Source organism: Juglans microcarpa x Juglans regia, chromosome 5D, assembly GCF_004785595.1.
Source record: "Juglans microcarpa x Juglans regia isolate MS1-56 chromosome 5D, Jm3101_v1.0, whole genome shotgun sequence".
Lineage (NCBI taxonomy): Eukaryota > Viridiplantae > Streptophyta > Magnoliopsida > Fagales > Juglandaceae > Juglans > Juglans microcarpa x Juglans regia.
This window is the reverse complement of record NC_054602.1, coordinates 16,522,085-16,594,173: the sequence shown is the minus strand read 5'-3', so window position 1 is coordinate 16,594,173 and position 72,089 is coordinate 16,522,085. Positions and strand designations below refer to the sequence as shown.

The window sequence follows — 72,089 nt, the reverse complement described above, 5'->3', positions numbered from 1 at the left end:
GAAAATAATTTTTATGATATAAGAGATTTTCTTCTTCTCTTAATTTTTATTTTTATTTTTTTTTAAATAAAAAAAATCATTGGTACGTGATATGGTGCACGAACTCGCTTGTATCTAACAAAGCCGTATTGCAATATAGAATCGATCAGAGCCAGCTGGTGAGCTAGCTCTCTCATCAGCGAAAGATGACGAGAGCTGGCTTCTCTCACCAAGTTTTCTACAGAAATATATATTTTATTAAGTTATAAATTATGATCTTTTGATCTCTGAAATATAAGAAACGGTATTACTTAAGCTTTCCCATTTTAAAAACCCAATGGGAGATTTTAGAATATTTTCTGTACAAAGGGCTTATTTGGATTAAAAAATATCTTAAATTATCAAACCTTCCCTATCCAAACCTTCCCTAAATTATCAAATCAGATACATTTCACTTCAATTTACTAAAAATTGACACTTTGTAATCTTGTTTAATTTTTAGTTTGAAAAATAAGTAACATTATTATACAATATTCCTGATATATACTCGAATCTTTTATACTTCATGTAATTTCAGAATGTGTTGCATCAATTTTAATATATATATATATATATATATATTTATATATAATGATGTTGAGTGAGACATGTTGCGTCTTATAAGGGGATTGTCACTTATTTGATAGACATCTTTTGAAATCCACACAAATGCTTTACAGGAAGGCAAAGACCTTCTAGGACATTTAATTTCCTCCACACTTTTGTTTGGTTTTCTTTTTTAAAAAGAAAGTAGTGGTACTGGAGATATCCTGCTTTTTTTTGGAAACATATATCTATTTGAATTTGAATATATACATGATGATCTCCAGCCCTCATCATTTCTCGATAGTGGCATATCTGTCCTACAAAGAAGGAAAAGGATGGTGATCTACATTTTTCAGCACTACTACTATTTTGTTCAATCCTGATCATGCTACGTACTAGCTCTCAGCTACCTCTTCTCCTACTATTTTATAGAGTATGAAGTATATACTTCATACTCTATAAAAAATATTTTTACATTTTATGAAAAATATCCTTACACTTTATGAAAAAATTATAGATATGGGATGTAAGGTGTGAGATAAGTGACTAGTGACTGATGCATATCATTCATCATGCTATATATATCGACCAGCTATTATTTATTTTCGCACCTCACACCTATAATTTTGTTTTTCATAGTGTGGGGGTGTGGGGTAGTGATCAATAATGATTGATGAGAAAATTTTTTTATATACACATATATATTATATATATATATTATATGCAGATGCATATTGTTCATTCAATTTTCCAAGCAAATTTTCTCATTTTATATATGTTGTTGACAAGGTTAATATTATTAGAGAAATGTTTTAGTCACAAAGTAAATTCACAAAAGTAAATTTACAAACTGACGTAGTTTAATATAGTACGCTAGATTGTAAAATTAATTTTATTATAAAGTAGATCTTTAACATACGTCAATATTTTGTGTATATACTTTTGTGAGATCAATCTCTAGTTGTTGCACTTCTGATCTTAATATTATTGCGCGGCATTTTACATCAAAACTATATTTAATATTAGACAGACCCAGTTTTCTCTTTCCGATTTTTATTTTATTTATTTTAAAATTATATTCTGACCCACCCGATTTCATTACTCCTTAGTCCTTAATCTTATCATGTAATCTAATTTTATAGAAGAAATTACATTTTTTACAAATTTGTTTATTGATACATAAAACAAGTGCACCATATATTAATATTGATGTAGACCATGACGTCTCATGACATGCATAAAAATAGTAAGCGATATATTTAATTATTATCTAGTTTAACCTAATTAAGTAACGAAACTAGACTACACATGATGATGAGAATAAAACTATACATCTGGGATTTAAATGACATTCACTAGTAATATTATAGATCCAAGAACTTCCAACTAGAACAATATAATTGGTTCGGATACAAATTGAAATCTTCGAGCCCCACTTTCCCTCAGAGGATAATAATATTGTTTCATCACTCACGTCGACATCAAACGTTTGCGTGCGCATATACATACATACATACATATATATATAAATATATATAATATATAAAAAATGATAGTTGTAATCGTGAGTTCGCAAACGCCGTATAATCACTTTGAAAAAAGTGAATAAATACGAGACTTACATGAAAAATAATAATTTTTTAATAGTAGACATCAGTACTCTTTTTCAAAACGACTATACGATGCTTATGTACTCTATGACTACATATAGTATTACTCAAAAAGTATACACCAAATCCGATTCACATTTGGACAGAAAAGGTAGAATAATTCTGGTAAGATTTGAAGTTGGGTCGGTCCTCTCTTTAAGCAACAGAGAATAGTGGGATTCATAGAATGTCTTTATAAAGTCGTTGTTGATCACATGCACAATATATATCATAATGCACGAATTAATACTAGATATTGGAATTTTTCAGCCCCTATGCAATATTGGAATTAAGATGAATGTTTAGTACAAGGCAAGCACATGAGAGATGAAGCCAAAAATTTAATTTGAGGGGTCGGATATATGTTATAATCTTAAATATGATCTAATTAAAGAGAGTTTTTGAAGATGGATTATTCAAATTATTGAAAAAACATGCATATTTTGTTTTATATTATTTGTGTTGAAAAAATCATCATATAACCCAAACTATATAAGCACATGTCAAAATGGTTATGCTTATATACACAAATCAATCTTAAAAAAAGAGACATTTTTCTTATAAAACATGGTTAATTATGCTTATATTTTTCTTTGATCATAATTAATTATAATTGATTTTCCAATCTATAGAAACCTAAAATATAGAAAATGCAATAAAAAAGATAGAGACAACACCCACACACACACACACACACACACATACATATATGTAAATATCTAAAAATGCCAATCCCTATCTAGCTGCATGCTGCTTGGGTGAGACTAGACTTTGCTACTCACAATTATTGATTATGAATCCAGGCATGCAGAGGCAGGCAGGCAGTACTCGTTCCCAGAATAGAATTTCTTCTTAATATATATATATATATATATATATATATATATATATATATATATATATATATATATACACGAGAAAAATCTAGTTGTAAGCGGATTTGTGCACCAATATGTGCATTAATGCTGAGGTGGAAATGTAGAATTTAATGAAACGGTCTCTCACTTTTTTTTTTTTTAATTAACATCTAACAAAATAGTCAACGTCAACATTGGTGTACAGATTGATCTACGAATCCGCTTGTATGTAGAATAACTCATATATATATGTATGTATATGCTTGTATAGTATTCTCAAAGCTTGTATGTATAAGCATGTGATACCTCTTGACTTGCACAAACTGAAGAGTAAGGTCTGTTTACTGTTGATGGATTTGGGCATGGAGGTGGTCTAGCCTTACTATGGAAAGTTAATATATAAGTAGAAATTCACGATTTCTCACAAAGACATATAAACTGTTGGATTGCAAACATCACCCCAAAACCTCCATGGATTCTCACTTGCTTTTATGGACATCCTGTCACTGAGAAGAGAGTGGAAGGTTATAATGTTTTGTGCCATCTTCATTCTTTGAAACCTCAATATGTGGCTTTGTCATGGTGACTTCAATAAAATCTTATTTCATAGTGAGAAGGATGATGGTGCTAGAAAGAGTGACAAGCAAGCAGATAACTATGTTCAATGATGTCTTGTACAACTGTTAGCTTCATAGTTTGGGATTCTTTCAAGGGAAATTCACTTGATCGAATAATAGAACAAATGGCTCTTTTACTAGAGAAAAAGCTTGATAGAGTTGTGGCTTCAACTAAATGGTGTGATAAATTTGGGGATGGAGATATCCAATGGCAGGCATTGGGCTGAAAGGGGGCCATGGCCCCATGGCCCCCCAAATTTCAAAATCCCCCTACATTTCATTTATAATTCTATAAATATAGAGAATGACACCCCCCCCCCCCCAAAAAAAAAGTTACAATCCCCGTATGCTCTCTAAAATTTTTCAATATGCCTAGAAATGCCTCTCTCTAATTTTTTCCTATAGTTCCAAAATTTTGTATAATTTCTATATATATTATCTATTTTTAAGGATGTGGTCTCACTAAGATTAATTTAAACTAAGTTTAGGAGAAATAATAAATTTATTAATATGGGTCCCAAAGTTTTTTAGTATAAAATATTTGACTTTTTAATATGGAATCCAAAGTGAAAATATAAGAAAAATCATTTAAGGTTGATGATTTATATGAAAAATAGTTGAGAGGTTTTATCCTCTAAACTTCATTGAGTAAGAAAAATTTATTTAAGATCTCAATTATATTATTAAATATTTTTTTATACATTGCAGGAGGGGGGTGGAATCCATGATCTCCATTTTGGAGATGTGGGTCTTGTGCCATCAGGCCACAGACCGTTGTCTATATTATTGTATGTTTAATGTGACACGAAAATATATAGATTTTACATAAAACTTAATAAACTAGATTACACACTAGAATGTAAGATTGCCTTCTAAAAGATCACTTGATAAATTTTATAAAAAAATGAATTCTAAATATTTCATTAAAAAAATAATAATGGAAGAATATTATTTTATGAAATATTATCATCATAAATCTAAAAGTATATTAGGTTGTTTTTAGAATTTTATTTTTAGGCTTATCTAGCAAATTATCGAGATCTAGTTTTATATATAGTTATGTTTTCTGAATTTTTAATCTCTTTTTAATTTTACATAAAGTGTCACACGATAGAAAAGTTGGCCCCTTAAAAAAAATTTCTCGTTCTGCCACTGGAGATATCAAGGTATTGGCAACTGCCTTCAGTAACCTTTGATCATTACCCTATCTTAATGTCTGTGGAACAACGACATAGCTCCTTAGGTTCTACCTACAGATTAAGTAGGTATGAAGCTAGTTGGTCTTCTTATGAGAATTGTGCAGAGGCTATTAAAGATGCTTGGTTGCAGGCAAGTTGCTCTTCTGGTAGCCTTACTACTCTTTCAACAAAACTTGGTTGTTGTATGAAATCTTTAAAAAGATGGGTTTGATAAAAGCTCCAGTTTCTAATCAAACATTGAAAGAGAAACTCATACAATCAGAGGCTATTCATACTAATCTGACAGCATCATTAGTTGAAGAAGTTAAGCAACTTCAAAGAGATATCAGTTGTACTCAAGATAGCTACACTAGAAATGGAAACTAAAGTACATTGTCTACAAAATGGGAGATATGAACACAAAGTTCTTCTATCTACGTGCAAGTCAAAGACAGAAGAGAAATAAGATAATAGAAGTTGCTAATGAACTTGTAGTCCTGCACACTACTTCTACTGTGATAGGCAGAGCTTTTACCCAGTTCTATCGGTCTTTATTTACCTTTACTCAATGTTCTCAAATTGATGATTATTTAAAAGATCTGACACCAAAGGTAACTGCATACATGAATGAAGTTTACTTCAAGAGTTCACTGAGGAAGAAGTCAAACTTGTTGTTTTCCAAATGGGACCCTACAAAGCACCTAGTCCATATGGATAAGGGGCTTGCTTTTATCAAGATCATTGGTCAGTGGTTGGCAGTGAGGTTTGTCACGCTATTCTATCATTCTTAAACTCCAATGCTAACATTAAAACCGTCAACTTCACATATTTGGATTTGATTTCAAAATCCAAAAATCCAAGATGTGTATCTGAATATAGACTGATTAGTCTATGTAATTTTTTATACAAAATCATTACAAAGATGATCACTAACAGATTGAAATTGATTTTGCCTTCACTTGTTTCACCAAACCAGTGTGATTTTGTCCCTGGTAGACTAATTACAGATACTATATTGGTTGCCTATGAAACTCTTCACACTATGTATACTCAGCTCTATGGTAACAAGGGGTATATGGCTCTGAAATTGGATATGAGTAAGGCTTATGATATATGGTGAAATGGGATTTTATATGACCTGTGATGTCTAAGTTTGGTTTTGCAGCAAAATGGATTGATTTGATCCCGAACTGTATCACTACCTTCCTTTTTTTTTTTTTTTTTTTTTTTTTTTTCCCTTTTTGGTGAATGATATTCATCAACAAAGCTTTAATCCATAAAGGGGTTTGAGGCAAGGTTGTCCTTTTTCACCTTACCTTTTTATACCATGTGTTGAAGGTTTGAGTTCTCAACTGCATGTTGCAGAACAACAAAGAATTATTACTGGAGTACCAATTGCTAAGGGAAGGATCAAAATAAACCATTTTTTTTTTGCATGTGATAGTCTCCCATTTTGTCAAGCTAACATGCAGGAATGAGCCACTTTAAATCGGATTCTTAGGCCTCGTTTATTTTTACAGATGAGATGAGAGGAATTTAGATAAAATTGAAAATTGAATAAAATATTATTAAAATATATTTTTTTAATAATATTTTTGTTTTGGGATTTGAAAAAATTGAATTATTTATTTTATTTTGTGTGAAAATTTAAGAAAATTGTAATAATTAGATGAGATGAGTTGAGAAGTTTTGTAAAAACAAACGAGACCTTAGTGTCTATGAAGCTGCATTTGGACAGCAACTCAACAAAAAAGAGACTTCCTTGATTTTCTGTCGAAACACCAAGGTAGCAACTAAAAAGTACATCATGGAGGTGACAAGATTACAAGCTTATTCTAATATGGATAAGTACCTAGGCCTTCCATTACTTATTGAATCCGGACTAAGTGCTTTCAGAGGTATAATGGAAGGGTGGGCAAAAGGCTTGGCAATTGGAAGAATAAGTTTCTCTCACAAACTGGGAAAGAAATTCTGATCAAAGTTGTGTTGCAAGCAGTGCCAACCTATAACATGAGTGTATTCTTGCTGCCAAAGTTTCTCTGTAGAGAGCTTCACTCACTTTTTGCAAAATTTTGGTGGAGTCATCAGGAAAACTAGTCCAAAATCCATTGGAGAAGTTGGGAGTCAATGAATGCTAGTAACGCAAGTGGGGGACTAGGTTTTCGAAATTTGAATAACTTTAATCTTGCACTTTTGGCCAGGCAAGCATGGAGATTTCTTATGTATACTAATTCCCTTCCAAGCAAGATATTTAAGGCAAAATATTTCTCAAACAAAACCTTTTTGTAGGCTGAATTAGGCTCCAGGCCATCTTACATATGGAGGAGCATATTTCAGTCCATCCCCTTATTAAATGAGGGCCTTATATGGAGAGTGGTTGATGACACTCAGATCAAAATTTGGAAGGATAGGTAGTTGAGTCGGGATTCCTCTTGCAAAGTCCAATCTCCAGTGTCTGTGCTTAATGAAAATGTTGTAGTTACTGAACTAATTGAGTTTGATACAGGGTGGTGGAACTTGGAATTAATTCATGCTATCTTTAATGAGGTAGACATAAAGGATATGCTAAAGATACATGTATGTACAATGCCTGCTACAGAAAAGCTGATATGGAGGGGAACTGCTACTAGATTCTTTCTTGTTAGGAGTGCTTACCACCTGCATAGGCAACTCTCAACATGGTCTACTGGAGAATTTTCTAATCAAGGGGCACATGAGAGTTTACGGAAGGCGTTATGGTCATTACAAACAACAAATACTGTCCGGATGTTCCTGTGGCACGCATGCACTGATGCCTTGCCTACTAGAGTCAATTTGTCCAAAGGGTATGTGATTTATGAACCTATATGCCCTATTTGTTTGACTGAAGATGAGACATCAGGTCATATCTTATGGACATGTCCATCAAAAAGGGATGTGTGGTTGTTAGGCTCACAAACAATTCAAAAAGCTACCATTACAACTACTGATTTTTTTAGTGTATTTGAACAGATGTGAGATAGGCCACTCAACCATGATTTGGTGTTATTTATTATATTGGCTTGGTTTATATGGTTTAGAAGAAATACTTTCATTAATGATTGCTATTTCCAATCACCTTCTTTAGTTTATGGGCAAGTTGTCAAAGATTTTAGAAATGCACTGCAACAACAATTAGTGACAAGAATTACCACTCAATCTGTTGCACTTCATTGGGGAGCTCCTCCACCCAACTAGGTTAAAGTTAAATGGGATGTGGAAATTAGAAATGAACATAACAAGATTGGCAGTTGAGTAATTATTAGAGATGACTCTGGTTCTGTTCTTGAAGCTTGATGCAGCCCATGTCCTATTGTGTTGATCTAGCAATTTTAGAGGCTAGGGGCCTACTTACGGCTGTTGTGTTTTGTAAAGATCTTGGATCGGATTACATACTCTTTGAGGGTGATTCAAGTTAGGTGGTTAAAGCAATTCTATTGAAGGAGCCTAATGCAAGAAAGTTTAATTTCATTGCCTTGTTTCAAATACAAAAAACTTATTGATCAATGCTACTTGGAAAATTCAGCATGTGACGAGGGAACTAAATGGTGGCACTCACCAATTGGCAAGGAAAGCTGTGATACTGGATCATGCATTTATCAATATTGACTGTGTTGCGCCTGATTGTACCAAAACTATTATAATGTTTGAAGGCTTGATTTGATATTAATATCAATTATGATCTTTTGTTAAAAAAAAAAAAAAAAAAGCATTGTTTGATGATCAATTTCGAAACTATATATTGGGTTTAAGCTTTTGGGAATTGTAACTATTTAGGGATCTTGTAGTGGTAGAATAGATTGTTGCTTTTCTTGATGGACAGACACACGTATAGAAAAAGATGCAGGTGTGGGGATTGATACTTTCTTATTTTTAAAGTTTAGCTTTCATTGCAATTTTCAGTGAATCTAAGACTAGGAAAGAAATAAATTTAGTCATTCTCCAGTTTAGTCCCACTTTTGAACTGGGACTTCGTGGTCTCTTGCCACGGGGAATGCATCTCCAAGGACTACATCCACTACTGTTGAATGTATTGCACTGTCCCACTAATATACCAATCTTAGGACTAGAACATTTTTCGTTTAGTCTTTTAAATTGAGTAGTGCTATTTGAAAACATTTACATAACACACTATCTACGAGACATAATTTGAATTGGAAGATTTAAATTTTAAAATTTGAATCTTACAAATCAAATTATGCCTCGTGGATGGCGTGTGGTGTAAAATGTTTCAAATAGAATTATCCATTTTAATTATAAAAAAAAGAACAACCTTGTATCTATAATTCCATCAACTTGTTATAGGGACATACTTAGAGTAATGTCATTGGCGTGAACATACATGTAGCTTGTTAGAGAGACATGCTTGAAGTAGTGTCATCAGTATGCGCAATTTAATGAGTGTTTGAAAAATGACACAAGTTTGCCAATTTTAATCATTTTTAAATATTTGAATAATTAGTAGATATATACCATAATGAAAATAATCAAACATCACAGAAACAAAATATTATTTCAATAATTAGTCATAAATCTAAAACAAAAACAAGCAGCAAATGGTTAGTCAGATTCATAATATAATAACCAATCATGAATAAATAATATACAAGCAAGTGGATATTCAGTATGGCTTGGCTTGTTTGGTCATAAAAAATGGATTTGATAAGGGCTATTGAGTTTCACGCTTGAATTGAACTTATAACTTATTTGTCCTTCCCAGTCCTATCATATTAAGGAAAGGTCCTCTCAATGCTCTAACACACACATCAAATATGGACCAAACTATTTCATACCATTCTAAACCCAGCTCATATACTGCTTTAATGGGCGAACAAAATGTAGTTGTTGAATGCAAACATCTTAAGATAGGAGAGAATTGGGTCTAACTTTGTTGTATCGTACTAACATTCTCAAGTGATATTGGGTAGATGTGTTCATCGTATTTTTTTTTCTCATTAGTTGATTGCCCTCTCTTCCTTAGCTCATCAATCTCCTTACCCTTTTTTTTTTTTTTTTTTTAAAGTAAAGAACCTCTGTATTCCTCATATTCAAAGTAACTCGCTAAATCTTTTTTCCTTTTCCACAATAGCTTTTATGCGCTCTGGTACCTCTTCTATCCAGACTAACTCAACTTCTAAGTGTAATGCTTCCTTTGCTAAGGTGTGTGCTATCTCATTTATATTTCTATATACAAATTGCACATTCCAACCGCTTCTTGTCTTCAAATGTTTCTTTGCATCTTCTATAACACTCCCATTAAAGGATAGTTATTGTTTCTCTTCATTGACTGTATTAACAATGACTTTAGCATCACCTTCGAAAATTACCTTATTGAAGTTGAGATCTCTGCATACTTCCATTACTCTCCATAAAGCATAACTTTTTGCTACGACTGGCTAATCTACATTTCTTCTTTGACCACAGATGACAGCCAATACTTCCCCTTCCTCATCTCTGATAATTATCCCTAACCCCATCCTTCTATCTTTTTGATTCATAGCTACATCCCAATTTGCTTTGACATAGTTCTCCCTTGGCTTTATCCGCTTCAGATTACTCCTTTTTGCATTACTGCCTTGAATCTTCATTAGAGACTGTTGTGCCAACTGAAACTCTTTAAGTCCATCCCTTGCTGTTCTAATGACTTGGCTAGGATTTTGGAACTTCCCTTCGAAGATGAATTCATTCCTTCTTATCCATAGACTTCTCATTACAGTAGCTACTTCCTCCATTTCTGACTTACTGAGCTTCATCATAAACTTCTCCCATAGAACCAGCAGATCAGCTTCTTCAGTTTTTCACTTCTGAACTGTATTCGTAGCCTCTAGCCAAACGTCATTTGCTGCAATACATTTCCATAACACATGGATAATGGTTTCCTCCTCCTTCAAACAGATAGGACAAAAGGTGCCTTCTACAATTTTCTTATGGAATAGATTCCTTCTTGTGTCTAATAGTTCATTTCCTGCTCTCCATAGAAAAATCTTAACTTTTCCAGGTACATTCAACTCCCACATACCTTTCCATCTGCTGTCAGTTACTCTAACCCCTGAGGATTAACTTTGGATAGCTTTTTTCTGTCAACTTCCACATAATAGACACTTTTAACAGAGAATAGTCCCTTCTTACAAGCACCCCACACTGCTTTATCTTCTACATCCATTTGCTTAAAGGTATACTACAAATCTGGTTAGCCTCCGCCTCAATGAATATTCTTTTAATCAGTTCCTCATCCTAATTCCCACTGGACTGTTTAAAAAGTTCCCTAACTTCGGCCGCCTTATTCAATATCGACATTGGTGATTGTACACTGAAGGTTGATGGAGTAGATAACCATTTATAACTCCAAATCTTGATAGTTTTTCCATTCCTCATCCTCCATCTCAACCCCTCTTTTAATAAATCCACTGCATTCCACACACTTCTCCATATTAGAGAAGGCCTGTAGCCTAGTTTTACCTCCGATAAGGATGTTGATTTGAAAGATTTCTCTTTGTAAATCGTAGCTACCAAACTGTTTGAATTCTATATGAATCTCCACCCTTGCTTAGCCAACAAGGCCATATTAAAACTTTCTAAATCCCTAAACCCGAGGCCTTTTTTCCCTTTTTTGCTTTCCCATCTTCTCCCATGAAGTCCACTGCACACTGCTGCCTTTTTGTTGATTTCCCCAACAGAACTTTGCAAGCAATACATTCAGCTCTTTGCATAACTTTTTTGGGAGCTTGAAAACACTCATGGTGTAGGTTGGAACTGCTTGAAGAACAAACTTGATCAAAATTTCCTTTCTTGCTGATGAAAGAAAGGTATTTCTCCAATTGTTAACTTTTTGCCATACTCTCTCCGTTATACATCTAAATGTGTTATATTTTGACTTTGCAACTACAGATGGTAGCCATAAATACTTCTCAGAACTTCCTCCCATTACTGCCCTTACCTCTAGGACCCTCTTTTTTTCATCATCCCTTGTGTTTGAGCTAAAAAAACTACTGATTTATCCTTGTTCTGAAACTGGGCTGAGGCTTTTTCATACTTCAGTAACAATCCTTGTATTTTCAACCATTCCTCCACCCTGGCTCTTCCAAACAGTACACATTCGTCAGCAAACAGCAAGTGGTTAACTTTAGTCCTCCCCTTGCAACTGTCACTCCAATTGTATCACCCTTCATATAAAAAAGATTAAGCAAAGAACGTAACCTTTTTCACAGAGAATGAATAAATAAGGAGACAATAGGTCTCCCTGTCTGAACCCTCTCGAGAGGTATATCTTTGTTCCTAGTTTGCCATTCACCAACATAGAATAGGACACTGATGACACACCCTTCATAATGAACTCAGTCCAATAGTTGCATAATCCTATTTTCTTCATTATTGCTTCCAGATAAGGCTATTCTATTCTATCATAAGCTTTTGACATATCAAGCTTAATAGCCATCTTCCCCTTTTTACATTTCCTCCTTGCCTTCATTGTGTGCAAAATCTCTTAAGCCACCATGATATTATCCATTATTAATCTCTCTGGTATGAAGGCACTTTGATTGGGAGATATAACCTCAATTAGCACCTTTTTTTTAACCTATTAGCCAGTACTTTGGACATAATTTTATAAGCCACATTGCAAAGGCTAATAGGTTTGTATTCACTTGCCAATCTCGGGTTCTTAACTTTTGGAGTGAGTGCAATGTAAGTAAAATTTATAGAATGGTTAACAAAATTACCATTCAGCCATGATAGAAACAAGCCCCAAACCATCTGGACCAGGTGATTTCAAAGGAGCCATCTGATTTATTGCATCCTCTATCTCCACTCTGGTAAATGTCTTAGAAAGGTTCTCATTCATCTCTCTTGATACACATGGCTCCATGTTCTCTAGACATTCATCAATATCCACATTACTTGGCTTTGAGGAGGTAAATAACTTCTCCAAAAACTCTTTGAAAACTCCTTCCCACTCTTCAGGGATCGAGAGGCTTCTATTTTGTTCATCCACTATCAATTGAATGTTGTTCTTTCATCTCTTTTGATTAGCACAACTATGAAAGGATTTTGTGTTTCTATCCCCTGACTTGTACCAACTTCTCTTTGCTCTTTGTCTCAACTCCAGATCTTCCTTATCTAGCACAACCCCAATCTCCTTCTGGATTCTTTTTATCTCTTCTGCACTGTGACTGCCTTCGTCCTCTTGTAATTGTTTTAACAACTCAATCTTTTCTCTTAGGTATTTCCTTCTCGCAGCTCCAAGTTGTTTGCTCCACCTCAGTAAAGCACCCTTACTATCTTCTAACAAATTTTGTAGCCTGTTTGGAGGCTCTCCTCCTTTTATTCCCTTTAACTAGATACAATTTATTACCTCATCACATTCTTCCTTTTGAGCTCAGTTTGCTTCATATCTGAATATGCTCCTTGCCCTCCAACCTTCTCCTGCTCTCTTATTCATACAAAACAGAATTGGCTTGTGATCTGAGCTCCTTGCAGCCATCACTTCCACCCCCCTCTTTGAAAATTCCCCTCCACTTTGAGTTTGCCATTGCCCTATCCAGTATTTCCTTAGTGAAAATCTCATCTTCATGCTTATTACTCCAAGTAAACTTATCTTCCTTTCACCCCAAATCAAACAGTTCCCCTCAGCCCTTCCAAATCCTTTTCCATCTGTACATTCAGTATTTTCGTCACCCTTTTCTCTCCTCCCGACACTTTTGTGTATTTTTTGTGGCCCCATTCTGTATTTCTAATAGACTCTCTCTCTCTTGGCACTATTCTCAACCACACGACACATTGAGCTTCTCCCTTCTCTATCCCCCATACATTCTTTATTCCCATGTATAATGCACCCACACCTAAAACAAAAGTGTGGTAACTTCTTATATCTTAGGGGAATCTAGTGAGACTTCCCTTTAACTGTTATAGTTCTTCCTCTCGCCAAAGGTTGTGACAAATTTATATCTATCAAAACCCTTAAAAAGTTCCCCCAACCACTTCTATCCACCTGCGTATCCACCTCCTTTACTCTGCCAATGGTAGCTCTAATATAGTTTCCACGCTCTCTATTCATGCACACCAGTGTTAAGTCATGCAATTGTACCCAAAACCTTTCTTGCTTGAAGTTCATCCTCTATGGTGGAGTGTATCCATCAAACTGCATAATCACAAATAGATTATTGTCAAATAGCCATGGCCTTTCTTCCAACACACGCTGCTTATCAGCTTGATTTGCGAAAGTCATCACGAAGGTATTCGCTCCCACTTCCTGGAACTTAGCTCTCTTACTTATCCTCCACACTTTGGCCATTGTAACTTTAATCATAGCTTGACTAATGTTCCTTTCCAACCAGACCTTCCCTACAAAACTTCGTTCTCCTTTGAAGTTTAGATCCTTTGGTATATTGTCTCCAAGCTCTATAGTCAGAGCTTCCTCTTCTGTGAGCCTTAGTTTCTCCCACCTCTCTTCTATTTCGTTCATCATTCTCCACCAAATTTTTGTGTCTTCTATGCCGAAATCAGTAATTGATAGAGACGCAACACCCCTTGTGATACACCACTCTACCTCTCAACTACTTCCAATTCTGTTAGAATAATAGTGGACCCCACACTTCATCCCATCCTTCTCTGAGAGAGAAAAAATGAGAGAAGAATTTTGTTACCCCGTCCTCACTTTTTTAACTGAAAGAGTTGATTGATATCAAAAAAATATGAATCTCATTACTCTAAGATTGGAAGGGATGTTTAGGTCCCAAGGAAATAAGCCCACTACTAGAGGACATACTCAGCCTACTAGCCCAAGACTGGGAGACTCATGTCCCAAGAGCCCATGGTGCGAACCCAGTGATATGATAATGTCGATAGATCAAGGTGGTTATCTCTCATCTATTTATTAAGGGATTATTCAAGAAAAACCTTTGGATGTAATGGTTATCTACGTCCTCAAAACCTCTATAAATAACATCTGAAGGTAACAGATTATGGATTCTGACTAACCTGCTTATATTGAGACTACATCTCTCTAACTAGGCATCGGAGCTCCTCTAGACACCTAGTGTGGCCCTTTCATTTGTTGTAGGTTATCTGAGTAGTTGGTGGTGTGAAACATGTCTTTTACAGTGACGCCATCTGTGGGATCTCTATAGACTTCAACGTGATTTTCACATGCCAACTACTTCACTATCAAGGGATTAATGCAACAGAGGTAGAAATAAGGCTGGCAAAAGCTGAAGAAAAATTGAAAAATGCCATGACAGTGGTTGAGCAGTTACAGAAGGAGAATGAAGAATTGAAGCAGTAGAACGCCGCTACACCACTTGTCCAAAATGGGCAAGTGGAAGGAAATGCACACAGTGCATGAGGCATGAATGGTGAAGAGTTGGAAAAAAAGAGGTTACATGACGAACTGCATAACCTCGTTGACAAATATGAGGAGATGGCAAGAAGGATGGGAGGGTCCTCTTCCGTGAAACACCTGTTTAACCGAACCGACCTTCCTTACAACGAGGTAGTAATGGCAGTGCCCCTCCCACCCACATTTAAGGTTACTTAGATCGACATGTATGACGGGTCGCGGGTCCCTGTAAATCACTTGGAGAATTTCAACTTGCACATGACTCTCCATGGCTTTTTGAGAGAGGTGGCTTGCCGTGCTTTCCCGTTAATGTTAAAGGAGATAGCACAGTGCTGGTTCAAGACCTTGCGCTTGTGATCCATTAGCAGTTTCAAGGAATTGGTCAAGCAGTTCTTAATGCAGTTCATGGCAAGTGGGAGGCACAGACCAGTCGCCTATCTGCTCACCATTAAACAAAAAGAATGAGAGAGCCTGAAAGCATATTTGACCTGCTTCAACAAGGAGATGTTGACCACGGATGATCAAGAAGAAAAGATCACACTAGCTGGCTTGCTGGGGGGCATATGGCCTCGGAGCCTTTTCATGGCTGAGTTGGCTAGGAAAATCCCCTCCACCATGAGGGAGTTCATGGAGAGGGCAGACATCTTTGTTAATGCCGAGGATACGTTGCAAACACTTTTGGAGTCCAGGAAGTAGAAAGTAAAATTGGAGACTAAAAACTTGAATGATGCTAAAGACAAGAAGACCGGGCAAGGTCATCAAGATGGGAGGCATGAAAGGTACTCCAATCAACGAGAGCAAGGCACCACCTCATCCACAATAATCTAAGTGTGCAAGAAAATGACTTGGCAGCGAGGAAGGAAGCGCCCGCCGACAGGCAAGAGGGCAGTGCTATTACAAGTACCACTAGCTAGACACTCACTGGATAGAAGACTGTTTAATGTTGAAAAAAAGAAGCGGGGAGCTTGAGCGAATGTTGGCTGAGTATCTTAAGCCAAGGAGAGAAGAAGGTTTTGATCGTGAACCCAGATGAAGTAGAAGTCCTAAACAAGAAAAACAGGAGGGGGAACGGAGACATAACACCCATTAGTAGCCACGTGATCGAGACCAAGCTCATATTGGAAAGATCTGCACCATAGCGGGAGGGTTCACCGGCAGGTAAGCCCTCAAACTAAATACCACCCCTACCAGCTCATTTGGCGATGAAGATTGTCGAGGGGTCTTGTACCCCCACGATGACGCCATGGTTGCCACCTTCTTGATAGCCAACTGCACGACTAGGCGGATTCTAGTTGACAACGGGAGCTCAGCCAGAATGGACATTAGCTCTGATAGGCTACACCGTTTGCCATCTCTCTTGAAGTGGTTCTCGGGAGAAGCTGTCCAACCCATGAGCGCCATCGCACTGCTAGTCACAGTTGGCCAAAGCGCCCACATGGTTACCACAATGATGGATTTCTTGGTGGTCAAGGCTTTGTCTTCTTACAATGACATATTGGGGAAACCAACCTTGAATGACTTAAAGGTAGTCGGCTTTACTTACCACTTGAAGATGAAATTCTCAACAAAAGCAGGTGTTGGCAAGGTTCATGGAGAGCAAATCCTGGCGCAGAAATGTCATGTTTAGGAGTTGAAGGCGGGGTGCCTAACTTGTGTGTCACCGACAGTTTGGACAAAAGGCCATCGCCCCCGCCTTTGGTTGAAGCCAGCCAAGACATAGAGCCGAGAGATGAGAACAACTTGATGCAAACCGAAGCAAATGAGTGACTAGAGATAATAGCCTTGCACTTGAAACACCCAAACGCCACGACTAGGATAGGGATGAGGCTCCCGCCTGAACATAGAGAGGCGCTGAAATAGTTGCTGATCGAACACCGAGATGTGATCGCCTAAAGCCACGAAGATATGCCAGGGATTGATGGCGCAATTATAGAATACAAGTTGTGTTCAACCTGGAGGTAAAAATGATACGCCAAAAGGGAAGGTAGTTTAGTACGAAGAAGTACACGACCATAGTGAATGAGATAAACCGTTTCTTGGTGGCGGAATTTATAAAATAAACATACTACCTAGAGTCGCTCTCTAACGTGTTACTAGTTAAGAAAGCTAACGGGAAGTGGAGAATATGTGTAGATTTCACTGACCTCAACATAGTCTGCCCCAAAGACAATTTCTCACTATCTCGAATCGATGTCATTGTAGACACCACGATAAGATACAAAGTTTTGAGCTTCATGGACGTGTATTCAGGGTACAATCAGATCCGAATGAATATGGCAGATGAGGAGAAGATGACATTCATCACCGACAGAGGCCTTTATTGTTACCGAGTGATGCCTTTCGGGTTGAAGAACGTTGGGGTGACCTATCAAATATTAGTCAATCGGATGTTTAAGCATCAAATTGGCAAAATTATAGAAGTGTACATTGACGACTTACTAGTGAAGAGCAAGGAACCTACCCAACACCTAGTAGACCTTAGAGAATCCTTCGCGATACTATGCAAATACAAGAAGAAGTTGAACCCAACTAAGTGCACCTTTTGGGTTAACTCGAGAAAGTTTTTGGGCTTTATCGTCTCAGAGAGAGGCATTAAGGTAAACACCAAAAAGATCGACGCCATCTTAAATATGGTGCTGCTCGAAAGTATTAATGACGCCCAACCACTGGCAGATAGAGTAGCCGTCTTAAATAAATTTGTATCAAGGTTAACAGACAAATGAGTTACTTTCTTTAGGGGCCTGCAAAAAGCACACCCATGGAATAAGGAATGTGAACAAGCCTTCCAGGAGTTGAAGCAGTATTTGGCCAACCCACCTCTACTATAACTGCCCAACCAAGGGGACATCTTATATGTAACCTAACAGTATCCCTCCACGTTATCTCAACGGTCTCAATCAAAGAAGAAGAAGCAAGAGAAGCGCCGGTATACTACACGAGTCGTGCAGTAAAAGGTGCCGAGACCATGTACCCGCGAATGGAAATGTTGGCATTTGCATTGGTGATAGCCGCCAGGAGGTTACGACCATATTTTCAAGCCGACCCATTAATAGTACTGATGGAACATCTCCTCGAGAGAATACTACAGTAGCTGGCTAGTTTAGGAAGATTGGTCGCGTGGTCAATGGAGTTTAGAGAGTTTGATAAGGGGGCTAGCCTTAGCAGACTATGTGCCCAGAAGTGCAGTAAAGGGGTAGAGACTATGTGCTCAGAAGTGTAGTAAATGGGTAGAGACTATGTGGCCATAAATGCAGTAAAGGGGCAAGCCCTAGCAAACTTTTTCGTCGAATTCACCGATTTTTCGACGAATATTGAAATGGCACTCTCCAGCCAACCCTGGATAGTGTTTGTTGATGGATCTGCTTGCCAAAAGGGAGGAGGTTTAGGGATTTACATTATTGGTGAGGCAGGTTAGAAGTACTGCTACATGGGTACGCTTACTTTCAAAAGTACCAATAATGAAGCCGAGTATGAGACCCTAATAGCATGACTCTCAATTGCAAAGACGTTAGGCGCCAGCGAGATCGAAGCCAAAGATAAGGGTAGATAACACAATAACGGATAGGTTAGCCAAAATCGCCTTTGCAAGAGATGACACGGACCTGCCTTGGAAAGTACAAAAATGGTGATAGAGATTCCAGCAATTGGTGTACAGGTGAACCACGTTGCGATCTTGGGGATAGAGTGGGCTAAAGAAATATAAGAGTACCTAGATACGGATGAGGTCTCGGAAGGGAAGGAGGTGGCAAGGAAAGTTAGAAGGAATTTGACGTGGTTTGTTAAAGTTGATGGAGTCCTGTACAAGAAGGGCTTCGCCGCCCCTGCTAAGGTGCAGCTTGCCCGAGAAAGTGCAGTACGTCTTGGCAGAAATACACAAAAGTGTTTGTGGCAACCATTCGGGCGAAAAGGCTTTAGCAAGAAAAGCCCTTAGGGCAGGCTACTATTGGTCTAACGCCTTAAAGGACGCCAAAAAATTTGCAAAAAAGTACACTTAGTGCCAGGCTTACCCTCCTGTTTCACGTTGTCCATCCGAGAAACTGCTTTCCATCACTGTCCCAGGTAAAATACTCGTCACTAGAACACTCACAAGCCAATGGACAAGCAAAGTCAACAAATAAGTCCCTACTCAAGATCCTAAAGAAGAAGCTCGGCAATAAGAAGGGAGAATGGGCGGAGAGCTCCCAGCAGTCCTGTGGGCCTATAAGACAATCGTGAAAACCCCAACAGGCTAGATGCCATTCAGCTTGGCCTTTAGGAGTGAAGTAGTTGCTCCTGTAGAAGTTGGCTTGCCCACATACCAGACCGGCCACTTCAAACAAGCTGATAACAACAAGGCACTTGAGGAACACCTCGACATGCTATAAGAATAGAGGGAAGAAGCTGCGAAGATCCAAAACATCCTCAATAAAAGGAAAGTCGAACGCTACTTCAACAAGCGGGTCAAGCCCAGGTCCTTCAAAGTGGGTGACTTGGTGCTTAAAGAAACATGAATGATGACCTAAGACGAGGGAAAACTCGACCCACGATGGGAAGGACCTTACGTGGTCGTCGCCAGCAATCACCCAGATTCCTACTTCCTTAAAGATAGTTAGGAAAATGAATTACAAAAACCCTTGGAACGTCGAGCACCTGAAGAGGTTTTACCCTGAAGCATTTTTTTTTCTTTTCCGAATGTATGTTTTTAATAAGAGACAAGTCAAAAAAGGTGGATGAATGTTTGGCCCACGCATTTTCCTTTAGTCAGCCACCAGTGCAAAGAATGAGCGTGGAGGTCAAAAGACCCCACAACCCTAATACTTGGCCACTAGTGTCGAGTCCAATGACTCGTGATGTCATGAATGGGCGTGGATGTCAAAAGACCCCACGACCCCTATACTTAGCCACCTGTGTCGAGTCTAATTACTCGCAATGCAACGAATAGGCGTGGAGGCCAGAAGACCCCACGCCGCCTATACTTAGTGGTGTTGAGTCCAATGACTCGTGGTACAATGCATGGGTGTGAAGGCCAGAAGACCCCACAACCTATATTGAGCCCAAAAGACTCTCATAAAAAAAGGGTGCATCAATATTGAATCTACAAAAAGTGCCAAACTGAGGGCTAAAGTTATACCAATCTACAAAAAGGGCCAAACCGAGGGCTAATATTGTCAAGCAAACAAAACATAGGTAAAGTAAGGAAATGTTATTTCTGCGAAGACCAAGTCCCACTAGGCCTGGAGGAAGAGGGCGAGGCAGGAAAGGCGCCAGGCATGGTGTTGTACCCCAGGGTGTCCACAAATTGGCATGATGCCATGTCAGGTTTGAAGGTGCCCAGGTCTAGCCTCCAAAGGTCGATCCAAGGGTTTGCCTGAAAGCCCGGTCTCTAACAACCTCGGTGGCAGCTAACTGAGGATGCAAACGAATCAACTCACCATTGGCAGAAGCCAATTGGGATTCCAACCCCTGTAGCTTCGTCTTTTTTTTTTTTTTTTTTTTTTTTTTTTTTTTTTTTTTTTTTTTTTTACTGTGGAGTCCAAGCACAACATGGTTCTGTTTTTCCTATCCTGCGTGGCGTCGACGTCCTCCTTGATTTTCCTATAGGCGGTGAACCTCGATTCCAACTCTTCATAATTCCCCTTTATCTCGGACACTTGAAGGTTGAACTGCCTACGCTCCTCTGCATGTGACGCTTTCACGTTTGACAGCTCAAGGGAAAGTTTCTTACGCTCCTCCTTAGAGGAAGACAATGGCTGGGCAAACTCTCGACAACGCTGCTCAGCATCTACCTGCAACTGTTGAGAAAAGGCAAATGCCCTATTCAAGCAGGATACTTGGGCTCTAGTAGATGCCTATTCCAATTTCACCAGCTGCAGAGCAAAATTGTCACGAGCTTGGAGGGACTGGGTGCGAAGTAATTCACCATGAAGCTCACAAGACTCTCACGGAGAGACTCAAGGTCGGCTTTTAAGGCATGGATGTGCCCATCAGCCTGTTCTGGTAGAAACTTGAATATTTGCCGCTCCCACATTTCATCTTCTAAGTGGGTACGGTCACCTACAATCCAAGCCGCCAAGTTATCCACGCCCTGCACAACACATGGATCAACTAAGATAGTCGCTACAACATAAGGACCAACTAAGAACAACCCACAATCAAGTAAGAAGATCAATTAGAAAGGAAGCCAATGCTGAGGACAAAAAACTCTTCAAGTGATGTGTCATCTCCGCCACTAGCTTGGTGGGAGGAGGGGGACACCTGTACGAGGCCCCTCAACCCCACTTGATTTGGTCACCGTGTGAGCTTCCCTTAGAGATGAGCGCACCAAAGGCATAAAAAGGGTGGTTGGAAGTCCCAACTTAGACACCAACACACTTTGGCCTCCACCTTGGCCCCCATCCCCATGGTCGTTGGAACTCCTGTCGCCAACTTCATCTTGGCCAGCTCCATCTTCCTTTTCCCTTACATCTTCTAAGGATGATTCAGCCCCCTCCCAGGGAGTTGATGAGTCCGCATCTCCGCCAAAGGAATAGGGGGAGGGGGAGGGAATAGAAACCCTCTCTTGGTCTATTGGCGGGGTCTCACCCCCTATATGGTTGCAGGGAGGGAACTTAGCATTGAGTCTTGCCCCCCACGGGCTTTAACGCCGCCGCCTGCGACACTCCTTTATGGAATTAAAATATAGGTATTCATTGGCAGTCAAATTTAGGTACGTCTCCCCCAAGGGCTCCAAGGTCATGCGGAAGACCACGCATGAGCACAGTAGAACACACCACTCATGTGAATGAAGCTGGGTGGGTGCCAACTCTAGAAAGTCTAAGACATCACAGACTAGGCGAATGAATGGGGATGAAGGGGAATCGCAAGCCTTGTGCTAGTGCACAAACCAGGAGAGCAACCGATCCTGCGTACCCTTCCCTATCGACACATCATCCCTTTGGAATGGAGAGCTCCATAGAATCTGGGATGCAATAGGTGGACCCTAGCTTCGTCAGGTCCCGCTCAGTGAGGGTGGAACTTCAAGTAAATCTCTCAAAGAATGGAGGGGTTCTGCTGTCGAAAGACTTCATGGCGGATTGGGAGGAGGCCCTGGCAGGTGTCTGGGCAGAGGGTCGGTTAGGAGTACGTGAGGAGCCACAGTTAGCCTTGGGTTGGATGTAAGGAGAAAATGAAGAGCAAAGCAATATTCAGAGGAGGCTCGAGGGAGGAGAGATAGAAAGGGAACCGGAAGGGAAATGAAAGAGAATGTGAGAGAGTAAAAAGAAGAAATTGGGCATGAATGGAAGTGAGGAAATGAATCAAGAAGATGAAATAGGGGAAAAAGTAATGATGTGGAGGTTCTTGGAAAACCGAACGAGTGACAGCGCCGTCGGTTACCATTCTTTTGAATAGGAGAGAATAAAAGTATGCAAACAATTACGTGGGCCACATTTTTTGGATACGACGGGAAGTTTAGACCCACACCTTAGTTAACATGGACCCTCAGCTATGTAGAAGAATAAGAAATCTGAGTGGTTGCCTACCTGCCCGAGTTAGCGGGGTAAAGTACTCTCACGAGAATTAAAAGGATATAAAACAAAATTAAGTTCCTATATGCTGGCATATAGAAAATTAGCTGGGTAACTAGAATGGATGTTTAGGTCCCATGACAATAATCCCACGACTAGAGGATAAACTCAGCCAACGGGCTCAAGACTGGGAGACTCACGGTCCAAGAGCCCATGGCACGAATCGTGTGATATGATAATGCCGATAGATCGGGTGGTTATCTCGTCGACTTGTTAAGGGGTTATTCAAGATGAACCCTTGGATTTAATGGTTATCTAAGTCTTGAGAACCTCTATAAAAAAAAAAGAAAAGATATTTGAAATTGTGAATTGTGCAACTGCCGCGTAATTGTTTTGAAAAAAATAAATAAATCATATAATACTTGAATGTAACATATTATGGATTCTGACTTACATGCTTATATTGAGACTGCATCTCTCTAACTTGGACAGTGGAGCTCAACTGGGCACCCAGTTCTACCCTCTCATTTGTTACAAGTTATCCAAGTAGTTAGTGGTGTGAAACACGTTATTTACAAAGATATATAGCAAAATACCAAATTATCTTCGGTTGTTCGGATGTAAGTGCTTCCCTTAACTACAGGGCATCAAGAAGAATAAGTTTGACCCGAGTCCTGCCTCGATATATTACTTGATACTCTCTCCTAACCCACATCATGCACTTGCCATCCTTGATCAGACACAAATGAAGGATGCAAAGCTAGCTCCACTCCCTCGTCGCTGAAGTCCAAATTCACTACTTCCAATATCTCTTATTCGAGTAAATTTGGAGCACTTAGATCTGTATCTTATCCTTCCCGACTCAATTTCACCTTTAGTGCCAAGGTTTTTTTTTTTTTTTTTTTTTTTTAAAATGAACTTTTACATCATCAAGTCAAACTTAACCTTGTCGCTCGCCCAACTTTGAAGGGTTCAACTCTGTGCTAATATAAAAGGAAATTAAGAATGTTATTGCCAACTCAAGTACTTCACCATTGATTGAAGAAGAAAAAGTTGGCACTTCCAGAGTCGTCTTTATTGTAAATATTTTCTGTCGTCGATATGTACGTCTTAGAAAAATTCGATAATTCCACCACCTGTATAAATGTAAAGATTCATTAGATAGTGATTAACTCTACATTAGTCATTATTTACTTTTATGCTCTATATTTATAACTTTTTTTTATAGAATGTGAAGATATTTTTCATAGAATGTGTGGTATAAAGTTGTGAATAGTAGTTGATAAAATTTTTTTTCCATTAGATAATAAATAATGTTAGATAGAATTATACGCATGGTACATAAATCATGTGTACTTCTATTAAAAAAAAAGTGAAATCTATTATTAAAAAATAAATTTTTTTAAATGAATTTCAAATTTGTCAATTTTTTAAACAAAATGCTCGGAACTTGCATATCTTGACATTACAAATGATTTTTCTACTATATATATATATATATAATCAACTCCTCACTATTTTTAGATTAGAGTACTCTCAATGAATTAGTCAAAATTAAAAGATACTATTAACTAATATGAGATGAATTTGGTTTTGACTATCCTATTCACATTATGTCTTCACAGTGGAATATATATATTTTTATTATATAATAATAAAATAATATGAGATGAATTTAACTTTAACTATTTCATTCATATTCAATCTTTACATTGGATTATCTATTTATTTATTATATAGTAATAAAATAATATACATTTAAAAAATATTTAATTTTTTAATTATTAATTTATTTAATTTTATGTAAATACATGAAGCCGTGCATTATTAAAAACTTAGAAATATAACATCTTATATTCATGACTTATGGTTATTAATGCAGACCAATGCCTCCATGGCAATAAATAGAAAGGACATTCAAACACGAAGTTTTTGATAAAAAGTACTTACTTGAAGGCAGTTGTAATGAGAAGAAGAAAGAAAAACAATAATAAAATATAAATTTAACCTATAAATTTTAGCTAATCTAAAAGGTGATTAATTGATTTTACAAAATTGTTTTCATCTCTCTTTTGAATGTATTGTACAATTGTCGTGTCCACGCGATCATTATTCAAGTATCTTACTCTTTATTTTCTAACAAAAATCGAATTTTTTTTATTTTTTATTTTTTATTTTTTATTTTTAAATGGAATCTAAACCATGTCCAGAAATAAATCACAAGCTATATATGGTTGGGAGGATAATTCACACGCGCCTTATAACTGCAGGCCACCAACTTTCTTAACACGTGTACGGCCAAGATTACGTAAAGCTGAAAACAAAACGCGTTAAGCCCAATTTCCGCGCCTTTATGCCCATCCGATGTGGCAAAAGCCGCCTATCGTGCTCTCACGTTCCCTAACATCCACGCAGGCCAGGGCCTGTCGTATAACCGGCACGCGTTGGTTTCAGAATGCTGGTACCCTGTCAATTCCGGTTGGCACGCGTTCAATCCCCGGTGATTTTCACCGGTTAGGATGATCCTTTAACCCGACGGCAACTCTCGTGTCAACGTCATTGCGACTTGCGCGATGCTTAACAATCATTGACATTTTCCGTTTACCATAAACACCCTTGCTTTCTCGACCATTACGTAAATCACAGGGCGTAGAATTCCGTAAATTCACTTCTCAATAAATTGTTATTCCGAGCCGAGAGGAAGGAGTAGAGAAAGTGCGTTGGTTGAGACAGTTAAGAGTAGTGTTTGTTCAACGTGAGGTTTCGATGGATTCCGATTCCTGAGATCAATAGGTAATTTTCTTTTCCACTTTCCTTTCTAATATATTCTTTTTGTAATTTTCTGATTTTTTTCGAAATAGAACTACTGGAAAAAACTGAGTGGATTTTTTTGGTGGGATTTTTGTTGAATTTTTTGTGTGGTTGTATTGTTTGTTTTGGAAATGATTGGACCATTGCGATGATTTGTGGCATGAAACAGAGTAAAAAAAACTTAACTTTTCTGTTTGGTTTTGGAGAGAACGTGGGAAAGAAAGTTGGGATTGTTTCCTAATTGTAAGAATGTGAAGAACGAAAACTCCTCACAGAAGAAAGAAAGGGAAGTAAATAGTATTAGTTTGACTTGGTCGTATAGCTGTCAAGAGTTAATTTCATTTGTAATTGTATTTTCTGTATTCGTTTTCTTATTTTTTTCCTGTTATTGTTTCTCAAGCTTGTTAAGAGTCAAGTCTAGTGAATTCAATGATATATTAGGTTTTATCTGTGACAATGTTATTTGATTTTAAAATGGCTATAATTGTATTACCATTTAGTATTGTTAGGATTAAATTGGTACGTTTTTGTTCTTTGTCTCCTATTTTCATTCTTTTTAAGTTTGTTATTTAAAGGATTGGAAGAAGAATGTGAGAGTGTGATTGAATGCGAGGGTGATGGAGTCTACAAGGAGTTGGTTTCACAAATTCCAACCTAGAGTGAAAAATGGACCCACCAAAACGAAGGAAATGGCGAATGCGAAGGATGCACGTAAGTCAGTGATTGATGAGGCTCCTTCAAATGCAACGAAACAGAAGGCTGCGGCAGCAAAGCAGTATATAGAAAACCACTACAAAGCCCAAATGAAGTGTTTGCAAGATAGGAAGGAGAGGTATATTTTCCAACACATATGGCCTGTTTCTTTTATAAATCTTAGTTTAATCCTGACTTTATTGCGACGTTATCATGGAGAAGTTTCTTCTGCAAGGTGGTGGCATCATGTTGGAGTTGACCATACTTGGCTGTATATACTTCATGTGTCATGGCTTGAGATATCTACTGACATCTTAATCTCCGAGTTTGGTCATTTTTGTCATCCATTTTTTTCGTAGTGGTTTATGAGTTTCTTTTGATAAAGTTATAGAATCTTCAATCTTGCATAATGGGAATTGTAGCTATAGTTCTTAAATTTTGCGTATTACACACATGAAGGCCATATGACATTTTAGTTAATGAAACATAATGGGTTTTGTTAACAGCAAAAATTTCTTTATTATGTGTTCTTTGAAATGAAGAAAAGAAGAAGAAAAGAAATGAGTTTTGTAGTCATATATAAAATCTGACTATGACTACAATAAACGTTTTTGCGGTTATAATCCTTTGTAAACATATTCTACACTCAGACAAAAGTTTCCTCTTACTCAAATACTTATCCGAAGTGTTTTTAATTTGTTTAAATATACAGAGCGAAAAAAATAATCTCTCCCTATTTTCTTTTTTGTTAGAACATTCCCGATTAGTTGTAATTGACTTGATTGTTCCCATTCATCTGTTGCTAGAAATATCCCATTTGTAATGTATCACAAAAACCATTTATATAGAGCTTTATTCAGTGAATTATCATTTATCATTGGCTGGCCACGTTTTTTGTCTTCACTGCTATAAGGGAGCAGCTCACATCCCATTTGACACCTTACTACCACTTTAGAACAGATGAATACCAAATCTTAAAACACAATCTAAAAGCTATCTGTTGTCGGGATTACTGAAAGTAGTCTTAACAAAGCTTTATACATACAAATAGATAACGCCACAATATCTAAAGATTAGTTTGGAAACTTAAAAGATCAAATCCAACATTCCCTCCCCCATCGATCTCTGCCTCGTTGTCTCCTACACTTCCCGCTTGCCCCCAAATCTTCCAAATTCCAATCTCTTCTCCACCTCACTCCACCAACCACAATGTCACATGTGTCCTTTTCCATACTACCCTGTCTATCGCTACATACGCTTTTGTTTTGTTTTGTTTTTTTCTTTTCTTTGCTTACAACATCATACACTCTACCTTCATGATGCAATTCAGAATAACAAAAAAAGCCTTTTAAACAAATACACAACAGGGAAAATATGAAAAATGAATATTGTTGGAAGTGTGGAATTGAGAAATCATCTTTTATTGTATTGTGAAGTGGCTTGTGCTCTTTAGAATGCTATTTTTATTCGAATTAGTTTGGGTTATACCTCACATTGTGGTGGAACTTTTGTTGTGTTCAAAGGAAGGTTTAATTGTCTATAGAGTTAGTGTTGAGCAAGAGGGTCCTGGGTTGTTGTTGTGTACATGGGGAAAGAAATGATAGATGCTTTGAGGATAAGGAGAAGATCATGGCAGAACTTAAGCATTTCTTCTTGAAAACCCTCTATCATTGGATGTGCGCTTAACTTAGTTCTTGTAACAATTCAAGGAAAGACTAAGGCCTCGTTTGCATTCAAAACCCACCTCAACTTATCTCATCTCATCATTACAACTTTTCCAAATTTCCACACAAAATATAATAAACAATTCAACTTTTTCAAATCCCAAAACAACTTTCTCAAATTCCCACACAAAATATAATAAATAATTCAACTTTTATTCTACTATTTACAAACTATCTCAACCCATCTCAACTCATTTATGAATCCAAACCACTCCTAAGGGCCCGTTTGGATATAGACCTCATCTCATCTCATCTAATTTTACTAATAATCTCACTACTAGTCACAAACCATCTCAACTCATCTTACTATCCAAACGGGCCTTAAGTCACATTTGGGTCCATTATCCAGAAGGACCATATAAGGTTACTACTGGAGCCACTTGAAATCATTTTAAAGTGCAATAACTTCTCCTCCTAATAACGCGGGATCCCATTCACCACCTTCATATACTCAATTTGAGGTATTTTAGCTTTTCTATTTCAAGTTTTCAAGACTTTCTTTTACACCTTTTCTTGATTGGTGTTCCATTTAAAAAAATTGTAACTTGTAAAAAAGGAAATTCATCATAGAAAAAAAGCAAATTGCATTGTGGGAAAACAAAGAGGTTCTAGAAGAGAGTTTAAGACCTGCATTTCTTCAGGGATGTAAAGTAAAATCTTGATATAAATATATATTTTTGTTTCGTGTTATACTTGATGGATCATTGGTAGAGGAGATGGAGTAGATTAAATGGCAGAACATATCCACAAGGACCATGAACTGATCTTTTCTACTTGATGTGGATCTATGACCAGGTTTAGGCTTGCACATTTGGGATATTCAATTGGGTTATGGGTGTTGAATTCTCGACTGAGAGTGTGGTACTTGAATTTGTGAGACTCTTTTAATTCCCAAACTACATTCAATCAAACTCAATCTCTCTTTCTATGCTAGCTTGGATCCCAAAAGAACCCCACAGCCAAAAGACAATAAAGAAACCTTATCCTCTCCATTATCCCACTGTTTCCTAGGGAGAAAAAACTTTCAGGGGGATGGTGCCTTGTATTGTGAAGATTTGCATGCAGGTTCAACGAACCGACCACACAGAGAAGACAAATTGTCTTCCTCGCAGATCCTTGTGAGTTTATAAAAATTTCACTCGTCGACCACCTCATCTAGTAAAACAGGGAAAATCCCTCCACTCTTCTGATATTTTTCACACCCCAACCCCAAAAGGCCCACTAACCTCATTGGAACATCATGCTCCCCACAATCTACGATATTTGGCTTCGACCACCAATTGCCAGAGTTTCCTTCTCTGTGATCTAATTCCAAAGCCATTTTTGCAACATAGCTAGATAGACTAAGATTTAGACCCCGTTTGGTTTCATAGATGGTCTCAACCCATCTTATCTCAACTTAATATCCAAATACTATTCAAACACAAACACTTTTCAATTTCAAGTTTTCAAAGTTTCAACTTTTTCGTCTAATCATTACCTAATTATTACAACTTTCCCAAACTTTCAAACATAACACAAAACAATTTTACTTTTTTAAGTCGCAAAACAAAAATAATATTAAAAAAGTATATTCTAACAATATTTTAATTTTATAATATTTTTATTCAACTTTTTCTCTCTAATTTTCTAAAACCCAATAAAAAATCTTAACTCAAACCATTTCACTATTATTGACAAACTATCGCACTACTATTCACAAACTACCTCACTATTATTCACAAATTTCTCATCTAATCTGTGTAACCAAACGAGGCCTTAGTTTTCTTGAAGGAAATCATGGAGGACCTACTGCCAAGCTGTCTAGACTATTAACAGTTTTTATTTGTGGTTTTCGGCCCCAGGGCCCCTTTTATAAGGCTGTAAACCGATAGATGAAAATGCTGCACGAAAATTGGTACTTATTTTTATGCCTAACTTCTTAAGAAATAGGACTCTGCAGAATGGGGAAACAATAGATCATGGTGTTGGATTGGTTTTGCATGTGTAAGAAAAATGGGGAAATGCTAGATCACTTGCTTCTACACTGCAAGGTGGCCAGAACCACGTGTAATGTTTTTTTTTTTCGTGAATGGGTTTAACATGGGTCATGCCTAGAAGGCTGTTGGATTTCCTAGCAAGTTGGAGTGGTCTCCAAGGCAATCCACAAGTGGCTGCAATCTAGAAGATGGTCCCTATATGTATGTGCTGGTATATTTTGAGGGGGAGAAATTGAATTGATAGCTTTCTTTTTTAAAACCTTGTTCCTTTGGGTGGTGGCAATAAATTTTAATAGGCTTAATGTCCATAAATTTCTTTTTTTGGTTGGAAATCCTAGTTAGGTATTACTCATGTATACATTCTGTGTACTTGTCTATGCCCATTGTTATGGATAAAACTTCTTGATTACCTATCAAAAAAAGGAATAGGACTCTGACAACTAACAACAAAGAGTCACTTGGAGCTCAAATCTATTTCAACCAGATCTTTTCTCTCTCCTTAAAATGATGCAAACCCAAACTGATGGTTGAATCTGGACCCGGATCCCACCCATCAGTTTGGGTTTGCATAAAAAAGATATAGTTTTGTTCAACAATGAACTTCTGTTGGCTTTCTGCTTTCTTTTGGCAGTTAGTCCATTTTTAAACTAAACTCTTCTATTTTTCTAACTCATAGTTTTGACAATTTACTAAATTTAACAAAAACTTGCAACAAATCTTTCGAAACTCATATCAAAACATAATTTCTAAAGATAGAAATATAGATTTCAAAGGAAACCATCGATTCCTAAAATAGAAGCCCTAAGTTTGTGGGTGTGCTAGAGTGTGTTATGCCCAGCACGTGGTGGAGTAGTTGCCATGTTCATGAAATCCTCATGGAGCTCATTAGAATTCAAAAGTTTAGAAGATAGTTTTCCTTTGCTTAATGCGGTGTATTTGACACAGATGCAATGTTCGAGCTTTTGAAGACCGAAAGAAGACAGTCGTAGAGTTAAAATCTTTTATGTTCAACACTCCACTTATAAAAAAAATCGTTTATGTTCAACACCCTCTGTTTGGATGACTGCTTCACCACTGCTCACCACAACTTTCTTTTTTTTTAGTTTCCTAGACTTACAAGAACTTCTTTCTTTCTTTTTTTTTTTTGCTAGTTGGGTGTTTCCTTCCGTATACTTCCTATGTGCTTCGGTTGTGTCCTTCTCCACTTTTAATAAAATTGCATTAATTTACAAAAAAACATCTATGAAACCTTCTCATATATGACTGGGCATCACATAACACAATCTCAGTCCATCAATTATGAAGTTAAATTCTTTCAACATTCGTGTTAGTGACCTCTCAAACATGTAACCTTCAGATTAATTTTAAATATGTGTCTGCGTGATTTTTTTTGCATGCTTTTAGCTAAGGTCTATGGCAAGAAGAGACTTTTGTGTTGCTTTTGCAAACTGTTGGATGTGTTTTGAGCGATATTCGACATTTGAGTCTTTGTATGGCAATTTAACTTGGTTGAGCACATTTGTCCAGGATACTGCATCTCAAATGCTAGATTTGCAAATCATGGTTTTGTTTAAAATTATAAATCCCCTTTTAATTCATACTCATGTTTTTATGTTTTGTCAGTATATTTCCTGCCTCGTAAATCATGCTTCTATTGTCTTCAAAATAATCTGCTGTATGCTTGTTATGGGCTCATCAAATTTTTCCATGTCTGTAATGATAAGTCTAATTTTGCTCCTAATGCAGACGCTGCACATTGGAGAAGGAGCTGGCTGATGCTGATGTTCCCAAGGAAGAACAAATGAATATTCTGAAACATCTGGAGAAAAGGGAGACAGAATATATGCGTCTTCAAAGACATAAGATGGGCGTTGATGACTTTGAACTTTTGACACTTATTGGAAGGGGTGCATTTGGGGAGGTTCTCATCATATTGCCTTTGATTGTTGTTTTGTTAATTTAATCGTTTCTTTCATCCCAAACAATTGTTTACGGTGATAATTATAATGATTGTGATGAATGTGCAGGTGAGACTTTGCAGAGAGAAAGCTACTGGCCATGTATATGCAATGAAGAAGCTGAAGAAATCTGAGATGCTTCGCAGAGGCCAGGTTCTTTCTGAACCAGTAGTATTGAAATAAAGACTTACAGTCTATACACCTGTTGCCGTGAAACAAATTTCATCTAGGCTTGAAACTGTCAATAATGCTATTTTTCTTGATGCTTAGCAGTAATAAAATTCTACGTTAAAAGAAAGGAAATTTCAAATCATATTTCCTCGCCGAGTGTGAACTTGAGGGAAACATTGATTAACAATTTTTGACCTCATTTGAGTATTTTGTAGAGAAGAACTTGCATATTTATTTCACTCAATAATTTCATTAAATTATACTTCCATTTTTCTTTTATTTTTGAAGGTGGAACATGTTAAAGCTGAAAGAAACCTTCTTGCTGAAGTAGATAGTGCTTACATTGTCAAGCTCTACTGTTCTTTTCAAGATGATGAGTTTTTGTATCTTATAATGGAATATCTTGCTGGCGGTGACATGATGACATTATTAATGCGCAAAGATACCTTGACTGAGGATGAGGCCAGATTTTATGTTGGGGAGACAGTCCTTGCCATCGAGTCTATTCACAAACACAACTATATTCACAGGTTTTATATAATTGATCTACTATCCATTCAAGAAACCTAGGACTATGGCGTTGATATCCTCGTAACATTTTGGTCCAATTTGGCCAGTTAATATATTTTGACCTGGTTACTTTTTTTTGAGTTTTCTTGGTATGGAATATTTCCCATAACTAATTGGGGCAGGGGGGGGGGGGGGGGGGGGGGGGGGGTGCAGATTATGAAAAAGATTTGCTGGGAAAAATTAATTTTATATAATTTTCTTTATAAATACTTATAAATAATAATTTTCTTTATAAAACTACCTCAAAAAATAAAGTTTACATTTTTTTTTTTTTTGTTTTTGTCCCCCAGGGAGGGAAGGGGGGGGGGGGGGGGGGGTGTGGAGGGCTCAAGGAACCATGTAGTTCCATGGTCTACCTCTGCATGTGGGGAGTTAAGTGATTTGAAGAAGACTCTTAAAAGAATGCTGACTAGGTTCTTTGAAGAGCTAATTTTGTAGATTTTTGGTCCTGAAAGATCCAGCGTATGTGTTGGATGTGATTTTCAGGTAATGGGATTTGGATTGTTTGTGTTTGTAATGGATTGTGGGGGTGTAATTTAGCTGTAATGGGCAATTTTATTATTTTACTTGCTACATTTTCTTTTTGGTTGTTTATAATACATATGTATACCTCATTTATATGAGAAGTTTACTATAGACAGCTATTTAGTTAATTTTACTTTCATTGTAGGGATATCAAGCCTGATAATTTACTGCTTGATTGTAATGGCCATCTAAAGCTTTCAGATTTTGGATTGTGTAAGCCCTTGGACTGTAGTAGTTTTCCGAATCTTAGTGAGAATGACCATGGAGTGGGAAGGAATTTGAAATCTTCCTCAGACAGAGACAATCATTCTTCTGCACCAAGGCGGACACAACAGGAGCAGTTATTGCACTGGCAAAAAAACAGGCGAATGTTGGTAAGATCTCTATTTACCCTAGAAATTACATATCATCCTTGGGGCAAGGTTGCTAGTGTTATTCCTAGGCAGGAATTTTATGTTCTGCTTGTGAAACGCATTGTGTACACAAATAAAAAGCAATAAATGAGAGGTTGCCATGTTGGTAAAACTGCCTGTGTTTCTGAAATTTCCCTTGCTTTTTTATTTCGTTAGAGCATTTACTTTAACTATTCTGTAGTATTCTTTATTTTAGGTGATGTCACACTAATAGTGCCTGCTTAAAATGGTGACGTACCTTGTTGGTTGATAGAAAACAATATAAAATCTTTTCAAATTGCATCTTCTGATGCTATGTTATATTGTTCCACTTGATTTTTTCTATCAAACTTTGGAAAACATTACTGGAAACCCACAGGCTATATTTGGATTAGGAAATTTGAAATTCAAATCTAAGTTTCCCTTCTTTCAGCTTGCAACAGCAAGGATTTCAATGTTCCCAAGGGGTTGAACATGTGTTATTAATGGCCTATCTATATGTTTATATTTTTTGTTTTTGATAAGTTATTTCTATGTTTATATTTTCAAGGTTCCATTCTGGAAAATAAACCTTAGAAAATATGTTAAATATTTTCTTGTCTCCGATGCCAATTTAGGAAAGTAATTACAGAAAATGTGTTTTTAGTTGAGGGAAATGAGCCTAAATTCTGTAAAACTGATACACTTTGAGAGGCTTGTTATTCTCTGATCCAATTTGGCAGGATGCTCCATTAGGTGGAAAAACGAATCAATGGGTGAATAATAGTATTATGGTTTATTTTGTATTTGCTTGGATGAGAAATGCATTCCATATGAATGTTGAGTAATGACCTGATGGACTTGGTTCTCTCACAAGAAGCTGTGAATCCCAGCATGTCCACTGGGGTATCAACTAAAACTCTGTCTTCATCTTATTTTTTCTTTTCTTTTGTATGCTAATTTTTGGCCATAAATTGTTATGATTGAACCTATATATTTATTCAGATTATATTTCTTGTCTGATATAGAAAATTGGTTTAGTAACTTTAGTTGCATGCTTTTCTGTCCTAGCACGCAGATTCCAATTATAGATTTAATCTTTTGAAGCCCTATTGTACATATTTTGTACCATAAATGTTATATAAGTAGATCTGCATATGCCATTCAGGCTTATTCAACAGTGGGAACACCAGACTACATTGCCCCAGAAGTACTACTGAAGAAAGGATACGGAATGGAGTGTGACTGGTTAGTTGATTATTTACTATGTTTTATATAGCCTAGGCATGTAATTTGTTTTCATTTGTTAACTAGATATTTGTATCAGGTGGTCTCTTGGGGCAATCATGTATGAGATGCTTGTGGGTTATCCACCTTTCTATTCTGATGAACCAATGTCAACATGTAGAAAGGTAATCGTGATGTTAACTTGATAATATGATTCACCACATTATAAATATGTGACATGCAAATTGCTGAAGAGTTTTCAATTTTAATTCTCAACATGGCTTCCTAATGGATTTTTTTTATTTGCTTTTTAATCTTCTCCGACTTTCTTAAATTTTGATGAATGGCTATCAGCTTATGATAGAGTTGCTTTGTCCTCATGCAGAAAACTAGATCATTTTGTTGTTTATGGAAATGCAACACTGAACTTTGTTACTGGCTTTGCGGCACCACTAAAATTTTTTGATAAGTTGAACTTTATTAATGATAAAAAAAAAGTGGTGTTCCTCGAGTACACAGTGTGTATACATGGGAAACACTTGATAAGAGGACAAAAAAAGGGTAAGCAAATCTGGACAATTAGAAATAGAAAAGTTATTAAAGGAAATCCTTAAGGACTGCCATCCTTTTCTCCTTATCTTTAAAGCTCCAGTTGTATCTTTCTCTTTGTATACTCCACAACAAGCAACCTGAGATCATCTTTCATAATGCATCTCTCTTTGAACCACTAAACCTCCCTCTCTAACATGCCAAAAGCTCCATTACACTACATGGCATGACTCAATCTAAATTGAACGAACCAAAGATAGCATTCCAAAGTGGGTAGCCACCTCACAATGCAGTAAGGCATGTTCTATCATTTCCACACTCCTAACACCAATCCATCACAATATTTTTTTCTTGTATCCATAGTATTTTCTCTAAGGAGCTGTCCAGACAAGGAAAGCTACTCTTAGAGTTGCTTTGTTCTGCCAAATATTATTTAAAGGAATAGAGTTACTATCATAGGGATAAAGCATGATAGAATGATTTTACTCCAATCACCCCACACTATGATGGTGCCCAACATAGCTTGTCCTCAGTCCTCACAGAACCTTATGAGCTGACTAGAATGCAAATGATCTAAAAAAGAGGTATGAATATCATACCTCCCAATCTTGTACTGCTCTGATAAAATTCACCTACCACTGAGGAGCATCTCTAGAAAACTATAAATTGTCTGCACCTAAAGTGTCCTTTACATGACTCTGGAAAAGCTACATGGTGTGTTAAAATTTTATATTTTGTCTCGGATAATTGGACCTATCAACAATAATGATATCTTTGATTAGACAATCTCATTCTTAGGATCATATCATTCTTTTTCCCATTGTATTGACATGAATGTTGCCTTTTGGTATGGTGCATGAAGACATGTCTGCTAACATCTGATTTATATATTCTTATGAAACGAATGGTCAGTTTAATGCAGATTGTGAACTGGAGAACTCATTTGAAATTCCCTGAAGAAGCCAAGCTTTCTAATCAGGCAAAAGATCTCATTTGCAAGCTCCTCTGCAATGTTGAGCAGAGGCTTGGGACCAAAGGAGCTCATGAACTAAAAGTTGGGATTTTTACTAGTTGCTTCCAATTTGTTGTTTTATGGGTAGTCTATTTTTTCTAAAAGTATAACTGAGATGTGTCTACTCATATTAGGCACACCCATGGTTTAAAGGATCACAATGGGACAGATTATATCAGATGGAAGCAGCTTTTATACCTGAGGTCAAGGATGAGTTAGATACTCAGAACTTTGAGAAGTTTGAAGAGGTGAGAATAATGGTTTCTATATAAATTTGATCCTCTTTGCAGGTGAAACTGTTCATAGATTTTTTCCTTTACCTCATTTGCACACCTTGAGATTAGGGAATGTGAATTTGGTTTTCATATGCCCAAAAGGTAGAGAATGAAGTTTTAGAATTACTCCTGATCAGCATTCCAGCTAAAAGTGTTTAGACTGATGACTCTGTGTCTGGAATGGAAAGGAAATGTTGCTATAGCTTGGCAATGTGCTTTGACTGTCATGTTTGTTGTTAGTTGTCCTTTTGCTTGCATCTATGTCCTTATAAAAAAAATCTCTGTCCTTTCTTAAGACAAAGAACGTATTGTTCAGTTACCAATACAACGACTTTACATACTTTCTGACTTTATGTGTGTGACTGTGAAGCAGAAGTAAAAACTGCATTCCCTGGTTTACTTGTAACTTAATTGTCTTAATTTTTTGTTGTTCTGGATTGTTGAGAAAACAGTCATTGACGATGATGTTTATCTAGTTATAATAGAAGCTGTAATTGTTTGAATTGTTAATATTTTATGCACATAAATGGTACTGTTGTCTTCTATCCAGATTATGCAGTGTTTATTCTCACTGATTATATTATATCTAAAAAAATGGACATCAAGACTGTATCCTTCCTCAATTTATTTTTAAGTTCAAATATCTTTAAGACGTTCAGAAGTGTTGGAGAAGCAATCAAGGTGGCGATATATTTGTTCCATATTTATGTAGTTGTCAGAAGCTATGACTAACTATCATCTAAAAATAATTGAGTCATAACTGCGATTGGCTTCTCTCCTACTCCCAGGATTCCTTTCATTTTGAAAATCTTACTTTGTTTTGGTCTTCGTCAGACAATTTAGAAACGCTGGTTGTTTTTCAGGTGGATCTTAATTTGATTGTCGTCTTGAAACTTCTTCTCCCCTCGTCGTTTGCATAAAGTATTTGCTAGATCTTGTCTTTGGCACTTTGCTACCACTTTTACCTTACAATAGGATGGTTAGTTGATTTTCTCTCAAAACGTCAAAAAGAACTTGTATGTTTTTTCACTATGATAATATGATTTGGTATGTCATGTGATGACTTGGTAAATTTTTTATTTGTTGCATTTATTTGTTTGCTGAATTCGAATTATTGTAAATCTCTGGCCCATATGGTTGTGTGTTGCATCTCTTAAATTTCCACCATGGTGTGGGTTCCCAATAAGTTTTTTGGGCACGAGTGTTGCAAACCCACCTCCAAAGCCACTGAGAATGTGAGTGATGACTTGGTAAATTTTTTATTTGTTGCATTTATTTGTTTGCTGAATTCGAATTATTGTAAATCTCTGGCCCATATGGTTGTGTGTTGCATCTCTTATATTTCCACCATGGTGTGGGTTCCCAATAAGTTTTTTGGGCACGAGTGTTGCAAACCCACCTCCAAAGCCACTGAGAATGTGAATGCCATGTGAAGTTCACTGATGGTACTGGTTATTGTGTAATCAACTGCATGAATTAGTGGAATTAGGAGAGGCACATGTTAAATCTGCTCTTTCCCCTTGCAAAGTGATACAATTCTTTTGCACTTTCTTTGTTTGACTCTGCATGCTTTTTCCAAGCGTTTCTTTCATGGTGTTATATTCCTTTGGATTTTTATAGTGATTTTATATAGCAAACCTACTCCCTAATAAGAAAGGTGCAATTCATGTGAAGGTCACTGTCAGCACACTTTTAGTTGTATTGATGGCATTGGTTGTGTTCTGTGTATCAGCTGCTTGGGTTAATGAATCTTAAAATTACTCTTTCCCTTGCTGGGTGACGGATTCATTTTGCAAAATTTGACTGAAATATGTTATGATTAATTAATTTTTTTATTTACTGTGTTTGCAGTTACTGGCTCCAGCTCAAACTCCATCAAAGTCAGGTCCATGGAGAAAGGCATGTCTCATAATTTTCAATTTTTTTTAATTGGGAATTTTTTCTTAGATTACTTTAATGTAACTCTAGTGTTAAAATGCTTGTATTATTTTCAGTACATTGAAGACAGATTTTAATGCTTTAACACTAGATGTTTTGTAGAGGTAGTCAAGCTTTATCATATGGTAAAGGTCAAAAGAAGATGTTTATTTTAAATCTTCTAAACATGTTGAAGAAAACTTACGTCATATGGTCCACCTAACTTAAATTAGTGGACTTTGTGGCTTGGGATTATTGATGGAGTTGTGTCCTCCATGGACACCTGTCTGATTTTTGGGGATTTTCATTTTGGGATAAATAATACTACAGACCCCCTTGAAAAAAGATTTCATCCAGAAAACTTGTAAAACACCTTTAGATCCTAGAAGCTCAACAATCATGTTGTTCTACTCCATAATCGAACCATTAATTTTCTTTTTTTTTGTTTTGATACATCCTTTCTTTCCATTTGACCTTATTAGCATTAGTAGTTCAGATGGGCTGGCAAAATTTACTCTGGTAGTTGATGTAGTTGCTGTCTTTCAGATATATATATATATATATATATATATATATATATTGGCTTAGTATATTTATTTTCTTTGTGGGATGGAAGAGATTGACGGAGGGTTTACAACTGCAAGCCCTCACATTAGACTCTACTACCCTCACATTATTTCAAATGCTTTATTCTCCCTCTGGCCAGAGTAGATTATATTGTGACCCTAGTTCCTGCCACCCTCAGAAAAGTAGTTTATGTTTTATTTCACTTATACGAGAATAGAGTTTTGGTCTATGTGACATGGAAAGGTATCACCGTTAGTGGGGTTATGATTGCCAAGAATCCAAGATAAGTGTCTGGTTTCTATATTAGATAGCTTCGATGAGATTTAAGGTTTTGTCTCTAGCATGTAAAGAGGTCCTCAGTATTGGTGTGCATATGGACGTCAAGAATCCAAGATGGCTAAATTTACCTAACAAAATGGCATAAGCATTATTTGCACATGCCTTTACTCCATTTTGAACTCTGTTAACTTCCGAACTTTAGATCAGAGTTAGACAAGGAACGTGATAAATGAGGTGATACAGACTACTGATTTCAATTATATTATTTTTTGGTTTGAGAAATTGCAAGAATTCTCTGAGGCTTCTTAATATCCCCTCCTCTCTCTCTCTATCTGAGTATAATTTTTTTCTCCAGAAGATTCCAACATGCCAGAGATTTGTCTCTGATATGCATTTTTTTTTCTTTTTCACATCACTGCGGCTAAAGCCTCACTCTATGTACTAAAGCTTTATTGCGTCTTTTGTAGTGACTCTTTCAATAATATATTGCAGATGCTCCCATCCAAGGATGCAAATTTCGTTGGTTATACCTACAAGAATTTTGAGATCGTGAATGAGGATCATATACCTGGCATTGGTCAGTATCAACCTACAAGTTCTCTGGTTATGGTGCTGAGATATATTATTTATAGTAGGACAAAAAGAAAGAAAAAGAAGGGGTGGGTGGTGAGGGATGTGGATCATACCATTCATGATTGGTCATGGTGGTACAAGGCAATATATATTTGCATTGTCATTATCTCTATGCTTTGTTATTCTTCAAATTATTTCCACAATATTTCTTTTTCTAATTTTAACTTAACCAAACTCATTGACAGTGGCATATTCTATTTTTCTTTAATGTTTGATATTATTTTCCTTGAGAGATTCACTGATTGTTAAATGTACATTTGGCATGTATATCTCAATTCAGCTGAGTTGAAGAAAAAGACTAACAAGCCCAAGAGACCCTCTATTAGATCGCTATTTGGTACGTTCCCCTCTAATTCAAAGTGCTTTAAACACTATCCATTTATACTCAGCACGTATCTGCAACGTCAGACCTCTATGCTTTCCCCCCCTCCTCTCAGACACACCTGATCCTCCTGATCGGCCTGCTTTGGGAAATTTCCTTAACATTTTGCCAACACAATCAGAGGTCCCTGAAAGCTCCGAATCCGAGCCATTGCGCCAGTCTGCTAGATCTGCACAACATCAAGAACGGCCTATGAGAAGATAGCAAGCGTCAGCCACAAGTAATTGTCCATAACCAAAACAACTATAATAGAAGTGATTTTTTTTTTGTTATCAGTAGAAGGAAAGCAATATATAGCATGCATGTTTTTCTAACTATTTCAAGCTCTGCAATTTCTGTGCTTCCTGTATAGCTTTCTTAGAATCTTATGTAGTACTAATGACACATGATCATTAATTTCCCCCCTAGTATCTCACCTGTACCAGATATATATATATATATATATATAGCAACGAAATAAAAATTTTATGCTATAGTTTTTTAATTACATGCAAGTTATTTGTGTTAATTTGTGGAAACGTTTAAGGTCTGTTTGGGAGGTTATCGGAAGTATTGATGGAAGCCATTTTAGTTCAATTTTTCGCATTCAGTATATATTATAATGATTTGTTGAAACCGGATGCTCAGAAATTATTTTTCACTAGACATTTGAATTCTAAATTGTCTAACTTTTATATATTTATGAAATTTTCCTGTGTAACCAATTTCAATTATATATAATCATTAAATTTACCAATGCGCGCATGGGTCAATATATATATATTTGTGTTGTTTCAATAATTATGCTTAGATATTATGGTTTATATATAGATTAGATTATAGATGCGAACTTCAAATCCAGATCAGTACTTGTCATATTTGGGAAGTTCTTCATGCCTTTGATTATATATATATATATAAGACCCAAAGTTTCGCCTGCCCATATATATTAGTATACATCTCTTACTTTGTACAAAATTGGCTTGTTTTCTCCACCTGTTTTCCCATAAGGTGGCTCTACAGCCACCGCTGGGGGCTTCCGCTAGTGTATTTGGGGTGTTTTTTTTTTTTTTTTTCACATGTATTTTTTTTAACACTTTAAATATTAAAAAATAAATAAAAAATTTAAAACATCATTAAAAAAATACTTTTTTAATCATTAAGTAAAAAAAAAATAAAAAAATTTCAGCGGGAACTCCCAGCGGGTGACCAGCATTTTCCTTTCCCATATATAGGTTGTCATGTTATCCAGAAACTAACACAAAACCTTTTAATTTTAAGGCGTAGGATGACTCAATTAAAAACAACATTCCGAAAAAGCCTTATTAACTCCGGCATAGAGATCGAAGCCCTCATGAAATTCTTGAGTATAGTCTCCATGATATTATTTCAAACTATACTAAAATCACATATTCAATTTGTTAATTCAAATAGGGAAAACGCAGATACATTTAGACTTGTTGTGGAAATTCTATATAGGCATATTTATATACAAAACTACTACTTCGACCCTTGAGACATTAATTAATTAAATGCGATGTACGTAAAACAACATGCGGTTAAATGAACAAGATATATTAAACGTACGGTGCCAAAATAACAGACTGACAATCAACGTAAATTAATGTTTAATTAATCGTTGAAACTGGTAAAAAAAAAAGAAAAAGAAAAAAACACGCTACTTATATATTACAGTATTAATAAAGTTTTAATTATCCGAAAAGAAAGCAGCTCCAAATTGAATAAGTCAAGGTAACGATATTTCCAAATCATGACTTAAAAATTCAAACGTTGATTACTTATAATATTCTTAAATTATATCATTTTCATTCACACGTATTATATATATAATATATGAAGCAAGCAAGCACATTTTAAGTATTTTTCACTTTCCATTATATATATATATTTATGTCGGGAATGGGAATTGTGAAGATCATAGCATGTTGTACATGATTTCGATCCTTTGATCTTCCTCCTCGATCTATAAAAGTAAGCATTAAAAGAGAAGTTGAACAAGACGGGGGGAGTGTGCACGGAACAATGCTCATGATCATCAGTGGCAGTGCAGCTAAAATGGTGGGGGTGCAAGTAAAGGACAAGCACTGAGCAGGCACAGAGATTATGAAATAGAAAAAATGAATGGACAGTGAGGTCAAGGAGCACTTGTAATAGTCACTATCAGTAAGCTGGTGGATAGATAGATAGATCAGCTTGTTTTTCCGAGGCCTTCACACGTTTTTTTGGGAGATTCTTGTTTTTCTCTGTACATACATACATTATATATACTGACTTTTCTTGTCGAAATTGCATGGCCATGTTCTTTCACACCCATTTATTTGCATGGAATGCTCAAAGGGAAAAGCCCAACATATCCCCTCTATCCCATCATTCTTGCTGAGAAAGTGACCCTTAGAGAATCCCTATGCTTCTGCTGTCATAATGGTGGGGTTTGCATCGCATTGGGTTCTGCCAGTTCTGCTCTCTCTCTCTCTCTCTCTCTCTCTCTCCTCTCCTCTCCTCTCCTCTCTCTCTCTATATTTACACATATACACACACAAACACAGGCACACACGCAATGCCTGTCTTTTCCATCACCCACCAACAGCGCTCCACTGCTTTTGACTTTTCCTGGTACTCATCAAAACACCCATCTCCTAATTATTACTATACTCATTAGTTTGTAATAACTCTTTAATCAGTTATCATCGGAGATCTCGCTTCTTATCCTTCCCCTTTCTTTAAAATATTCCTTTTAACTTTTTTAAGTATACTTTAAGGTGAGTTTCGATTTTAAACTTATTTTAACTCATCTTAACTTATTATTATAATTTTTTTAAATCTTAACATAAAATATATTAAATAATTTAATTTTTTTAAATCTCAAAATAATAATAATATTCAAAAATAATATTCTAACAATATTTTATCATCTCAACTTAACTTAACTCAACTCAACTCACTTCAACATCCAAACACAGCCTTAAAATCTCAAAATACACTCATCTTTAAAGCGTAACGTATTATATATATAGAAAATTCTATACATCATATTACTATTTCATTCTTATCATATTAAATAAGATTTGGTATATTTATTACTATTAAATGATCATTTATTACATATTTATTTATCATCTAATGGTGATGAATATGCTACATACTCCTTATATGTATGATCAAAATAGAATGAAATTATGGTATATAACATTACTTTGAATTTTGAATGTATAAGAGATAATAGATGTATTTTCTTTGAATTTAGATACTTTAGATATTTCAATTAATAATTAATACTTCCTTTTAACAAATTGTATTTCTTTTAATATTTCTTAATTTTTTCTTGAATAATTGCAAATTAAGCACTCATGAATTTCAAAATCCATATATAATATATATCCCCGGCCTTATTAATACGAGGAAGAATAAATTATTTGAGTTAAAACTTTATTTTTAAAAAACTAAGTTAAAACTTAATGCTTGTTAATTTATTTTTTGTTGGGTTTATATAAATCAAGGGTAAACCATATATAAATACGTCCCGTCCAAGACAAGATGGTTGCATATTATTATCTATATCATATGACTCTCAGAAAAGGATAGATTCATGTGATCTTCGTGGACAATTAGAAGCTGAATACAATGTCCCTTATTCTTCTAGTACTCGATCCCTACGCCTTTTATAAGGCATGAGCTTCAAAATTGGAAGTGTGCACTGCGAGTTAATGCTTGCGTGAGTGGTGCATGCATGTATATATGCAATATGGGGGAGACAGAAAATATTTCAAAGTATTTAATGATAGTGCAAGGGTCGCAATTTTAATACTGCAATATGCCTCGACTCATGAAAGATCTACTTGTCTTTAGTGACAGTGAGAGCTGAGTTAATACCTTCTATAAACTTGAGGAAATACATTTTTCACATTTAATTGATGTCTAACGTCTTTATATGAATGATGCCTAAATATGTAATCGGCCGGAATTGAGATATTGCACTCTTAAAGCACTAATATTATGAGAATTGTTATTATGTGGTTTCGGTAATACCATTCACTTTGTCCCATTTACGTGACACCACAATCATGTGGTGCCACATACATGGTTTATTACCAAAATAATAATAATAATAATAATAATCAAAACAAATTGGCATCTGAAAACATAAAAGATGAAGATTGAAACTCTAGGTTTCCTCTACCACTTTTATGTTTGTGTTTTTAATTTTTTTAATAAGTCACGAGGCACGCCATGGTTGGGGTGTGATGTCAATGGGGGCAAAGTGAGCAATATAATTGTGGCGGCATAGTAACATGCAGTTCTCTAATATTATTACCTTTTAAATAGTAATATTCGTCTAATTCATATAGTTAATTAGATGGTAAAAAATATGTAATATAAGTCATTCATAGCCCTTTAGATCTTAATAGAAGGTGCACATGATGGTATCGTTCGTCCAAATTTAATTGTTTATTAAGATGGCAAAACATAGGTATTGTGCTACAATCTTACCGATCTTAAGGAAGATGCACATGATTGAATATTGTTTGGGTACAACATTGCAAATTGGACATCTGTAATATTTACGAGTACTATATATATTTATATATATATATATGGGGTGCCTTGCCTGAGTGTTGCATGTTGATCAGGGCGGCCCGGGTACGTTAAGCTCCTCTTTCAACTTCAGTAGGGATATTGACAAAAAGGCGCCGCTGCAAAATCCCTTCCCGGGTACAAATATCCGATCAAGAAGAAAAAAAACCATGGATTTTTGTTATTTTCTCACAACATTTTTAATCCAAAGAAAAAAATCTCCCTTCCCGCCCATAGTTTTCCTAGCTTCATGCAAGTCTAGTTAGTAGAGGTGGCAATATCTGACACGGCCAGTTAACCCAACACGAAGACAACACAAAATTAGCGAGTTTGGATTTAATATAAATTGGTTCGAATAAAAAAGAGTTGACTTATTAAGACAAGATTAATAAATGAGTCTATAACGGGTCAACCTGCAATAACTCCGTTTAAATTTTGTCAAAATTACAATTTTACCCTCTTAACCCTAAAAACTAAAAAATCCTAACTCATCACTCATCACCCATTCTCTTACACTGCCCCCACTCCCCAATATGCTTATGTTTTTATTGTTAGGATTGTAATTTTGGATCTATGTTCATATAATTTGCTATTGTTGGGCTTGTAATATTGGTTTTTATTATAGCTTAAAATATGAAAAATATAGATTTTTTTGTTAGAAGGTACTCTTAGACCTTGTTTAGGTAACAATGTATTAATTTTTAGGTATTTCTTTCCCAAACATCACTAAAATACAAAACAATTTTGAATTTCAAATTTTCAACTTTTTTATCTAATCATTACCTAATCATTATAACTTTTCCAAATTTCTAAACAAAACACAAAAAATAATAAAACTTTTTTAAATTTCAAAACAAAAATAATATTAAAAAATAATGTTCAAACAATTTTTTTTAATTTTATAATATTTTATTCAGTTTTTTTTCTCTTCTTTCTCAAAACCCAAGAAAGTCTTAACTCAAACCATTTCACTACTATTCACAGATATTATGAGATATTCTAAGTGTCCAAACGATCCCCTATTTATTTTTGCAAATATTTTGGCTACAAATAAATATAAAATTTAACTTTTATGTGAAATTATGTTAATCAGGTTAAATGGGTTATGTGAGTTAATTCAAGCAGTTTATATAAAACAGGTTGAAATAGATTGTGTCATGTTGACTCATTTTTAATTAATTATTAAGAGTATCCTCATTGGCTTGGCCAAACGAAAATGATAGCCAAAGTTTGAAAAAATTGTAATGATTAGATGAGTTGAGATCAACTCTGAATCTAAACAACCCTGGTCAAGGTCATTTTTCAGAAAAAGATTGTGCATACTTGGTTAAATTTGGGTATAGAAAATGACACTCGCAATCGATAATCCAACATTTGGGTTGATCAATGTGTGTGTATATATATATATCTATAGAAAAATTCTAATTATCATCCTCACACCACATACCACCTATAATTTTTTATTTTTATTTTTACTTTTTTCCTCTTACCAAATGTGTGATGTATGGATGATGAGTAGAATAAATCAATTAGTTTAGGAAGAATAAAACTAAGAAAATTTTTAAGAAAAATAACAATAAAAATAATTGTGGGATGGAAGTGTAAAGTGCAAAAATATATATATCTCTTAGTTGTACTAGTATTGTCATGCGATGTTACTAGTACTTGTTAAGCACATGGAATTTCTGAATTCTCATCTAATTAATGTACTGTGCAGAGGTTCCCTTTTATACACAACTATGAGGGAATAATGTTTGTTACAAGAGAGAAAGATCCAGTGTAATACAGAAATTACTAAAGTATTCCTGGAGTATGTACAACAGAGTGGTCTAGTTTAATACGTCCCCGCGAGTCCATGGGGGTTTCACCAACATTGAGACTCGAACGAAAAATAGAAAACTTTTCTGAAACTACAGGTTTTGTAAAAATGTCTGCAATTTGATCATTTGAGCTATAGAAGGCTACTTTCAATGTCTTGGCAGCAACTCTGTCCTGCACAAAGTGGTAGTCGATCTCCATGTGTTTAGTGCGAGAGTGAAAAACTGGATTGGCAGAGAGGTAAGTAGCACCAATGTTGTCACACCATAAAATTGGAGGTTTGGAAAGAGTAATACCCAACTCTCGAAGCATGGTCTGAAGCCAAATAAGTTCAGCTGCCGTGTGAGAAAGAGTCTTGTATTCGGCTTCAGTGTTGGACTTTGCAACTGTTTTCTGCTTTTTGGAGCTCCATGATATAAGATGGCTGCCAAGATATAAACAAAAACCACCAGTAGAACGTCTATCATCTGGACAGCCACCCCAGTCAGCATCACAATATGCTTAAAGAGTAAAGGAGGATGAGTACTTGAAGAGTAATCCATGATTAATAGTACCCTTAAGATACCGAAGTATCCTCTTAACAGCAGACCAATGTGTGAGTTTAAGAGAGTGCATGAACTGTCATACTTTGTTTACAACAAAGGATATGTCAGGTCTGGTGTATGATAGGTATTGGAGGCCTCCAACAATGCTCCTGAACAGTGTACAATCATCAAAGCCAGGTGCATCAAATTGAGAGAGTTTGAGAGAGGTTGCCATAGGAGAAGAAATAGACTTGGCTTGAAGCATAAAACTGCGGGCAAGTAAGTCCTTGATATACTTGCGTTGAGATAATATAATGCCAGAGTCACAATAATCAACTTCAAGTCCCAAAAAATAAGATAAGGAACCAAGATCCTTAACAGGAAAAATCATGCTCAGATCACGAATGACAACATCAATGGCATGTGGATGTGATGAGGTGATAACCATGTCGTCCACATAAATCAAAAGAAATATGTGAAGATCACCACGATGTAAGATAAACAGAGATGGGTCAGAGTGAGAGGCAACAAAACCAAAATCACTTAGCCAAGATGTTAATTTCGCAAACCGGGCCCTCGGTGCCTGTTTAAGGCCATAAATGGCCTTGTGCAATTTTCACACATGGGTGGGAAATTTTGGATCAATAAAACCTTGCGGTTGCTGCATATAGATATTTTCAGATAACTCTCCGTGTAAGAAAGCATTTTGAATATCAAGTTGGCGCAGTGGCCAACCACAAGTAACAGCAATTGAAAGTACTAGTCGAATGGTTGATGGTTTTACAACCGGACTAAATGTTTCTTATAGTTCAATCCAGGTTGTTAGTGGTAGCCCTTAGCTACCAACCGAGCTTTTCTTCGCTCAAATGTACCATCCGAATGAAATTTAGTGCGATACACCCAACGACAACAAAAAATATTAAGAGAGGGATCAGAAGGTACCAAACTTTAGGTATTGTTTTGAAGGAGAGCATCATGCTCAGTAGCCATAGCCGCACGCCACTCGGAAAACTTGGATGCGACAGAGTAGCTTGGAGGTTCATCTGGAATAGGACCTGTAGTAAGAAGACAATGCCGTGGAGGATATGGTACCGTGCCATTGGTAGAAATGCGAGGTCGTGAGGAGTTTGTATGACTCCGAGTAATGACAGGGGAGCGGGGAGGTTGCAAGATGGGTGGGTGGGAGGAATTTGATGGTGGCGGTGAAAGGGAGGAAGACCCAGAAGAGTTTGTTGAAGGAGAGGTGTTAGGGTTAGGAATAATAGGAGACAGGCCGGGTAATGGAGATGAAATGGATGGGTTTGTAGTAGAGAGGGTAGACGGACTTGGGCTTGGCCCGAGAATAGAAGGGGTGAAAATTGGAAGAGAAATGGTGGGCTGAGAGGATGAGATTGATTCAGAAGGAGGCTTTGGGCTACAAAAGGAAAAGAGGCCTCATTAAAGAGAACATCCCTAGATATGTAAAGCCTGTTAGATTTTAAATTAAGACATTTATAACCCTTGTGAATTGGACTATAACCCAAAAAAAGACAAGAGATGGATCGAGGAAGAAGTTTTTGTTTGTTGTAGGGCCTCAAATTAGGCCAGCATTCACATAAAAAAACCTTAAGAAATTTGTAATCAGGCTCACGGTGATGAACCAAAAAATGAGGAGATTTATTTTTAAGAAATCTTGCGGGAAGAAGATTGATGAGATACACAGCCGTTTCAAAGGCTTCAGGCCAGAATTTTGTGGGAAGAGATGAGTGAGCTAGAAGAGCAAGACCAGTTTCGACGATATGTCGATGTTTGCACTCAACAATACCATTTTGTTGATGTGTATGTGGACAAGAAAATCTATGAGTAATACCCAATTTTCGACATAGTGGAGTTAGGGAAATAAATTCGTCTCCTCCGTCTGTTTGGAGTGTAATGAGTTTAGTATTAAAGAGACGTTCAACTGAAGGAAGAAATTGGGAAAAGATTGATAGCACATCAGACTTGAGTTTTAAAGGAAAAAACCATGAATATCGGGTAAAATGATCAACGAAGGATACATAATATTTAAAGCCTAGTCTAGATAATACAAGACTTGGGCCCCAAACATCAGCACTTACTAACTCTAAGGGCCTGGTGTACACGGCCCGACTAGAAGAAAAGGGTAATTGGTGGCTTTTGGCCACACGACATTCTGAACAAATAAAAGGAACATCACTTGGAGAGAAATTCAAACAGCTGGTGTGCATTATACGAGAGATAATGGTGAGAGATGGATGACCCAAGTGCTGGTGCCATTGAGACAGAGGAATGCATTCACCGGTGTGACTGGAAGGCTGTGAAGATGCAGAAGCTGAGGAGGGAAACACGTACAACCCATTACGCGTTGGCCCGATGAGGAGGATGCTCTTGGTTCGATTGTCCTTGATACAGAAATGGGAGGAATGGAATTCAAAGAAACATTTTTTGTCAGTGCAAAACTGAAGAACAGACACGAGATTTTTAGTGATATGAGGTACATGAAGTAAGTTGTGTAAATGAAAAGAAACTGAGTTTGTAAGAAGAAAGGATTCACCGAGATGCTGAATAGGAAGGCGCGAACCATCTCCAACACGTATTGCCTCATTACCTTGGTACTGCTAAGATGAAATACTCAAGTTGCTCAGATCATTTGTGATGTGGTGAGTGGCGGCAGAGTCTGGATACCACGAAGAATCTGAGAATGAGGTAGGTGAAGTGTAGTTGGCTGAAAACTGAGGATTGGGTGGATTATAGGATGGAGAGAAACTTTGTAGTGGTTCGGTTTGATAGGAATGATCAAACCGATACCTGCATTGGAGAGCAATATGGCCATTTTTGTTACAAACTTGGCATGTAGGGCGAGGACTAGCAGGTGTTTGCTGAAATGTCGCAGAGGACCCAAGTGAATAACGGCCACTACGACCAGAGGATCGACCACGCCCTCTGCCTTGTCTGCCACCACGCAAGAAAGACCTTCCACGTTGGTCACGACCACCACTAGCACTGTAATTTATGGAGGGCTCAAAAGTGTTTTTAGAGGTGTGTTGCATTCGGCTTTCATGGATAAGCAGAATTTGATATAGTTCATGGGAGGAAATGGGTTCAAACCGTGTAGTGATTGACGTGACAAAGGGCTCATAAGCAGGGCCAAGACCATTAAGGACATAGGAGACGAACTCCTTATCAGGAAGTGGGTTTTCAATAGATGATAAGATGTCTACTAGTGAACGGACTTTCCCATAATAATCTGTGATGGACTGATCTCCTCGTGAGATATTGGTAAGCTGAAATTTCACCTGGAACTCTTTAGCTTGGGAATGAGAGGTAAACATGGAGGACAAGTTGAGCCATAGTTCCTTAGAAGTGGTAGAGGATAATACATAGCCAATAACTAAGTTTGACAGTGAAAAGAAGAGAATACTAAGAACAAGTTGGTAAGTCTTGATCCAAGTATTAAATTCGGGATTTGGTTTGCGAGGTGCATCAGAACCTGAGACAAGAAATCGGGGAGGACATGGAAGAGAACCGTCAACATAGAAGTGAGATCTTGTCCTCTAAGGTATGTAGTGATCTGAACTTTCCAAATGAGAAAATTATCAGCTGTGAGTTTAGTGGTAACAACGTGAGAAAAGGAAGAAAGAATGGAGGAACTAGGTTGAGGAAAGGAAGAGGAATTAGACGTGTCTATAGATCAGAAGAGATTGCTAGTCGAGCAGCTCTGATACCATGTTAAGCACACGGAATTTCTGAATTCTCATCTCATTAATGTACTGTGCAGAGGTTCCCTTTTATACACAACTATGAGGGAATAATGTTTGTTACAAGAGAGAAAGATCCAGTGTAATACAGAAATTATTAAAGTATCCCTGGAGTATGTGGCGCCCACGACCCCCATGTAAGGAGACACGGGAATCGAGACACCGGGATGATGACAACAGGGTCACACATCCCAACGTTAGTGCCAAGTGTGTGTACATGCAACAATATACAAAAACAACGTAGCGTATAATTAATACAACTAAGTACCAGAATTGTTAATACAATTTAAACAATCAGTTAAAAGGTTTAAAAATTATACAGTCATCCATAATAAATATTTACAAGTCCCAACCAAAATACGAGTGATCCAATCACTCCTCGGGCGGAGCCGACTCCTCAGGCTCACCCTCATCTTCCTCTGCATCAAAATCTGCGTTACCACAAAATGGTACCGCCTGTAAGTATAACCCAAATAACCACGAGATAAAAGTACATTAATGCTACTAACATGCATGCATTTGATGATATATGCATTAAATCCAAAAATACTATTTTTTCCGAAAATAGATATTTTTCAACACACGCCAAAATCTCATTTTGGCCCAAAAAAATAATACTCTGTCATTTTTCTAGAAAATGACCCAAATCAATAAAATCTCATTTTCCCAGAAAATGAATCACGTAAAAACCTTTAAATCAACACACGTTATTTTCCCAGAAAATAACCCATTATTTCATTAACCAATGCACCATGATCTCCCCTAGGGATTATCCGCACGTTCTAGCTTTGTAGCGATGCTCAGTTCCGCGCCTAGCGCGTTCGTGGCCAAGCACCCACTACGCAACGAGCAATGCCCAGTTCCGCACCCAGCGCATACGTGGCCAAGCATCCTCTAGCCCCTACCAGCAAAGGGGCCACGGAGTCGGCACGAGACCATCTCGTCCGATCCCATCATCGCCCAGAGACAATCCAGGGGATGTCACTCAGTATATTCCGCTCCCGAGTGACCAGAGGAGCTCCACTGAGATAATACCCTATCTCGGCTTGGGGTCGTGATACACACGCACCCAAAATCCTTTAACACATGAAAACTCAGTTTTCATGAAACACATGAACATGATGCATGTACACGAAAACCCAGTTTCCTTTACAAACATGATCATGCGTGCAATATGCTATGTACATGAACACCAAAACTAACAACCAACAATTCACAATACCAATCAATCACACAATTCCGTCCATAGTCCATCCGATCCCCGAACTCCTCGGACTCAGTCCGGCATGTCCAATCAACCAGACCACAATAATATGAGTTAGTGCAAAAATATATTTAAATCACAATAGTTCTTGGAAAAAATACTTACAGTGCTATAATATGATTTTCGAAGGATCACGGAGGTGCAAGAAGTGGTGACTCAGTAACGTAACAGTGTAAAATACACTGTGGCCGTGGGTCTCAAATACCCACTTTTGAATGAGGACAAACTAAGACCCGAAATTGATAGGGTAGGGCCTAGAGAGGTCGGTGAAGCCAATGGTGGTAGTGGTTTACCGTGGGTGGCGGCGCAAAGGGTGGTTTTAATGCCAAAAAGTCGAAATCGGAGATGGGCTTGGTTGTGCTTCACTGGTGACGGATCGGAGCCGGGGTTGGGTCCATTGGGTTGCCAAGAGGTCGGGGATGAAGTGGTGAAGAGATGGTGGCCGGAGGTGGCGCGACGGCGGCGCGCGAGCATAAGGAATGTTGCAGTTTCAAGCCGTGCGTGGAGGAGAACGCCGGCGAGATAGGGGTTGGGATTGACGGGGTGGTGTCACCGGCCGATGGGGAGGTGGACGGAGGGGGCGGTGTCGGTCACCGGCAGCTCACGACGGCGGGCTGGGTGGAAGAGAAATCGGACGGGGAGAGAGAGAGAGAGAGTACGTCGCGCGGGAGGGAAAAACTGGGAAGAAAAAGAAAAAAAGAGAAAGGAAAGAAAAGAAAAAGGAGAAAAAGAAAAATGAAGGGAAAGAAATTAGGTACAATTCTCATATCTTGGGTCACAGAAAATGATCTAACGAAAATGATTTTAAAACAGCAAATCAATTAAATTAAATTAAATGTAATGATACAATGAAAATAAAATAATTAAATCTCATAATCGATTAAATTAAAAGAAGAACAATTTAAATGTACAACAGTAAATAAATATTAAGAAAACATAACAGATTAATTTTCATAATTTAAAGATCATAAAATAACCTATTTAAAATATCCAATAATTATAAAATAAGAGAATAAATTTTTGAATTATTAAAAATAATCCTTCAGTGAAAATACACTAAAATACAAGATGTTACAGAATATGTACAACAGAGTGGTCTAGTTTAATAGTACTCCTCTTGCTATTTGTATCATTTGACAAATAAATTAAAAGAGAGAGGATATATATGTATATATATATATATATATATATATATATATTGCAATATAAATGTCTCATGTTTCCGAAATAAATTAAAGCAACAGTATGTTGCCCTACTTCAATTGTACTCGACCCGAATTTGATAGATCAATTATGTACTGTTAGGCATGTGAGCTAACGCTCTCTCTCTCCAACAAAATTAAGCCTATCAATCATAGTTTTGAATTCCCTTTCATTTCAAATTCCGGTCCGTTTCATCCAATTCTAGCCCGTTTTGACCAATTCAGGATTACTACATTGGATTGTTTTAATCATGACAATTTTGTAATTTTCTTTAGCTTGGATGACATTTTTATAAATTTCAAATCTAGATGATATTCATATAATTTTGAAACCTAAAAGGGATTTATATATATAATTAAAATCTTTTTGTAACTTTAAACATTTCTCCATTTCTTTTAATCTCATCATTTTTAATAGTTTCTCAGCTCTTTGTTTTTTTTTTTTTTTTTTTTGGTATCTCGACTCTCAACTCAAGTTTGTGATTTTCTTAATACCTTTCATGGATGTTTCAATTCATCTCTTGAAAATAGATGGTTTCAATGATCATGGGATTCATCAGCTTAATTAATTGCATGGGTACGTACGTAAAACCTAAAATTAATGCTTTTCTTTTTCTTTGTAGGGGAAACAAAGGAGTAGCATTGCATTTAGTCGCTTTCCCAACTCCATAATTATATATATATATATATATATATATATTTGATCATGTATATATGAAGTACATCCCATGCATGTGCCTCTATGCATGTAGTTTTTATTTTTAGTCCTACTAATTATCTCAAAAAAAAAAAAAAAAGAAACATTCTATTAATTTCAAGTTGGTGTGTATAACAAACCTACCTAATAAAATGATTACATGTCATAATTTAATTTAGAAGATAAATTTTAAAATTTGAATCATATAAATCAAATTTTACCATATAAGTAATGTGCATGGATGATGTGTTGATCCACAAATCGGCTTAAGAATAGAATAACTAAAAAAGAAAACCCCTCAAGTATAACATATATACTTTGTGACAGAAAATCACAACACGGAAGAGATACGTGTCTACGACTACGGTTTTCTTGAATTTGAAATTCACTTAAAGGGAGCATTGGGATCTATAAACGATCCCCAATATTAAGGCAAATATATATCATGCATGCCCGATCTTTCTACAACGACTAATTCTCATTAGAAGCAAAGTCAGTACTTATGTCACATGGGAAAGGGCCACGACACACTGTCCAAGGGCTTAACTATCCCATTAATTCTTAATCTATGGAGGATATACATATATATATAGTTACGTGGTTTCCAACTAATATTGTACGTACCTGCATATATTATACAATATATATAATATTATGCTCATGTTCTCAAGGTGATCGTTTTCACATTACTCTCGAAAGATTAATGGGTTGGACTACCTAGGGAAGAAGCTCCCTTATATATTGGTGTACACCACGCAAGTTACAAGTTCATTTTTTTTTTTTTTTTTTTTTTTGAAGAAAACGAAAAGATTGGCCATATCGACCAAAAATAAAGGGCGTCAGACCCAACAATCATATAAAAAAAAATCAAAATCATGCAAGATAACCGAGAAAATAAAAAGGAAATTATAAGGAGATGATGATCAGGGGAATTAAATGGAATTTAAGGGTAGCTCAATCTGAATTGAGGTCCAAGAAAAAAAAAAAAAATTAAAATGAGACATTTTGAATTTTAATGTGACATGATACCTTTTATCTTTTGAAAAAAATGTAATATTTTATAGATCATTTATTACATTTATCCTCTATTATTGTTCCTTACTTCATATCTTTTGAAAGTACACTAAAGCTAGCATTTATATTTTTAGGGCGTTGCTCTTTGGGGCACTTAGATATATATAATTACTACGTACCTTAATGTCCCACCCTTTGAGTTAGCACCGTGGAACCACGAGTGGCGTCTCGAACTCCATATATAACATTTTAATTTCGAGTTTAGAAAATAATCGCCGATTAGAGGTAATACCTTTTTTTTTGCGTAGTTTGGGGTGCAATTCACACAAAGTGTGCTACAAAGTTCATCTTGCATCGAGTGCGCAAGTGATAAGGAAGAATCTAGAAGGAGAAATTAAGAGGGAGATCATCAAATGCAATAATGGCCCGAAACAGCTTCTTCAAGGATCATGGGTTCAGGAGTTAGATAAGGATATTGCTTTTAGAGATGGAGACAGAAGAGAAAAAGATATATATATATATATATATATATATATATATAGCTTTTATATGAACAAGTTAATATTGTTGGTTAGTTTTTATGGTGCAGGCCAGCGTGCAGCCCCTACTCAAATACCCAGCCATGCTTCGACAATAAGCACTGTGGTTGATAGTGAGAATTAAAGCATATATATATAACAAACCCCACCTTTCACAATGCTGGCCTGCCCTTGTCCAAATTTCCAAGGAGCGCCTGCACGCACTACTAAATTCACATGCAATTTCATGCCTAAACTAAAATCAAATACTTATTAATTGCACAAAACCTTAAAAATTCAGCTACTCAGACTGCAGATCAAATACTGCAACTAAGACTGCATGCATCAAGCAGTGCCATTATATTGCACAAAAACCTTAAAAATTCAGCAAACTGGGGAGATATACATATATATATCAGATCACAAACTAGCTAGCTCGATGATTTTGATCATGTGGGCGGGCCCCTACATTGACTTTGTCCCTGTTGGGGCATTAAAAATATGGTATAGTTTATAGGGACAAAGACAGGTGGGAGTGCTAGCTGATGATGATCATAACCGTCCATGTAGAGACATTTAGAAGGCTAGGATGAGCGTAACTGGTGAGGTTGCCGGTAGACGGGTGACGTTGAGTGGCGTCAGATGCTTAGGCAAGTGTCCATGCCAGCCAGCGTGCAGATCAACAAGCTCAGACTGTGACAGTAAGGACTTGAGGAAATATATAAAAACACGACTACTACACAGACATGAGATCACCCCTCAATATATATTTAGATATATATTGGGACGGACAATCGTCGGCATCGACAAAGGGTCGGCATAATATATATATATATATATATAGGTGAATGAGGAAGACAACATGAAAGAAGTGGTTGGTTCACATGGGGTAGGATGGCATGGATTCTTATTAATGTTGTGGGAGGGAAGACAAAAACAGTGTATATATAGTATTGCTCGGAGAATCCCAGTTTAATTTTGTTCTCTTATGGCCGGGGACCGTGGTAGGCTTCTCATGCACCAACGTGAGGCAACTGTTTGTCTGATCAACCCATTCAATATTCATCATTAATCAAACTTAAACTTAAACTTGCTAGGGTTTACATGATGATGGAGTTGGACCACCCAAATTCTCCTTCTCTTTCCTTTAATATATATACATGATGATAATTTATACTATTCATATATATACATATATTTTTTTTAAATTATTGTCCCTTTAATTAATTAATTAGGTTTTGTTTTAATTTGATCCTTATAAGAAGCTGCCAATCAGTATCATGATCTTCTTAATTACTAGGAGCAGGTACACATGAAGCCCTTGGGGTTTCAATTTCAAAATCCAGGCCAACTTCATGATCATGTGGAGAATTTATTAGGGTGATATTATAATAGTATTATTTGTTAATGGTCATGGTCATCTAGCTAACTATAAGCTAGAATCATGTAGATCATCAGAAATTATATATAGAATTATATATGAGAAAGACCATGACGGCCTGCAACTTGCTGGCTGGAGATCAATATCATCATCCATTATTACTTGTCATATCAATTACCTCACAATAATAATTTGTTCGTTCTTATTTTGGCCTCTATCCCCTACCTTTTACCATTCTATATATATTCCCAATATATATCTGGTCATGCAAATAGTGCTACCTCCATCCTGACACCATACATACATACATATATATATATATATATATATAAGAAGATAAATAGATAAATATCATCGTTTTTAGAACTCTAATTTATCTATAATTTGCAGATAATAATCTAGCTAACAAAGAAAGCAAATACACGTACCCATGAATGAATTAATAACAATTAAATATTATGATCAAAGAACATACATGAATGCATATATGGTATCTCATATACCTACGCATATATATATATATACAAAAAATTATATTTGCGGTCTTGAGTGAGGATATATATATATATATATATATATATGAACATTCCTTGAGATTCGCGGATATATATATATATAGGTTACATAATTAATTAGATTTTTCTATTAGAATCATGCATTAATAACATGATGCAGTACCCAGAGATAGGAAGAGCCTCTTTAAGAATCAACGTACAGTGTCATATTGTACCAATGATGTAGACCGCTAAAAAAAAGGTAGTAAGATGGGTGGCAACATTGGTATTTTGGAGAATCCAAATGCAGAGGCGGAGAGAGAGAGATGTTGTTTTGCTATATGGTAGATTCCCAAAATGTCTCATCAACCGTAAGGTCGGTGATTCCTTCACTGATCATTGGCCAATTCAAATGTCCAATCCTTCAAATACTAAACAAAAGCCATCACCCACACAAAGATTAACATCCCCACATGATTACTGTTTTATATTATATATATATATATATATAGAGAGAGAGAGAGAGAGAGAGACGTTTCGAAACTAGTTTTCTTAAAAGAAGAAGCAAATCAATTAAAAGCCCCTCTCAATCTCAAATGTCTTGTTGAACATGATCGAGATGCAATCCTGCACCCTTCAACACCAACTTTATTTGAACAGCTCGCAAAGTGAAAGGTCCTCCATAAAAGAAATCCTACTTTTGGACCAAAACAATAGGCATGCATGGCATACACATGATGTGTATATATACATATATATATATATATATTATCTGATGACCTATCTTACAATATAAAGATCAAGAACTTGCTTATAAGCTACTTTTCTAGACCCTTTATCATATATATCTAAAGTAGTACTTACTTGGCCCGGTTTTAGACTTGGAATTAACCTCTCCTGGCCTCTCTGTCCTTCATAATCCCGACATAATACCTTTTAACACCCTTATTGTTAACCTAATTAATGTGCATCAAACCCATACATGCTAATCAGTACCTTATAATTATAGCTATCTGAATTAACCTATATATCTAGCTAGCTAACAGGCCGTAATCTCCCTAATAAATCCACTTGCTAATCATTTGTCAAATACCATGCACGACACAAGCTAGCTAGCTATATATATTATATATATATATATATGCATGTATATATGTTGGGACCTCCAAATTAAGCTTAATTTATGTTGGAATGTTCGTTCTCAACCATAATTGGTGGAAATAAAGTGGCTTCTGAAATACGTTAAAAAGCATTAATAATAATCCATGGCCAAGAAGCAGTCAATTACCAATGTTGACTTTGAATATTAATAATGGATTTAGTGGCACTAGTACTTCAACCTTTTTCATTTCTTTTTTCTCTCCCCCTCCCCCCGCGCCCGTCCATTTTTCTTATCTCATATTCTATGATCTGATATCTAGTAAAAGTAGGCAATCGACACTGCGTAGGTCTGCTAAATGTGTCTATCAGTAATTAATGCAATTCCAATATATATTGACATGATGAGGTTCAGATCATGATATGCGTCGCCAAGTCTTGTATATGGGTCGTTCTTGGTGTCGGCCTATTGATCAAATGATATAGTGGCCGCCATGAAAGTTAAAAGAATTCTGAAGTGGTGTCAAATAAATGAAACTCATGAATTTATCATTTAATATTATATATATATATATATGTATAGTACTATACCCTAAGCTAGCTACAGGGTTATTTTGTCTACATATGTTGAAGAAGGATGCAAGTTGGAGGCAGGTGGCTTAGATCCTCTTTTTTTTTTTATTTATTTATTTTTAATATATATAAATATATTTATATATATATTATATTACTAATGTGATGTTTCCTGTTTTTGTCGTGCGTGCCCATGTTACACGCGTACGAATTAATTGCAAGTTGTGCATGCACGATCATGTATATGGATGAAAGATTGTACCCATGAGCAGTCATACACAACATATTTGTTGAAGAAAAAAAAAATTTACTTAGTAAGTCATCATGTGTGGTGTAGGCCAAGTTGCTAAGGCTGTAAATGAACTAGTCTGTTCGATAGCCCATTCGGTTAAACTTGAATCGAACTCGACTTGTGAAAAAAAAACTCGTTCGTAAAAATAGATACCCGTTCGAATTGTAAATGACATACCCGACAAAACTCGACTTGACTCGACTAAGACTCGTTAAGACTAGCTCGTTTATACTCGAATCGACTCGTTAGCTCGACTCGATTAAAACTCATTCATAAATTGATAAATATATACATATACCTATATACACACACACACACACATATATATGTAGTAACTAATAATATAAGCATACCACTTTTAAAATTAAATATATAATATGTAATCTAATTATTTATGTCTATATAGTGAATATACTTTATAAGTATATTTTTTGTATAATAATTAGTCGATAAAGTTTAATAATTTCATATACTAGTATGTGAGAACCATATATAAAATAGATATATGCTATCATATTAAGTGTATGTATTAATAATATATGTAGCCGTATAATACGGAATGAAATATTATCGGGGATATGCCTAGGATCCTTCGAGAATTAATTCGCTTGGATAAACTGGGTTTACCATCTTTGCATTGCTGTTAGAGTCATCCCTCATGTGGAGTTTGGTCGTTGTATTGGTTTTGTAAGATTTTATTTTCTATTAATTTTGTTGTTGTGCTAACCTTTTTCAGGTGGGGTTTTTGTTCTTGTTTTTTTCTTTGGCTTGTTGTTTTTTGGTCAGCAAAATCTAAGCTCTTTTGATACCTGGTTTCAGAATTATCTTGTATTCCCAGGTATCGGTTTGTAACCACGATTTTCCTCCACCATAAGTGAATGGTTATTAATAAAATTAGGACGGAGTCACTTGTGGACAGGTGATTCTCGACTCTTTAAAAAAAATGTAGGCATATAATATATTGTTATTTTAGATAAATATCAACTAGTTATATATTAATTATTTATAATTTTTTTTAAATTTTATAATTCAATAGAGGTTCTATTTGTTAGTTGTATAAATTTAATATTAGTTTTTTTATTTTTTAATTATTAAATCTTATTCAAAAAATAAACAGTTCGAGCTCGAGCTCGGCTCAGCTCGAACTCGTTTGTGGGACGAGCTCGAGTTGAGAGTTAGCTTATCGAGTCGAGCTCGAACAAAGAATAAAAAAAAAATCTTGAGCTCAGACTGGAGTTTGAGCTCGAGTATTTTGAGTTGAGCCGAGCTCAACAAGCCAAAGATCGGCACGGCTCAGCTCGATTACAGCCCTACAGGCTACTGAGTAGAATGACTCATGATTAATTATATATGTTAGTTTCACATTATTATTTTTACAATGTAGTAATGAAAGTACTTTTATTTGATAGACAATGCTAGGATGACTCCCATATGTGCATTCCATTTTTTTTTTTTCTTTCAAACATTTTTTAAATATCTTTAACCATTAAGAAAAAAAATTACAAATTAATTCACGAATAGTGATCACTACTTCCTTAACCATTAAAAAAATTAAAATACATGAGGGGCCGTACATAATTTGGGGTGCACATTTGGGAGTCATCCAATCATTTTCCAATAAATTGTAATATTATATTTCCTTAATTAGCTTATAATTAATTGGCCCATATTGCATATATATGCTCAAGTAAACTAAGGTTTTCTAGTAATTTTGTATTTTTGTGACTATATATGCAGTTATAAGTGGAATTATATCGTTGTTTTACTTAATATTCTTACAATATTCTTGTTCCCCGGCCAACACGCATGCACATAAAAGACAAAGTGAGTATAAAAAAGGTAACGCATTTGTTTTTCGATTGATGTTTTAAATTTTCAGACATCAACTTCATCATGATGATGATCATTATGATCAGTGTCTCCAACTAAATTAAGATCGACTTCGCAATTAGGAGGTCATGAGTTGCTATAATGGCTTGTTTAGTGACAACGTACGTACGTATATACATGGTAATTTATAATTAGCTAGCAAGCAAACATGTATTAATAATGAGTAATACTACACACAGTAGTAGATCAGTGCGCAAGTGCCGTATAGTCATTTTGAAAAAGAGTGTGATCTACTATTAAAAAATTATTATTTTTTATGTGGGTCCCGTATTTATTTATTTTTTTCAAAGCAACTGCACGACACTTGCACACTTAATACTGCAACTATCATTTCTTTTAATATATATTTCGCATCAACAACAGGTGAAATAATGAGTAAATAAGGAGTAGTCGTCCGAGATACTCGCCTGTTATATATGGTATAACTCATTCTAATATTAGCATCCATTTGAAACTTGATATACGGTTGTGTCGAAATCATCAGAGAGATTAAGCGGTTATCATTATCATAAGTCATAGGATTTTAACAGCCCCTTAGTTTCTCTATTTTTGAATTCATTCAAAATAGTTGTACAAATTGTAATAGGCCCTTAGTTTCTCTATTTTGGATTCATTCCAAATAGTTGTTCCTTAGAGTTAGGAAACGATTTCAATCTGCTCTATATTTTAGGACCTCAAACAAGTGTTTGTTATCCCGTATGTGTATTTAACTGTTGCGAAATGTATATGAAAAATGGATTTGATTTCCACAATCTGATATGGTATCAAAGAAACCACAAGTAGTATAAGCCGACCCAATTTTTTTTTCCTCTTCTCCTATTCTTCAGCATTCATGGCTACCAAATCTGACCCTGCAACGATCCTCAACACCAATGAACCACACCAAACTCTTATCAACATCAACGTTGCTACTCAAGCCCCTCTCAAACTCACCTCTACCAAATTACTCGAAATTAAAGGTCTTTGACTGCTTATGCTACCCTTGGTTCAGACCTTACACATCACACAAACTTGAATCACGGTCCAAGCCGTGTGTTTTCCTTGGGTACTCTCTCACTCAAAGTGCATACTACTGCCTTGACCCTTCAACCTCACAATCCAACCCACCCACCCAGACTCAACTTCCTTGACATCCTCAACTAATCCAATCCCACCATTACATATCCCAACGTCACCTCCTCCTCACCCAACCAAAACTCATCCCCTTCCAACTCACTCAATGACCACCTGAGCCAAGAACCACATTCATAAACCAATAAATAAAATGAACCTTCATACCCAACTCTCAAAATCCAACGATCTTGTACCAACAACTATGACTAAAGCCCTTATAGATCCAAAGTGGCGTCAAGCCATGTCTGATGAGTGTGATGCTTTAGTTAGAAATGGCACATGGGAACTTGTTCAACCTGATTCTACACAGAATATAGTTGGGTATAAATGGATTTTTAGAATTAAACGTAACTCTGATGGCTCTATTGACAGGTTCAAAGCACGTTTGGTTACAAAATGATTTCATCAAAGACCTGGAATCAATTACCTAGACACTTTCAACCCTGTTGTAAAACCAACCACAGTTCGTGTTGTCCTCAGCCTTGCTGTATCTCGGGGCTGGTCCTTACTCCAACTTGATGTCAACAATGCATTTCTCCAAGGGCACCTCTCCGAAAATGTCTACATGCAACAACCACTAGGTTTTGTTGATCAAGATCATCCATCCTATGTCTGCAAACTTTGAAAGGCAATCTATAGCCTCAAACAAGCACTTAGAGCATGGTATCATGAACTTTGCACTTTCCTTCTTCACTCTGGCTTCAAGAATTCTCATGCAGATACCTCACTATTTGTTCTCACTACTGCTGGACATATTATGTATATACTTGTATATGTGGATGACTTTATAATCACTGGTGACAACACTAAGATGATCGACTCCTTTGTTGATGTTCTTGCTCATCGATTTTCAATTAAAGATCTTGGACAACTATCTTATTTCTTGGGTGTGGAGGTAGTCCCAAATCAGCAAGGTAGTTTATTGTCTCAAAAGCGTTACATTTCTGGCTCAAACTCATATGACTGATGCCAAACCTGTGCTAACTCCCATCCAACTAGCCCACCTCTGATGTTAAAATTGGGCTCTCCTTTGTCTGATCCCACAGAGTATAGAACAGTTGTTGGCAGCCTTCAATATCTCTTGATTACAAGACCAGACCTTACATTTGCAGTTAACAAGCTCTCTCAGTACATGCACACTCTAACAGCCGACCATTGGAGCTTTGTTAAACGTCTATTACACTATCTATGTGGAACTATTAATGAAGGCATCCAAATACATCGCCAATCACCATTAAGTCTACATGTCTTTTCAGATCATCTTCATCGTGACTCAACACTCAACTTACACGCCTATTCAGACACAGATTGGGCAGGTGACAATGATGATTTTTCATCCACCAATACTTATGTCATCTATCTTGGTTGCAATCCAGTCTCTTGGAGTTCTAAGAAGCAGAAAGCTGTTGCAAGATCTTCCACTGAAGCTGAATACAGGTCAGTAGCTAATGCAGCTGCTGAGCTCAACTGGCTTTGTTATCTCCTAAATGATCTTGGTGTTCAACTACCTTGTTGTCCCGTCTTATATGTGACAATGTTGGTGCTACCCAACTCTGCTCTAACAACTGACCATTGGAGTTTTGTTAAACGTCTATTACGCTATCTATGTGGAACTATTAATTAAGGCATCCAAATACATCGCTAATCCCCATTGAGTCTACATGCCTTTTTAGATCATCTTCATCGTGACTCAACACTCAACTTACACGCCTATTCTGACGCAGATTGGGCAAGTGACAAGGATGATTTTTCAGCCACTAGTGCTTATGTCATCTATCTTGGTCGCAATCCAGTCTCCTGGAGTTCTAAGAAGTAGAAAATTGTTGCAAGATCTTCCACTGAAGCTAAATACAGGTCAGTAGCTAATGCAGCTGCTGAGATCAACTGACTTTGTTATCTCCTAACTTATCTTGGTATTTAGCTACCTTGTTGTACTGTCTTATACTGTGAAAATGTTGGTGCTACCCAACTCTGCTCCAATCCCGTGTTTTACGCCAGAATAAAACATGTTGCCATAGATTTTCACTTCATCAGGGGACCAAGTACAAAATGGAGTCCTTCGTGTTGCTCATGTAACTTCAGCAAATCAACTTGTTGATGCACTCACCAAGCCCCTTCATCGTGCTCGCTTTCTTGATCTCAAATCTAAGATTGGACTTCTATCTCGAGCTCCATCTTGAGGGGTCATATCATAAGTCATAAGATTGTAACAGATTGTAACAGCCCCTTAGTTTCTCTATTTTTGAATTCATTCAAAATATTTGTATAGATTGTAACAGTCCCTTAGCTTTTCTATTTTGGATTCATTCCAATTAGTTGTTCCTTAGAGTTAGGAAACGGTTTCAATCTGCTCTATATTTTAGGATCTCAAACAAGTGTTTGTTATCCCATATGTGTATTTAACTGTTACGAAATGTATATGAAAAATGGATTTGATTTCCACAATCTGATAATCATGAGATCTCCATCAATTAAGTTAAAAGAAAAAAGAATCTCCCAATTAATAGCCGTCGTCATGACTCATGACCCGACAAGTTTGGAAGGAGGCTGGTCGTGGGTAGCTAGTTAGGACATATATATATATCATGATTAGATTAATTATTTACAAGTTTGCTCAATTTTCTTGTGTGGTTCAAAAAAATAGTTAATCGTCTCAATTATAAAAGAAAAAAAATATGCATGAAATTATTACATGCGAGATTAATCGTTAAGAGATTATAAATTAATTCCAATGTAAAGTACTATAAATCAACCAATATTGATACATACTTGTTAAATATATGTTATTGTTATGCTAGTCAGCCTTCTAATTTTAATTAGGTTCAAAATTTGTTTTTAAACTTATTTCTATTAAATATTTTCTATATATTAATATAAATAATGCGTGGCATGAACTTGACAGATATTGCTGGATATAGTGGCCGAATAATAATTCAATCAGAGATGCCAATTAAGTTGGAAATTAAATCCAAAGGTCACGATCTTTCGGAAATGGTATTTATGGAAATGATCAGTTTATAAGTCCAATTTGGCATGTAACTTGCGCAATCAATTTCAATGAGGTTTTTCATTATTCCAAGATATTAAGAATATTATTAATTAATGTTACTCTTAATTTTGTTGTAAACTGCATCAAGATCAAATACTTGGATACCTAGAAACATTTAAATGAAACATTAATATTAGAAAGAGAACAAGGAAAGGAAGTTATCTTTTAAAGGGTCAGAAAGATGCATGTTTTGCTGATCTGAATCCAATATTAATTACCATATCCATAATAAATTAGTAGATGAATACACATACATATATATTGTATATTTATATGCATGCATTGTAAGTTTATGTACGGACCAACGTCTTAATTATTGCAACCTAACTAAATTACAAATAGAGGGGCTGAAATCTCTCGAACCCTCATTACAGACCTGTCTCGAGGGGGTGGGAGCTTTGGCTCTTCCCCCTCTCCCCATCCTCCACTGTCCCCACTGTGTAGTGCTCTTTTTTGTTTTTGTATTTTTTGTGTTTGCAGGCTAAATAAGGGAGAATCGCGGATCTTGAATGTCCGGTGACTATAGATCAGCACGCGCCTCTCCATGGTGTTGCCCAGCCGCCGATCTTCAAGACTTCCAAAGGCGGCGCAAATCGGAGCGGCGAGTTGCTCGCACTCGCGACCAAAAGATCTCGGAGATGTTCGACGAGTGTCTCTCTCGTGACGCCAGGAGGCCCTCTGCCGTCGTCACGCGCGGCGCCACTGGTGTCTATGAGTTCAGATCTTCCAAGATCGATCGGCAGTTTTCTCCTAGGGTCATCGTAGCCGCGTGGAGCATTGTTCTTTTCTGTTTGCTACAGTAGTTTTTTCATTGTATTTTATTTTTGTGTCCTGTTTTTTTTTTTTAAAAATAAAAAATCCAAAAATACTGTCCCTTCGGACCTTGGTCCGAACGGTGTGATGTCCCCTCTCCGCTTAGGCAGTGTATGGGATTGGTGTACCCTACTCCGCATAGTCGGGATATGGGTTTTGTCGTTTGGTTACTATTTCTCTGTTGGGGACAGAGTTTGTGCACGACGGATCCTTTAGATTTGGTCTTTAGAGATCTGTCGTCTGGACTAGACCATGTCAGCCACGGAAGTGTGCTAGGGAGCTATTAACGTTTGTAACTGACTTTTTTAAGTCAAAGCTGTATGTTCTTTATGAATGAAATATGATCCCTTTTATCAAAATAAATAAATTACAAATAGAGATAAGAAGTGGGTACAACGTGTCTTATAACTATTTTTATTATTTAGTAAGTGGCATGCACAACTTAGGAAGGTATTTTAAAGGAGGTTATATATAAATTATATATACTTGAAAAAATCTATATACAATCCATATTTTGAGATGAGTAATGCTATAAATATACAGTCGTAGAGTGTGTAAACGTCGCACAATTTTTTTGAAAAATAGTGAAACCTACTATTCAAAATTTTTTTATGTAAATATTATATTTATTTATTTTTTTCAAAATGATTGTGCAGCACTTACGCACTTCACGACTACAAATTTTATTTCTCTTTTTGAGATATATCAACACAGTGACATGGAGGAGGTAGATCAGACATGCCGCATCAATTAATAAATAGTGTTTTAGCTTTTTCAAAGAACCCCACACCACATAGTGTATTAACGCATTAAGTAGCTTGTAATAAGTAATATAAGGGCTTTTATAAATACTGAATATCTCAGTATATTTATAAATGATAGTGAAATAATTTAAGTAAAATATTTTATTGGGTTTTAAAAAATGAAAGAGAAAAAATTAAGTATAAATATTATAAAATTAAAAATTATTTGAATATAATTTTTATTTTGAAATTTGAAAAAATTGTATTATTTTTTATGTTTTGTTAAGAAGTTTAGAAAATTTGTAATGATGATATTAAAAAGTTGAAGATATAAAATTGAAAAGTGTTTTGTTCTCAGTGATGTTTGGAAATGAAATATTCGAGAATGCATTGTTGTGTTGCCAAACAGACCCTAAATCATATCATTCTCAGTTCATTCTTCTTCGATATATCTACTAAATTAGGAGATGTTTGGATAGTGAGTTGAGTTGAGATGAGATAAGATGAGAGTTGAAAGTTGAATAAAATATTGTGAGAATATAATTTTGTAATGTTATTTTTGTTTTAGAATTTGAAAATGTTGAATTGGTTATTATATTTTATTTAAAAGTTTGAAAAAGTTATAATAATTAGATGAGTCGAGATGATTTTTTTAGTCCAAACAATACCTAGTCTTTTTTATTGTAATTCCATTAATATTGTCATGCACAAAAAGGTGTTATATATCATATATATGATAGTTTATGTACAGGGATTAGCTAGCTGCATATATAGTGCCTTTATAAAGAACTGCAATATATATATATATATATATATCTATATAATATATATAGAAAAATTCTTCTAATCATGATAAGTTATTATTCACCACCTTACGCTTTATATCTTATAAAAAATATTTTCATATCTTATAAAAAATATTTTTATGATTTATAAAATAATTATAAATATAAAATGTGAGAATAAATAATAATTTATGCATAATAATTCTCTGTAATATATATTGCAGATAAAACCCAAAAAAGTTGTGATCAAGAAACTATTTAATTAAGACTTGTACTTTTCTAGACCATGACTTTGACTAATGGAGTTTTTGCCTAACATTTCGTTTACGTGTAAGTTACCTAGTTAGCACTTGACCATACCATTTTTTTTTTCTTTTTGAGAAAATACCATTTACTTTTTGGATGGTGATTCTCACGTGTATATAGCTACGTATGCCTCGAGTATTAATTTGACATGTTGTGATACTTTTATTTATTTATTCATTACTAGCTGCTAGGTGAATGCGATGTGATTGATTTGATTCTTCGAAAGGAAATTATAAAGATTTTTTAAAAAAAAAAAAAAAAATCAAAGCTATGCAATATTTTCATGCATGTTGGATATTGAAGATTATTGTATAATCTTTTTTGATTTCCTGCCAAGTTAGGTAACCTACAAATTAAGGGTGGCATCACATAGAGTGGTGCTTGTCAATGAGACAGAGACTGTGTGTTGTTCCTGCAGCTTGTTCGAATCCTCCTCCTCCTCCTCCTTAATTCATCAGAAACGTTAACGAAACGGGATTAGATAATATGTACATAAAGAAACGGGGATGGATATATGGATCGATCGAAACGTTTCCGAGAAATGCGGCTACTTGCCGCCTCTTTACTTTCCCATCACTTGTTTTCGAAAAAGGACTTTTGCCTAAAGTTTCTTTTATAAATCCAGAGAGAGAGATTAAGAATTAATGGAGAGATTAAAAACAGTGGCAGAAATTTGACCCTATGATACTTCTTAATAAATGATTAAACACCAGGCCAGCTCAAGACCTATTTGTTTATTGCTATTTTTTTAGTTTTAAATTCTCCCTCTCTCCCTGCGTGGTGCGTATGGCGATCAAGAGCTGTAATTGTGTGAAAAGTCAGCGACTCTAGCCTTTTTCCCATTATTATTTTTTATTGTTTCTCTATCTGGCTAATAAGACCATTCTCTCTTTGTTTTCCACAAGAACGATCACTTCCATTAACCTTCGCAAACAAAGCAAACTTTTTTGTTCGTTTTTCTGCTTTTCTTCTTCTAATTGCCAAAACCCATCTCCCCAGAACGACTGCTTTGTTCCCTTCCTTGATCAAACACCCATATACCAGACGAACCAAAGAGTATTTGCATGTCTTTTACGTCTGTGGTGTTCAAAAGATCAGGACAAATATTCCTGGCTTGCGGCCTCCAAATGACACACTTTCTCTCCACCTTGTTCTTGCTCTTGCGCTGAAAAAAGTTATGTACTGCAGCTTGTTTATTATGCCCAGGATGGAGAATTATCAAGGTGATTTGACTGACATAGTCCGAGCTAGCGGGGGAGCATATGGCACTGGAGCTTCAGGCGCTTCCGAACCCAGTCCCGGCTGGCGCTTCCCTTCCGATCCCATGAATTTTTTGTCCGTTGTCGAAGAGCCTAGGGATATTTTCGGCGATCCATTCTCCTACATGCGAGATCCGCTTCTTAACGAGCTCGATGTATCAGGTTCCAGCTTCTTCAGCAGCACCAGTTCTGCTGAAATGATGGGCAGCAGTACAGCTGCTAGTGTGGAGGGCACGGGCGGTTTTAATGGAGGAAATACTACTGGTGCTGTTGTTGGTGTTGGCGGTGCTAGTACGAGTACGATTCTAGCTCCGAGCAATTATCTTGAAGATGAGATGAAAAGGCCTTGCAATATATTCTCACGGATGCTTCAGATCTCTCCTATTGCAAAATTGCCTGTCTCCCCATGTGTTTCGCCGGTGATGGCCGCGGCGGCTTCTCCCAGGGGAATTAAGGCGTCTGCTATGATTGCAGGCGACATGATTACTGCAAACAGCCCCAAAGGTTGCTTTATCGACAACACCGGGGTGCAGATCTCGTCCCCGAGGAATCCGGGTATTAAGAGAAGGTGTGTATTTAATCTTATCTAGCTAGCTCTGGCTTTCTTCCATGAATTAACTCTAAAAAGAGTTGAATTTGATGCTATTTTAGTACTTATTAAATCCTTGTTCAATTTTATTTTTGGATACAAAAGATTTCACAAGTAGGACCAGCGAGCTGGAAGTTTGGTTTTCGTTCTTTGGGAACTTGGGTGGTCATGATTATCAAGTCAAGGCAAAGATCTGAATAAGGATTACTTGCTTTAACTGTCCATGTTGTCATTTTTAGGTTGATTTTATCCTGTCTTGCTTGTGGTGCTCGAGATGATTTTCAGATGGGATTTCCCATTGTCAACATTACCAACAAAAAACATGTTATCTTTGATGTGTAGTATTGATCGACCTGAAAAAGTGGGCTTAGTTTTGGTGGTGTCACACTGATATTCATCATAGACTTAGCTTTCATGTTGTTATCTCAAACGACTCGTCTTCCCTAACACACTTGAGAGGTTAGCTGCGTTTTGATTGGTATTTGGGCTGCCTTTAGAATAATACCGTCCCTTTCAGCTTTATTAAAGAAAATAATCCAAGAAACATCAAATTGCTGCCAAAAGGTAGCTAGGAGATCAATTGAAACAATTTAATTAATTTGCTCCTGGAAAAGATCATGACAACTATTTAAATTTTTTCAAATCTTCTCTACTGCTTTAATCATTCAAAATCCTATCAGCTTCACCATATATATATATATATATATATCCATCATGATCTTCCTCTTATTCTATGCACTGATGATCATGATCATTTACAGTTGCTTGAAAAAGTATAGCAAACAAACATAAACTTGGATGAAAATATATATACACATATACGCAGGAAGAGCCAGGCAAAGAAGGTGGTTTGCATTCCAGCGCCAGCTGCTGTAAACAGCAGGCCTACCGGAGAAGTAGTTCCATCTGATCTGTGGGCTTGGAGAAAGTACGGTCAGAAACCCATCAAAGGTTCTCCATATCCAAGGTGAAATATTAAGTTCATTCACTTATTCATATTCTTGATAACGGAAAGTTCTTTTAAGATAAAACTTCTGCCAAGGCTGCAATTTGTATCTCCCACTGACAGATCACATTATTACTTCTGCTTCTTTGCTTAATCTTATTTTGTCTGCATTAATATAATAAAGAGACTGCAAAGAACCTTCTGAATCCCCACAAAAGCTTCGATCCTTGTAAACTGACCTCAAACACTTCCATTAATGCCATAAATTGACTATGATCTCCAACCCAACCCTAGCTATCATGAGTTTCGTTTACTTCTGTTTCCCCAAAATATTGGTAACGAAACGAGTAGTAAACCAAACCCGCGCGCATGCATCTTTGAACTTTTGGTTAAGAATTTCAGGCTCTTTCGAATGTTTCCTTCGTTATTGGATCGGAGTACTTCAACCGGCCAGCACGAGCTCTTACACTATTTTTTTTATTATACATGTTATTTCAGTAAAAATAGCTGTTTTGTTTTGATTTCTTTGTTTATGATATCCAGTCAATCTTACAAGTCTTTTATATAAGTCTCTTATTTTTGCTTTTTGTTGGCAGAAGGAGTTTATAATAATAATGTTTACTATTCGGTTTTGAAATGTGAATATCCTATTATATTATAAAGAAATAGAGAATCCATTTTCAAAGTCAGATATACAGCTTACATGTGGGTGTATATAGCGGCAAATATTTCAGTGGAGTTTGAATATTTTGGATCTAGTAATTATTATCCAATCCGAAATGATTAACAGGCCAAACAGGATCGACAACTTTAAAGTAAATAGGATAATGATAAACCGTTAATGTTACGTGAAAATTAATATTGTTACAATAACATCATGTTAGTTGCTCATCAACTTGTATATATGTACGTGTACATGACTTCTTATTTTATACCAATCAACTTCATGTATATATATTTTCTTTCTTTTTGATACTATACAGGGGCTATTATAGATGCAGCAGCTCGAAGGGATGTTCGGCAAGGAAACAAGTCGAGCGCAGCCGGACTG

General features: G+C 36.2%; 2 protein-coding genes across 6 annotated transcripts in view; both read left to right on the top strand.

The window, feature by feature from the left end:
* The first annotated feature begins 25,261 nt into the window (after nt 1-25,261).
* LOC121264959 (serine/threonine-protein kinase tricornered-like) lies at nt 25,262-40,830 on the top strand. Of its 5 annotated transcripts, none has more exons than XM_041168371.1 (14): nt 25,262-25,493; nt 26,087-26,343; nt 31,654-31,828; nt 31,935-32,018; nt 32,325-32,566; nt 33,277-33,505; nt 34,671-34,750; nt 34,830-34,914; nt 36,201-36,332; nt 36,425-36,538; nt 38,417-38,464; nt 39,821-39,905; nt 40,242-40,298; nt 40,465-40,830. In XM_041168371.1, exons 2-14 carry the CDS (start codon nt 26,129-26,131, stop codon nt 40,545-40,547), a joined length of 1,629 nt encoding a protein of 542 aa, XP_041024305.1. In that variant the 5' UTR covers nt 25,262-25,493; nt 26,087-26,128; the 3' UTR covers nt 40,548-40,830. The 5 variants fall into 5 exon arrangements, with proteins under 5 accessions (XP_041024305.1, XP_041024302.1, XP_041024303.1 ...); XM_041168368.1 differs by having other exon boundaries at nt 40,370-40,830; XM_041168369.1 differs by having other exon boundaries at nt 26,073-26,343; nt 40,370-40,830.
* A 28,151-nt stretch (nt 40,831-68,981) lies between these two features.
* LOC121265973 (probable WRKY transcription factor 14) overlaps nt 68,982-72,089 on the top strand; it is a 4,388-nt gene continuing 1,280 nt past the window's right edge. Inside the window, 3 exon segments of the mRNA XM_041169655.1 lie at nt 68,982-70,071; nt 70,919-71,059; nt 72,022-72,089. The exon segment at nt 72,022-72,089 is cut by the window's right edge and continues 539 nt beyond it. Coding sequence (XP_041025589.1) covers nt 69,422-70,071; nt 70,919-71,059; nt 72,022-72,089 — 859 coding nt within the window. The 5' untranslated portion in view covers nt 68,982-69,421.

Coding starts and splice junctions, on each gene's coding strand:
- LOC121264959 (XM_041168368.1), top strand. CDS start 26,129: ATGGAGTCTACAAGGAGTTGGTTTCACAAATTCCAACCTAGAGTGAAA. Junction 26,344..31,653: donor TTGCAAGATAGGAAGGAGAG/GTATATTTTCCA, acceptor CTCCTAATGCAG/ACGCTGCACATTGGAGAAGG. Junction 34,751..34,829: donor TACGGAATGGAGTGTGACTG/GTTAGTTGATTA, acceptor TATTTGTATCAG/GTGGTCTCTTGGGGCAATCA.